The 72,089-nt window shown below is 47.3% G+C and overlaps 1 protein-coding gene across 4 annotated transcripts; it reads right to left on the bottom strand.

Annotated features, from left to right (window-relative positions):
• Positions 1-41,803: 41,803 nt before the first annotated feature.
• On the bottom strand, positions 41,804-65,080 carry LOC144806062 (uncharacterized). Of its 4 annotated transcripts, none has more exons than XR_013605679.1 (4): positions 65,024-65,080; positions 64,740-64,772; positions 49,114-49,196; positions 45,741-45,912 (listed from the first exon to the last, which is right to left on the bottom strand). XR_013605679.1 is itself a non-coding variant. In XM_078672509.1 (3 exons), exon 3 carries the CDS (start codon positions 44,724-44,726, stop codon positions 43,731-43,733), a length of 996 nt encoding a protein of 331 aa, XP_078528635.1. In that variant the 5' UTR covers positions 44,727-45,912; positions 49,114-49,196; positions 64,740-64,850; the 3' UTR covers positions 41,804-43,730. The 4 variants fall into 4 exon arrangements, 1 of the variants encoding a protein (XP_078528635.1); XR_013605678.1 differs by having other exon boundaries at positions 64,723-64,772; positions 65,024-65,041; XM_078672509.1 differs by lacking the exon at positions 65,024-65,080 and having other exon boundaries at positions 41,804-45,912; positions 64,740-64,850.
• Between the last annotated feature and the right edge of the window lie 7,009 nt (positions 65,081-72,089).

Below are 72,089 nucleotides of genomic sequence, written 5' to 3'. Positions count from 1 at the left end.
ACTTCCATTGGAGAAAATGATCGTACTCCAAGAAGAACATTAATCGGAGTTATCGTGCCATTTTTATTGTTGTATGAACATTCCAGGAGGAAATGAAAGCGACAGCAGGTGCTTCTTAAACTGAAATACTTACAAACATGGTGAACACTATTTGTAGTTATCATTAAGATATTTGCTCCGAATGGATTGTAATCATGTGTTCCATTGACAAAGAGATGCCATCCCATGTTACCGTCTAGAGCTCGAGCGGTGTAAACACTCGGAGTAAAAGTCTCATGCATAAATGGAAATTTAGATATGGCTCTGAGGGCACCCCGAGGGTATCTTCCAGAGGCCAAGAGACCGGAAAAGAGGGTCAGAGTGCCCTGAGGTCAGGAAAAAGCCGAGACTAGACAATTCAAAGCTTTATAGGAAGCAGGAGCTGAAAGCTTGAAACCCATACTGTTAGAAAATGTGTGTTTCTACCTAGAAAGTGTTCCCTCCAATGGTAGCAGGCATGTTTTGTAGCAAAGATTACCTAAACACTATCCAGGACTTTTGATAAATATTATTTCTTATCACTAAATAGACTGCTGGCAGGCAGAGGCTCTAAATGATGGGAGCCACAACATTTGTAACTTTCAATTAACGTTCTTCAATGAATTTATGTTATGCGTCCAGGAATTGCCTTCCACATATACTTACTTAATTATGCAGTGATGGCCGAGAGAGTACAGCTGCATTTTCCATGTCGGCCTCGCTTGTCTGATGCCTGACTGCCCGAGCTCGCTTGGGCCGGCTCAGTGTCAGCTGAGAGCTATAGACAGGGGTGCCGGGCCGGTTTGCTCGGGTGGCATCAAGACCACGGTGCCCCCGTGGTGTCGTCCATGGGGGTCGGACTCATGCTTAATTGCAGAACCACAGCAGTCCTCATTTCACAGCGAGCGGGCTCAGTGGAGAATTAACTGCTGCCCGCCCGGTGTTTACCAATGATTGGCGGAAGTAGCTGTGACGTCAGGAAAGTGCGGAATGCGCGCGGCTGTGCGGTGATTATTTCAACAATCGAATGCATGATGTGGGCTTACCCAGGCCACCCTCTAAGTGTGCGGAGCTGCACGTGCTGCGCGGCCGGTGTAATAGTGGAGGAAGAAGGTGTTAAGACAGATGCTGATAACATAACATATAACAAATCGAAATTGATCAGCGTGTGGGGGCCATCGGTATATGTATTACACTGAAAGCTGGACTACCTGATCAGGATTTTCGTTTTTTGTCCTCATCTTGCCAACTCTCTTGCTAGGGTTGATCTTACCCCAGAAAATGTTCTGGAGGGGACGGAGTACATCTCTGCAGAAGAATACTGCTGGTTCCACTTCCAACTCCTTTACGAAAAGGGGACCACAACACAGGAGAGGCCAGGACCCACATCATGTTTGGCTTAATCATTGGACCCACTGATGTTTTCTCTCCAATTTACCAACATTGTCCAGATCTTATCCTGACTCCTTGGGTCACAGGCCATATCAGACTGGCTCGTATAGATGAGAATTTTGAGGCACTCGGAAAAAGATGGGGGACTTTCAGACTTCCAAAGCCTACATATCTCCAGCCTCGCCACCAAAACCACATAGAAAATAAACTTGGGAACAGCAGAATGTATTCGTACATCTTCCTCTTGGTTGAGTCCAAAGAAAACAAGACGAGCTCTTACCTTAATCTGTTTACCTATTACTTCCCCAAGAAAATCACACACCGAGGTCCAGTAAGAAGCGATCTTCGGACACAACATAAACATGCAGATCATCTGCTGACGGAAGCATACACCTTGGGAAGTTGTAGATATTACCTGTGACCTTTGATAGCTTCGCTGGGGACCAATACACTCTATGGGTGGAAAACAGATGATTACATTTAAGCGAGGCGGGTTTTACCAGAGTCCAGCGACATTTGCTTCAAATGTCCATCCCCAAGCTCCTTTGCACATAAATTTGAGATTTCAATCTTGATGTTTTCATCCGCCTCCATCAAGGTCCAATACCAGAATGAGACTTCCTTTTCCCATCGGTCGACTCTCATGACCTGATCCAATTTACCAACATTGTCCAGATCTTATCCTGACTCCTTGGGTCACAGGCCATATCAGACTGGCTCGTATAGATGAGAATTTTGAGGCACTCGGAAAAAGATGGGGGACTTTCAGACTTCCAAAGCCTACATATCTCCAGCCTCGCCACCAAAACCACATAGAAAATAAACTTGGGAACAGCAGAATGTATTCGTACATCTTCCTCTTGGTTGAGTCCAAAGAAAACAAGACGAGCTCTTACCTTAATCTGTTTACCTATTACTTCCCCAAGAAAATCACACACCGAGGTCCAGTAAGAAGCGATCTTCGGACACAACATAAACATGCAGATCATCTGCTGACGGAAGCATACACCTTGGGAAGTTGTAGATATTACCTGTGACCTTTGATAGCTTCGCTGGGGACCAATACACTCTATGGGTGGAAAACAGATGATTACATTTAAGCGAGGCGGGTTTTACCAGAGTCCAGCGACATTTGCTTCAAATGTCCATCCCCAAGCTCCTTTGCACATAAATTTGAGATTTCAATCTTGATGTTTTCATCCGCCTCCATCAAGGTCCAATACCAGAATGAGACTTCCTTTTCCCATCGGTCGACTCTCATGACCTGATCGAACTTAGAGTGGTAGAGTGAGGGCAGTAGAGTGAGGGCAGTATAGTGGTAGAGTGAGGGCGGTAGAGGGGTAGAGTGAGGGCGGTAGAGTGGTAGAGTGAGGGCAGTAGAGTGGTAAAGTGAGGGCGGTAGAGTGAGGGTGGTAGGGTGGTAGAGAGGGCGGTAGAGTGAGGGCGGTAGAGTGGTAGAGTGAGGGCGGTAGAGTGGTAGAGTGAGGGCAGTAGAGTGGTAGAGTAAGGGCGGTAGCGTGAGGGCGGTAGAGTGGTAGAGGTAGGGCGGTAGAGTGAGGGCGGTAGAGTGGTAGAGGGAGGGCGGTAGAGTGAGGGCGGTAGAGTGGTTGAGTCAGGGCGGTAGAGTGAGTGTGGTAGAGTGGTAGAGTGAGGGCGGTAGAGTGGTAGAGTGAGGGCGGTAGAGTGAGATCGGTAAAGTGGTAGATTGAGGGCGGTAGAGTAGTAGAGTGAGGGCAGTAGAGTGGTATAGAGGGCGGTAGAGTGAGGGCGGTAGAGTAAGGGTAGTAGAGTGGTAGAGTGAGGGCTGTAGAGTGAGGGCGGTAGAGTGGTAGGGGGAGGGCGGTAGAGTGAGGGCAGTAGAGTGGTAGAGAGGGCGGTAGAGTGAGTGTGGTAGAGTGAGGGCGGTAGAGTGGTAGAGTGAGGGCAGTAGAGTGGTAGAGTGAGGGCGGTAGAGTGAGGGTGTGAGGGCGGTAGAGTGAGGGTGTGAGGGCGGTAGAGTGAGGGCGGTAGAGTGGTACAGTGAGGATGATAGAGTGGTAGAGTGAGGGAGGTAGAGTGGTAGAGTGAGGGCGGTAGAGTGAGGGCGGTAGAGTGGTAGAGACTGACTGACTGACTGACTGACTGAAGTATTTTTAAAGCGCTCGAATGCCGTGGCGTCTTGGCGCTGCAGTGACGGAAGGGAGCAGTGAGAGCAGATCTTTTAAGGTGATGAAAAGAGCCAAGTCTTCAGCGCCTTTCTGAAGCAGAGCAAGGATTTTTGTGAGCTCAGCGCAGGGGGCAGAGAGTTCCATAGTCTGGAGGCTTGGTGCGAAAAGGACCTGCCGCCCCATCGCATTCTTTCTATTCTTGGCTGACATATCAGATCAAGACTGGCTGACCTTAACGTACGTGAAGGCAAATACCGGGGGAGGAGTGTGGACATGTCTTGTGGTCCCGCGCCATACAAGGATTTATGGACTAAACAGAGGGCTTTGAACCGTATTCTTGATCTGATTGGAAGCCAATGAAGTTCCTTGATGGCTTTGGACGTTGGATGACGGTAGGGTAGATTTAACAGGACCCTAGCTGCGGCATTCTGGATTGCCTGCAGTTTGTTTAGTTGTTTTTCTCCTGTGCCCAGATAGAGTGAGTTGCAATAGTCCACTCGGGACATTACTAATGCACTCAGTACCGTTTTTTTTAGTGTAGGAGGGATGCAGGGTAAAACTTTCCTAAGAACCTTGAGGGTGTAGAAGTAGGTGGAGGTAACCTGGTTAATCTGAGATTTACAGGAGAGATCTTTATCTACCAGGAAGCCAAGATTTCTTACCTTGTCTGCAGGACTAGGGCAGATGCCTGCCTCCGAAGGCCACCAAAGGTCGCTCCAAATGGATGATTTCTGACCGAATTCGATTATTTCGGTTTTGTCCGTGTTCAATTTTAAGAAGTTACAGCTCATCCAGTTTTTTACACCGAGAAGGCATTTCTTAAAACACTCTGCCGTAGCCTCAATGGATTGGGATACTGACACTATTATTTGAGTGTCATCTGCTTAAGACACTAATTGCAGACCATGAGATTGAATTAGGGCAGCTAAGGGGGTCACATATAGATTAAACAGGGTGGGTGACAGCGCCGAACCCTGAGGGACCCCACCTGGGAGGGAGAACTCATCTGATTGTAAGCCTTCCCAGTGTACTTGTTGGATTCGAGAATCCAGGAAGGATGTTAGAAGAGTTAGGGCAGTACCAGTAAAGCCTAGAGTTTTCAGTCTGTTTAATAGAATCGAGTGGTTCACGGTGTCGAACGCCGCTGTGAGATCTAGTAGAATCAAGGCCGTTCTACCACCCTCGTCCATTTTCCTTCGAATGTTTTCGGTTGCCATGATAAGGGCAGACTCTGTTGAATAGAGGGGGCGAAAGCCATGCTGAGAGGAGTCTAGGAGCTTGTTGTGGTCAACATATCGCATCATTTCTTGATTTATGGTTTTTTCCAAAATCTTAGCTGGCAAGGGTAAGCAGGATATTGGTCGGTAATGTTTGAGTACCGTAGGGTCTAAAGAATCCTTCTTAAGGATTGGTCGAATGCAGGCTTTTTTTCAGCTGCTGGGGAAACCCCCTGATGTGATAATATTATGTATCAGAGGGGTCAGGACGGCTGCCACCGTCTGTGGGATCATGTGTAATATGCGTGGCGGACATGGATCTAATGGGGACCCTGACTTCATCTGTAGAATAAGGTCTGTGACCTGTATCTCCTCTAATAAGGGAAAGCAGGAGTAGCTGGGCCCGGTTAGGGAAGTAGTATCGTTGTTATCGTTGGGCGTAGTTGATGCAGAGGAGCTAAGGTCATTGTAGACTGTCTGGACTTTTTGCTGGAAAAAGGTTGCAATGTTGGTAACGAGGTTCTGGTCAGGGCTGAAAATACTGTCGCGGGGGGTCTTGGTCAACTGGGCGACAGTTTTGAATAGTTCTTTTGTAGTGCTAGTGGCTGCCTTGATTTTATTAGTAAAATATGTTGATTTGGCCTGAACTATTGCTGTCTTATATTCCTGCAGGGCTGTGTTATATGCTATTTTGTTTGGAGCACTGTAATCCGAACGCCACAACCGCTCAAGTCGTCGACATTTCATTTTTACGTGCTTTACCTCTGCGGAGTACCACAGCGCAGTTGCTGATCTCCTAATTACTTTTTTTATTTCAGTAGGCGCCAGTTGGTCAACCGCCTGGCTGATCCAATTTTGAAATTTGATAGCTCCCATGTTTACATTGCCAGTTTCGAGAGCAGGCAGGTTATTAGCAAGTGTATCGGCCAGAAGGACAGGTTCAAGTTTGTTCCAGGGACGTGTTTTTTCGGGAAGTGTGATGGCCCTACGGGGATTTGGCAGGTTGTTCTGAGGCAGGTTGAAGAAGATGGCGCTATGATCCGACCAGGGGACTGCTTGGATCAAGGTAGCCTTAATATGGCTATTGTTTGTGAAAATGCCATCTAGGGCGTGGCCCGCCGTATGGGTAGGGCCAGAGATTAGCTGAGTCATTCCAAGGCTCAGAAGATTGTCCGTTAGGGTGGCCGAGTCAGGGTCATTGTTTGCTTCTAAATGAAAATTAAAGTCGCCCAGGATAGTGTAGGTAGTAGAATCTGACGTAGATTCAAGAAAAGTATGTAGTGCCCTGATGAATGGTGCTCTTAGACCGGGGGGGGCGGTACACAAGCAGGCCTGTTAATATTAGGCAATTATTGTTTTTAATTTTAAAGCTCATGGCTTCTGCACTTAGATCCAGTTCTGGTAATGAGAGTACTTTGAGGTGAGATTTGTATATAATCCCAATACCCCCTCCCACTGCACCTGATCGATTTACAGACTCTACAAGGTACCCTTCTGGAACTGCATCATTCCAGTCTGGTCCTGAGGCTTCGGATGCCCAAGTTTCTGTTAAAAACATTAGATCAACATCATGGTCTGTGATAAGGGCTGAAATTTCATATTTATGTTTGACCATAGATCTAGCGTTTAATAGAATGCATTTTATGGGCCTTTTCTCGCTCCCCGAGCGGCTGGAATTACTATTATGATTATTATTGTTAGCTAGCAGATAAGTATTGGTAGCGGGGCAGTCAGTTCTTGCTGGAGGTAAGATACATGGTTTGTGGGGTTGGTGGGGGTGATTTTTGAGCAGCAGCTGGCCACAGAAGGCACAGCTAGATCTTGAGGAGAGCGCTGTTGGGTACGTTTTTTGTATTGGATTACAAAGATGTTGGTTCAGCTCTAACAGCTGAGTGCTTGAATATTGGAATTTAGGGGTTTTAGGAATATGCACATAATTTCCGGCGCCGGGCGCAGAGCTGGCGCGGAGGGGCGCAGACGGGCTTGCCTTTGGAGTGAGGGCAGTAGTGTGAGGGCGATAGAGTTGTAGAGGGAGGGCGGTAGAGTGAGGGCGAGATGGTGGTAGAGTGAGGGCGGTAGCGTGGTAGAGTGGTGAGGGTATGTGTGTGTGTGTGAGGGTGTGTGAGGGTGAGGGGGTGTGTGAGGGTGAGGGTGTGTGTGAGGGTGATGGGGTGTGTGAGGGTGAGGGTGTGTGTGAGGGTGAGTGGGTGTTGTGGTGTGAGGGGGTGTGAGGGTGTGGGTGAACGGGCACTATCAGCGGAGCAGAAGGCAAGAAAAACGAGTGCAATCAGGGGAGCAGAAGGCAAGAGAACAGGCACAATCAGGGGAGCAGAAGGCAAGAAAAACGAGTGCAATCAGGGGAGCCTAAGGCAAGAGAACAGGCACAATCAGGGTAGCAGAAGGCAAGAAAACGAGTGCAATCAGGGGAGCGGAAGGCAAGAGAACGGGCAAAATCAGGGTAGCAGAAGGCAAGAAAAAGGAGTGCAATCAGGGGAGCAGAAGGCAAGAGAACGGGCACAATCAGGGGAGCAGAAGGCAAGAAAAACTAGTGCAATCAGGGGAGCAGAAGGCAAGAGAACGAGTACAATCAGGGGAGCAGAAGGCAAGAGAACGGGCACAATCAGGGGAGCAGAATGTAAGCATACGAGTGCAATCAGGGGAGCAGAAGGCAAGAGAACGAGTACAATCAGGGGAGCAGAAGGCAAGAGAACGGGCACAATCAGGGGAGCAGAATGTAAGCATACGAGTGCAATCTGGGGAGCAGAAGGCAAGAGAACGGGCACAATCAGGGGAGCAGAAGGCAAGAAAAACTAGTGCAATCAGGGGAGCAGAAAGCAAGAAGAAGGAGTGCAATCAGGGGAGCAGAGGCAAGAAGAACGAGTGCAATCAGGGGAGCAGAAGGCAAGAAAACGGGCACAATCAGGGGAGCAGAAGGCAAGAAAAACTAGTGCAATCAGGAGAGCTGAAGGCAGGAGAACGAGTACAATCTGGGGAGCAGAAGGCACGAGAACGGGCACAATCAGGGGAGCAGAAGGCAAGAAAAAGGAGTGCAATCAGGGGAGCAGAAGGCAAGAAGAACGAGTGCAATCAGCGGAGCAGAGGCAAAAAGAACGAATGCAATCAGGGGAGCAGAAGGCAAGAGAACGGGCACAATCAGGGGAGCAGAAGGCAAGAAAAACGAGTGCAATCAGGGGAGCAGGAGGCAAGAGAACGAGTAAAATTAGGGAAGCAGAAGGCAAGAGAACGGGCACAATCAGGGGGGCAGAGGCAAGAAAAACGAGTACAATCAGGGGAGCAGAAGGCAAGAAAAAGAAACTGTCTCACACCACTGCGGTTTTGTGTTTTAAACACAACTAGTACATAGATTGCACGACCAGAGTTTTCCTAATGCAGACTGCATAAATGAAACCAGCAGCACCGTTCGCTTTTGTAAAACAAGCTCTTAGCATTGCTGTGGGGGGGCGGGGCGGGAGCGCATTGCTTTGAAGTCTGATGGCGCGGGAGCAGCTTGGGAGGCAGCATTCCATTGCGGTGCGGGGCTTGAGGAAAATTGAATTTTGCCCTGTTATGTGTCCCTACGTGTTCCCCAACTTATAATATATATGCATGATCGCTATGCATTTTCCCTCTATGGCCGAGAATAAAGACGCATTTCCAGTTGCGTCCAACGTTAATATGTCAGTTATCCAGTCCTCCGTGAAAGCAACGTGAGTTAGGCTTTCAGGCCTATGTTGCCAACGTTTTTACATAGTGCACGTAAAATCATCGAGATGCACCCGTTCTAAGGCCCCACAGGGCCCGGACACCAGATTCAGGTCTCATGTCTCCTGAACCGCTCCGAGAGATGCAGCCCCGCCCGCATCCCTGACCCTTCACTTACTTCCTGCCAAGCAACGCGGTGCCCGGCTCGGCCTGGCCTGCCTGCCAAGAATATGTTATGCCTACAGTTATCTGTTCAGCTCCCCGGCTTCACATTCCTAGCTAACGAACAGCATAAACATATCCATCTACAGTCTAGTCTCTCTGTCTCCATGCAAGTAATTTACTGAATTAGTATCCATAGAAGATCCATAGCTCGCGCAATACATGAAGAAATATATGCATGCACTTGCCTTTAGTGACAAGTAGCCTTTGCCCTGATGACTTTTAGAATCAAGCAACATGTACTCTAAACACAAGATATCAGATACGCTATAGGTACAGGTCGTTCTGACATCCCAGACTTTAGTCTCCTCTACTAGTGCTAGGAGTCAGCGCCCCCCCAGCTCTCCCCAGTTACACGTCATGACTCGTTTTGCGCGCACCAGTAGGTTAAAGGTTCCAGCTGCCCATGAAGCCCCCTCCATGTGTCCACCCACTTATGACACTTCCGTGACGTCTACATCACACACCTCCGTGCACGCCCTGTGCACGCCTTCTTTTCACGCCCATATGTTCTTATCTTTCGTTTGTCACTTGTTACGCCTACTGTATTCAATGCAACTGTACTGTTTTACTATATATACTGTATGATGTTAATGAGAGAGGCCCCCTTTTTTCTTGAGAATGTCCCTACCTGAACCTTAGTAGGTGATGGAACCCGATATCCATTGGCTCGAGCCACTTAATTAAAGCCCGTATGACTCAGATACCACGGACTCTGCCTCTTATTTATTGAGCTATCCTTTTCATTTAATGCATAGAAAAATAGTACCGGTAATTTATTTATTTACCACATAATGGCGCCCGAATAGGGACTAGCCCCTTCCCCACGCGCCGGCGATGTAACGCAGGCCCCCTGACCCTTCTACAGCCGTGACGGACCCCTTCAGCGCACCTGCAGGTTTTCCTGCTTAAACTCCCTCAGGCCCACGGAGGAGATGGAGACTGCGGTCCGGCATCCAGACGAGGCGGTGAGGAATGCGGCGAGTCCCGACCAGAGCCCAAGCCGAGAGAGCGAGGTCCGAGGTATCCTGAGGCCCACCTGTTTCCGAAGCCCGAAGCGCATGCGTAGTGCGTAGCAGTAACCAGACGTCGTAGCAGTCCGGTCCAGTCCAGTCCGAGGCCTTCAGTTTTGCTTCCCGGTGAGTACCGTTGCTGGGGACGCATCTAGACGGGTTCATTAATTTGTGCCCGGTCCAGACGGGTTTGGGTACACAGATCCGGTCCGACGTGTTCACCTAGGTGGATACGGTATGACGTGTCTCTTTATGAGACCGGTATGTTCTGTACTGTTTTAGCAGTGCATCCAGTAATTCTGTTTTTTTTTAGTATAGTCTCTCGAGATTTCCAGTATTATGTTTTCGATGTATTATGTTTTCGATGTACTAGGTAGTATCTGTTCGAACTGTTTTTAATGTGTTTTGATGTCGTGGTATGAATGATTTGTTTTGCTATTCATTACTGTGTTTATTGTGTTCAAGTCCAAGTACGTTCAAATATGCCTCTGTTTTCAAAGTTACGTCAGATAAGAACCAGAAAAGGGATACTCGAAGAATCAGTTCCTGTCCCACCTAGGGACAGTCCCGGACATTTCATGTATCATAAACATGGCTTAGATGCCATACTGTACTTAGACTTATGGGTAGACTATACCAAACATCTAGAAGAGAAATATAGATGGCCTGTTTCAGGAACCTGGGATGCCGAGTGCATCATGAGAGTAGAGGAAGCATTATGGAAAAAGAAAGCCAGACAGTCCCAGAAAGATGCCATAGAATTGTGGCGTAAAGAATCGCATAAAAGAACGGAAAAAGAATTCAGGAAAGCAGAACTAAGTAGGGAATCATCAGAAAAAGCCCAAGAACGGGAACTACTAGAAGAAGGTGAACGAGTTAAAGCAGAACAGTTAGACAGACAAAGAAATGCCCTTATTAAAGGCATGTATCCCCTTCTCGCCGAGGGCCTGCTTAAGGCGACCCCGGAAGCACCCTGTAATTTACCGCCACCATTGGTCCCGACTAAGCTACGTCATAAACCGACCGCAGCTGAAATTTTCCTTTCTTCCTATTTAGACGACACTGTCCCAGAATATGCTAATCCGAATCCTACCCCGTCTGTCCAACCTCACAACCCTGTTAATAACGCAATTACTGTTCCACCAGCCACTGGTCCCGGAAATCCTTTTAATCAGCCAGTAACTCAGGACCAACCCACATTACGTATACCTACTGTACCAGTCACATTACCAGCAACGTCACACACAGTATTAGTTGCCGATTCTAGTTCAGGAGGAGCAGGGGGAGGTATCCCTATCACCCCGCCTCAAGTAAAACGAATGACGCTGAGAGACGCAGCATTACAACGTACGCCAAAAATGGCTACATACGCAGCCCTCAAACAATACCTTACTGATTGTAGATATGACCCAGTGCCAGGCGAAGATCACATGATATTATATTCCGTACGTCTACGTCGAGTTGCAAGTTATTTGGCTATCATGCCAGAAATGAGGGAACATTTAGACAGAATATATCATTTCATCAGAACAGGACAAGGACCAGAAAGTATTCACGAGGCTATGGCACACAGGAAAATCGAGACTCAAAATATGATCCTGCAGTTTTTGATAAACTGTTTAATAAGAGAACAAAACCAGCCAGGTAAAAACAAGGACGAGATGAAGGTCCTGATAAAATGGAGTGACAACATAGCAGACGGAAAACACAGTAAACAAGGTAGTATAGAATCCATGTATAGAAAGATCCGTAAGGAAATTCTAGGCATACACGAAAGGGAGAAAGCAACCAGAGCAACCGAGAAAGAGAATGATATTTCAGACGAAGATGTAGACATAGAGAACCCAGACAGAATAGCGTATGTAGGTAGGACGAGACCTTTTGACAGACACACGCCTAGAATGTAAGAAAACTTTTCTTCCTCCCGTACCAGAACAGTGTTCTCTTGAGCATTTATTCCAAGCTACCGACAGAGTTCTGAAACTACGAATAGGTTACAGTGAGCTTAGTACCATGCATGAACAGGAACTAGCCCGATCAGCAGTTCAATGGACTAGTAATTCTAGCACATTCTCAGACGAAGTAGTGGCCCAAACATTTCTGAAACTATTCCCAGACGAACAGCGACTGGTGGGTATGTACATGATCCAGCACCTCATTACACTGTACGAAAGTCAGCATTCTGATCCAGGTCCCCTATATAATGTATTGGACGAGTTACTCCTAAACAGATGGAAAGGCCTAGGTACCGATTTGATTAATGTCATTCTAGAACAACGCCACAAATACAGAACGTTCCTGACTCCACATTTTGTTCCTGTTCCACCCCCAGTAAGGAAGACATTTTACATAGACAGACAGAATCCCTTGCGAGAAGTCCACCCTGTTAAGGGAACAGGAGGTACGCTCGAACGAGTATTTGTTTACACCCCTTTAACGAAAATAGAACTACTGGAAATGAAAAAGTTAGTGCCCTGTCACGATAAAGATCCAGCAGGGTTCCATCGTGAATTAAAAGACATGCTCCGCATGGGAGAATACACGTATCCCAATATCATTAAAATGTTAAAGGTCCTGTTGCCTGCGGGCATATACGAAAAACTTAAAGAAAAAGAATGGGAGGTGGGAGAGAAAAAGATTGACTGGGCAGAATTAGAAGACGAAGATAAAACACGAGTTCCTGGTACCGGTCTTGGGGAAAAAGCCAAAGCATTGCCCGAGTTGTTAATACAAGACTTGCCAAGATTATTAACCACGAAAAAGGAAGACTGGGATGCCATCTCAGCCTGTAAGCAGAAACAAGACGAAGACACTAGTGATTTTTATTCTAGATTTGAGAAATGTTTCATTATTAACAGCGGCTTGAAAACAAGTAGTGAGTCGTATCCACATCTTTTTGTTACCAAATTAGTAGAGAATTCTTTACCACAAGTTAAAAATCGAGTACTGAAAGTCGAGAGTACATGGCAAGCTAATACCCCGTCCCAAATGTTACAAATGTTACAGTACCACCAGAATCGAATCAGAGAAGAGCAAGAACACGAAAGGAGACGTATGAAAGACACGAAAATGAAAGTACTGGTGGCACAGTCTGTTCCAGTTGATAGTCAGAAGAGGGGTACGACTCAGACCAGTCATTCTGCAGCTCCCGTTAAAGGGACATGCAATTACTGTAAACAGCCAGGTCACTATATAAACGAATGTGCAGTTCTGAAACACAACATAGCCACTGGTAAGACGAAAGAAAAACCGCGTCCTCCTAGACAGGAACATGTTCCGCAAAATACGCAACCACCGCAGAACGCACAACAGACAGTAACAGTACCGCAGCCTATAGCTGCCACACAACACGTTACACAGCAAATGTACCAGTACGCACAGTCAGATTATCCAGAATATCAGCAGTATTCATGAAATAGCCTAGAGAGGGAGGTTGGCTTGCCTCTCATCGAGGTTCCTGTAGATCAAGAAGGTCCCTATGTACACAGCCAGGTATTAGGGAAAGACAGAAAGTTTCTGATTGATACAGGGGCAAGTAGGACTACCATCAGTCATGACGAGGTTCCAGGGGCTCCTCTCTCAGGCTCAAGAAATGTTTCCCTGGGATTTTCACGGAAAGCCTATTGTTAATGAAATATCGAAACCAGTTTCCCTAGAAGTTGGTCCATTGTCCCGAACTACAGACTTGTTACTTACGAAATCATGTCCAGAAAACTTACTTGGTATTAAAACATTGAAAGAACTAGGTGCCGTGATTTGTTGTTCTCCGGAAGGAGTGAGATTATTTTTACGTGATTTTAAAGGACATTATGTGTTAAGAGATTTTGATCCAAGATTACTGAATGTACCACAGCATTTATGGGCGCAAGGTCCAACTGATGTAGGTTGTATGCACATTACACCATACCGTGTCACTCTGAAGCAAGGAGTTGTACTACCACGAATCCGACAATACAAGCTGCCACCTGAGGCTGTAGCAGCCTTATCAAAAATCATTGACGAGCTCATTGCTCAAGGAGTGGTTGTAGAAACTGACTCCAATGTATGTAATTCTCCTATCATTCCGATTCTTAAACGTACTGACCCAAATGCACCTCCAGTTTATCGACTAGTGATTGACCTTCGAGAACTTAATAAATGTATCATACCCCAGTACCCAGTGGTTCCAGACATCTCTTCCTTATTGACTGCCATTGATTCAGAAGCCGCGTTCTTTACTGTCATCGATCTCAACAGTAGCACCTCAAGGGTTCACAGAAAGTCCTAGTATTTACAGTCAAGCACTGAAACGACAACTAGATAGTATTCACATGCCAACTGACACTGCCCTGCTCCAGTATGTTGATGATCTATTAATTACAGCCCGTACAGAACGTGACTGCGAACGTGCGTCACTGACAGTCTTGTATTTTCTGGCTGAAATGGGGCACAAGGTGTCCCCTTCGAAATTGCAATTCTGTGTCCAGCAAGTGGTATACCTTGGACACTTGCTGTCCAAGAGGGGTAGACAGTTGACACCTGACCGTATCCAGTTAATTGCACATCTTCCACAGCCCAAGACACAGAAGGAGGTACGAGCTTTTATCGGCCTCACTTCTTACTGCAGGCAATGGATCCCTCAGTACGCATATCTAGCTAAGCCACTGATACAATTGACAACACAGGAGGCAGCGACATCGACTGTCCTCCCTTGGACCCAGGAACATACACTTGTTTTCAATGAATTAAAGAAAGCTTTATGCCAAGCGCCTGTTTTAGCGACACCAAACTACAGCAAACCTTTTACACTTTTTGTCACTGAACGCGATGGTACAGCATTATCTGTTCTCACACAAGATCAAGCAGGACAACACAAGCCTTGTGCTTATTTTTCTAGTACATTGGATCCAGTAGCCCAGGCTTTGCCTGCGTGCCTCAAATCAGTTGCCGCCACAGCTTTAGCTATCAGACAAAGTGATTCCATAGTATTAGGACACTCCCTGACAGTACAGGTTCCACACTCCGTGGAAGTTCTTTTAAACCGAACACAGACTCAGCACTTGACAATAGCACGATTGACAGGATATGAACTGACACTGTTTCAGCCACACATAGAGATCAGACGTTGCAACATATTAAACCCTGTTACATTGTTACCCTCGATTACCTCAAACCCTACAACACATGACTGTGCGGAAGTTATTAACACCATGACGAAGCCAAGACAAGACTTGACGGACATTGCATTACCTGACCCAGACCTGACACTTTATGTGGACGGTTCATGTATGAGAACAAGTACAGGAGAGTTAGTAGCAGCATATGCAGTGACTACTGAAACTGAAGTTATAGAAACACATTGTGTTGACACTTTGTCTGCTCAAGCAGCAGAGCTCATCGCTCTGACCCAAGCCTGCATACGAGCCAAGAACCTGAAAGTAAACATATATACAGATTCACGTTATGCATTCGGAGTCGTTCACGACTTTGGAGTCCTCTGGCAAGAAAGAGGTTTTATGACCTCTCATGGAGCCAAGATTCAGCATGGCCCCCTCATTCAAGCTCTGTTAGAAGCAATACATTTACCTACAGCTATAGCGATTATGAAGTGCAAAGCACATACGAGAGTCACTGACACCATTTCCCAGGGTAACGACCTGGCAGATCGAACAGCCAAGCTTACAGCTCAGACTCCAGACATTCCAGCTGACACGACAAAGACAGATGTTTCAGTCCAGACGACTTGCATGACAGTTAAGGATCCTACACAAGATGTACTAGACATACAGACACATGCTACCCCAGACGAAATCAAGAAATGGTCTGAACAAGGAGGGGTCCTGACAGATCAGGGATGGTTGACGAAGGGAAAAGCCACATGGTTTCTCCCCGACTCTATGGTTCAAGTCATTATTAATACAGCACACAGTCCAGCACACTTAGGAGAAAAAGCCATGTTAGACAGCATCCAGAACCTCTGGTTTAACAAGCATTTACGAGCAGCAGCGAAGCAGAAAGTGCGTACCTGCATGATCTGTTGTCAGTTTAATCCAGGTAAAGGTGTTCCCGTGGAGCAAGGTGGATTTCATCCTCCTGACCATCCTTTTGAAGTCCTCCAGATGGATTATATTCAGATGGATCGATGTTGAGGATTCAAGTATGTCCTCGTAGTTGTATGCGCTCTGTCCAGATGGACAGAAGCATATCCAGTCTCAGATTATACTGCCGTGACCACTGCCAAGCAGTTGGTACGTGAGTTTTTCCCTCGATACGGTTTACCCCGTGTCGTGTATTCAGATAATGGACAGCCATTCTCGTCCGAACTCATGAAACAGGTATCACTTCTGTTAGGGTACCAGTGGAAATTCCACTGCGTACGACACCCCGAGGCAGCTGGCCTCGTCGAGCGACACAATCAAACTCTGAAAATACGAATAGCTAAGGTCTGTGCAGAAAAAGGTGTAGATTGGATGTTAGCCCTGCCGGTTGCCCTCTTCTATATGCGAATGGTCGCTCACTCCAGATCTGGTTTGTCACCCTATGAAGTAGTTTTCGGTCGTCCCCCAAACATGTGGGGTACACCTATGCCTCGTAAAATCACCGATGTTGACAGTAACATGCTGACAGATTACCTAGCTTCCTTGATGTCTGCACTACTCTCTTGTCGTTCACAGGTCGCGGCTGCCTTTCCAGACAACACCCAGGTGAAACCGCACGAGGTCGTTCCAGGAGATCTTGTTCTGGTTAGAAATTTTGATCGCTCAAGTCCTCTGGAGCCCCGCTGGAAGGAGCCAAATCTCGTTCTGATGACCACAAGGACCGCCGTAAAGCTAGAAGGAAGAAAAGGCTGGCTCCATTCCAGTCATATCAAGCGCTTCCATGGACCGTGTCCAAAGACTTTTTTCAAGGACTGCCCCGATACTGACTCTAAACTACCCCTGTTAGAGAAAACTCCGCAGCAGGAGTATAAAGTCAAATTGAGGTCTAGTAAGTCAGACAGCGTTTAGTTGTTTAAGTCCCCCTCGGGTGAAGCGGTTAGACAGGTTTCTGACATGTATGAGATAGACCCACATAGTGAGAGAGATAGACGAAACCTCAAGAAAATGAAATATTGTAAAAGTCTCCGAAGCAGATGCATCGTTACATTATTGTTTATGTTTTTTCTGAGTCTTACGATCACATGTATAAGTTGTATATTACACGTATTTTTTCCTCCTCTCGATTCACATTCACACTTTTCCTCTAATGATACTGTAGAGCACACATTTAGTGAACTACCCCCTCACGAGTTATCCTATCGACTTGCAATGCGCAACAATACTTTTATTCGTATGTTACACTATTCACACCAGACCAGCAATGCCACTAATTGCTGGGTATGTGGTCGACTCCCCCCCTTTTCAGACAGTGAAGGGAGTTCTGCCACTCTTTCCCTATCCGTTTTCACACAATGGTTCGTGTGGAGCATGGATTACATTGGCGTCATCTTTAGACGATAAGTCCCTTCTGAATATGGTTATGAATGAATCCTGTTTCCCAGACAAGGAAGGTCTTTCCCATAGGACAGGGATAGATCTAGAAAATGAAGTATATGATCTAGGTAATTTTTCCTCTAACCTCATGGTTTTGAATGTTCAGTCGGAGACCAATTCAGACTTGCCTTCTATAACAGTTCTACCAGTGAAAGGTGAATTATGTGTTAGAAAGAATGGTTCAGTACATCTAGGACACAGTGATTGTACTACTGTGGTCGAATACAGTGACCAAGGGAAGTCTACTTTCAAAGCTTCACGTCATTCCTATTTTATATGTGGTCAGACCGCTTATGTTCGTTTGCCCCTAGATTGGGATGGAACATGTTACATTGCATTCCTACTGCCACCAGTTTTCCTAGCCCCATCCGATTATCACCGAAATACCCATCTAGTACACGTCAGACATAGAAGGGAGATCGAGTCCCCAATTGTCGATCAGACTGAAACTGCATTAGAACAGTATACGGATTTCAATAAAGGTTTCTTTTTCTTCATAGGTCCTGTCCAGAATAGTAAATTAATACGCAGGTTAACCAGAACCCTTGAAGCAGTAGTGAATGAGACTACTTCCGCCCTAGGTAACTTAACAGAAGAGCAGTCTGCTATGAGATTTGTTGTTCTTCAGAACTGCCTTGTCCTTGACGTCATCCTGGCCGATAGGGGCGGAGCTTGTAGAGTCATCGGATCTAGTTGTTGCGTTTTCATTCCTAATAACGCACCGTCTGTGTATTCAGCAATAACTAGACTTCATAAAATAGCTCATCAGCTACACCAGAATCCAGGCACCTGGACTTGGTCCGGCTGGCTCTGGAGTGTAATATCTGCATGGGGATGGAAAGTACTGTCATTCCTAGGAGTGATAGTAATGAACATATTCAGTTGTTGTCTCTGTTTACAATGTGGCCCAGCGATTTGCGGCTTGTGCGCTACATCTTGTATTCCACGTCCACGATCCCATTCCCAAATGAAAAAAGACGAGCAAATGATGCTGTATGAACAGATAGATGGTCTTATGAATATTGATGTTTCCTGAAGGGAACGTAGGGAACAAGGAGGGAATGAGGAAAATTGAATTTTGCCCTGTTATGTGTCCCTACGTGTTCCCCAAGTTATAATATATATGCATGATCGCTATGCATTTTCCCTCTATGGCCGAGAATAAAGACGCATTTCCAGTTGCGTCCAACGTTAATATGTCAGTTATCCAGTCCTCCGTGAAAGCAACGTGAGTTAGGCTTTCAGGCCTATGTTGCCAACGTTTTTACATAGTGCACGTAAAATCATCGAGATGCACCCGTTCTAAGGCCCCACAGGGCCCGGACACCAGATTCAGGCCTCATGTCTCCTGAACCGCTCCGAGAGATGCAGCCCCGCCCGCATCCCTGACCCTTCACTTACTTCCTGCCAAGCAACGCGGTGCCCGGCTCGGCCTGGCCTGCCTGCCAAGAATATGTTATGCCTACAGTTATCTGTTCAGCTCCCCGGCTTCACATTCCTAGCTAACAAACAGCATAAACATATCCATCTACAGTCTAGTCTCTCTGTCTCCATGCAAGTAATTTACTGAATTAGTATCCATAGAAGATCCATAGCTCACGCAATACATGAAGAAATATATGCATGCACTTGCCTTTAGTGACAAGTAGCCTTTGCCCTGATGACTTTTAGAATCAAGCAACATGTACTCTAAACACAAGATATCAGATACGCTATAGGTACAAGTCGTTCTGACATCCCAGACTTTAGTCTCCTCCACTAGTGCTAGGAGTCAGCGCCCCCCCAGCTCTCCCCAGTTACACGTCATGACTCGTTTTGCGCGCACCAGTAGGTTAAAGGTTCCAGCTGCCCATGAAGCCCCCTCCATGTGTCCACCCACTTATGACACTTCCGTGATGTCTACATCACACACCTCCGTGCACGCCCTGTGCACGCCTTCTTTTCACGCCCATATGTTCTTATCTTTCGTTTGTCTCTTGTTACGCCTACTGTATTCAATGCAACTGTACTATATATACTGTATGATGTTAATGAGAGAGGCCCCCTTTTTTCTTGAGAATGTCCCTTCCTGAACCTTAGTAGGTGATGGAACCCGATATCCATTGGCTCGAGCCACTTAATTAAAGCCCGTATGACTCAGATACCACGGACTCTGCCTCTTATTTATTGAGCTATCCTTTTCATTTAATGCATAGAAAAATAGTACTGGTAATTTATTTATTTACCACAGGCTGATGGGTTTGACGTGCACGCGCGTCTCACACGACTGGTTCACATGAACTGGACGTAATCCGCGCTTGGTCAAGAGTTTGTTTCGCCTACTATATACTCTCGCTATTAATCCCTGCGGCATATAATAGCGAGACCTAACAATGTACATATGCAAGCATATAAAAACTGTATATAGCGTTTTCCTACTATGCTTTCCCGTATGTGTGTGTCTGTTGGCCTCTGTGTTTCTGTCTCCCATTCCCTGTAGGGAAAGTATGTAGCTCCCCGTTGTAGAAGAGTCGGTCAAGAAGGAGCACACTGCATTGAATAATTTCTTGGTATGCACTTTTTATTAGTATTACAGGAAATCACAATGATTGATTGTCTCTGTTATATTCTTCAGTCCCTTAGGTGTGCCTTGGCCGCCGCCGTCCCTCGGACAGAAGGAAAAGACTCAGGTAAGTGTTTTTGCTTTATGGTTTAGTCAAGGGAAGATGTGAGGGATAAATAATAACTATGCATAAATGTGAAGGGAGGGTGTAGAGCACAGCTTTCCAAATTTTTCTTGTTGGTGACACACCCTTTTGTGAAAAGATTTTCAGGGACACGGTAACACGAGAAAGCGCAGCGAGCGAGCCCGAACCACCTATGGTGGGTTCAGGCCCCACACATACACACCCCACCCCACCCCCACCCCCACACACACCACCCCACAGACACACCACCCCACCCCCCACACACACCCCCCCACACACACCCCCACGCACACCCCCCACGCACACCACCCCAGACACACCACCCCACACACACCCCACCCCACACACACACCCCACACACACCACCCCACAGACACACCACCCCACAGACACACCACCCCACACACACACCCCACACACACACACCCACACACACAACCCCACACACCCAACACCAACCCCCCCCACACACCCCCCACACACACACACCCCCACACACCCCCTCCCCCACACCCCCCCACACACACACCCCACACACACACACCCCACACAGAGAGACTTGAGGGGCACTGTTAAAGGGTACTAGTGAGGGAATCATTGGCGGAGGTGGCCTTTCCCTCCATCTGTCTCCCTCCATCGGTGTCCCTCCCTCCCTCTCTGTCTCAATCCCTCTCTGTCTCACTCCTTCTCTGCTCCCTCCCTCTCTGTCTTCCTCTCTCTGTCTCACTCCCTCTCCCTCAGACTGTCTCCCTCCCTCTGTCTCCCTCCCTCCCTCCCTCCCTGTCTCACTCCCTCCCTGTCTCACTCCCTCCCTGTCTCACTCCCTCTCTGTCTCACTCCCTCTCTGTCTCACTCCCTCTCTGTCTCACTCCCTCTCTGTCTCACTCCCTCTCTGTCTCACTCCCTCTCTCTCACTCCCTCTCTGTCTCACTCCCTCTCTGTCTCACTCCCTCTCTGTCTCACTCCCTCTCCCTCCGACTGTCTCCCTCCCTCTCTGTCTCACCCCCTCTCTGTTTTACCCCCTCTCTGTCTCCCTCCCTCTCTGTCTCCCTTCCTCTCTGTCTCCCTCCCTCTCTCTCTATCTCTCCCTCCCTCTCCCTCTGTCTCTGCCTCCGTCTCACTCCGTCTTTCCCTCCGTCTCCCTCTGTCTCTCCCTCCGTCTCCCTCTGTCTCACTCCCTCGGTTTCACTCTCTGTCTCCCTCCCTGTCTATCTCACTCCCTTCCTCTCTGTCTCACTCTCTCTATCTCTGTCTCACTCTATCCCTCTCCCCCGACCAACATATTCTGTGAGTTCCATAAGGGTCTGTGACATAGAGGAAAAAATGTTGCTTTCATTCTTAAATCTTTTTTATATTTTCCTGTATTGGTGGTGCCCAGGTGCGCATCGCCCCTACCCACTCCCTCCCCCGCACTCCTCCATGCCCAAGGCTCACACGGGCATTCTCCATTGAACTGAATTGTTTATGTTTTTGTTTTCGTAAGGTTACAAGCCGCAGCGTGCAGTATGATGTAAATGTGAAAGCTTCTATAGGGCTTCTTGGCAGCTTTTCTTCCCAATGCACCGCGATCCCGGGGCTGCCCCAAACCCCTGGCCAACCCCCTGGACCCAATAACCCACCGTATTCACTCATTGAAGGGCCCTTTGCCAAATGGACTATCCACAAATGAAGACCATTTAACGTGATAATAAGGCTTTGTTGTTATTCATATAAGAGCCCCTGCAGCGCCACTCTGCCTGTTGCTGGAAGGCCCGCGGGGGTGATCTAAACAGCATGCTAAAACCGGGACATTTGGATGTTTTACCTGGACGCTGTTGTAAAACCCAGACATTTCTCTACTTTGGAGAAAAGTGTTGGGACACTGAGACACTCCGCCAAAAACGGTGGTCACACTACTTCAGCACCCCCTCCCCCCGCCCCGTCGTGTGTGGCTGCCCGGGACCGCTCACAGCCGCACCCAAGCACTTCACAGGTCTTTAAGACCTTGTGCATGTTAATAGGGCTTTGTTGTTGCTTCGCCCCTTCTAAGAGCCCCTGCAGCTCGACTCTGCCGATGCGACACACCTGCATATGGGTCAAGCCACATAGTTTGGAAAGCTGTGGTGTAGAGGTTGGAGCAACCAAAAGAAAAAGAGTAGCCGATGATTTCTGCTCTTGTCTCTGTTTCCGTCTCACTTATTTCCTTTTCCCTTGGTCCCTTTCACCCCTCAGCCTCCCCTCCCGTCCCTCTCTTACTCAGCCCCTTTCCAAAAGCCCCGTAGACGCCCACGCACCTGGAAGAGCCACGTCACTCCGGGGCCGTAGCGTGGTGACTCTGCGTCCTTCAGTGAGGTCTGGTCTTCTGCTTCGGCTTTCCCACCTCCGCCCGGTTTGGGTGTTCTGCCCGCCGACAAGCTGTTGCATATACAAGGGGGTCCCAGTACAGATAACAGACAAACAATTGAATACAAACAAAAGGAAAATCTTAGGAGCTTCAGGTGATGTCCCTAGTGTCTGATTACCGGTGTTTGTTTAGGTTTACAGGAGTCCAGAGGTTACATAGCAAACCTTGTCTATGCACGCCGTGTGTTTTTCATTCATTATTGTGGTATTTATGTAATCCACTCATCGCGTGCCAGAAGGGAAATGTATTTGGCTACAGTTGTTTATATAGCTCCAGACTAGATCAGGTCTGTGACTCCTGCTCCACAGCTTGTACCCGTAAAAGTGCATCGATGTCTCCTTCCCTTGGAAGCAAATCCACCTGTATTCCAGTTTAAGCATATTTATTCTCATAGAATCACTTTCAAAATCCACTGTTCCCCAAGTAAATTCAAATTCAGTCTGCCCAATTCATTTTGGGGGTTCTCCCTTCATCAGGGTATGCATGTGAGGAATCTATGTTGTATGTTGTGTGCGGAAAATAGTGAAATAAGAATTAACTTGCATTGCAATCTAATCCTACAGATACATAAATTAATAGTTTACTACATGTCCTGGTAGAGCCGAACCGCAAGTCTGCGTTTGTGTTATACCAGGGTGTTCACCTTTTCGATAGTGAGAGCTACTTCTGATCGAGGAGAATCATCCTGATCTACTGCCTTTATCACGTGGCTTAGCTAAGGGTAGATAAATGCCAAACAACCTAATTGCGCCCCTAGAGCGCCCAGTCCTGCTGCAGTGAGCACATACAATTCGTAGCACTGGGTTACGAAAGGTTTACCTGTAGGGCCCCTAAGCCTTTGTAGCACTGTTAGGTTTACCTGCGGGACCCCAAGCATTTATAGTACTGTTAGGAACGGTGTGTCTGTGGGGTCCCCAGGGACCTGTTATGTTCATTTTATTCTTATTAACGAATCACATCTGAGAGGTGAGTGTTTCACTGAGGGTTGTGGTCTCTTTGTCATGCAATACATGGGATGGCATTGTTCTCTCTGAGTGAGTGTGAAGACAGAAGACTTCTATTGTCTGGTGAGTTGCCCTCCTGTTCATTGGCTCCTGTCCAGATCCTGGCCCTGCTTTAACAATTCAAGATTAATGTTGAGTAGTGGCAGTCACAGTATAAGGACTATGAGCAAGACCTGCTGTATAGTTTTCGCTGTCCTAGGAAATATACCTGCGCTGATTGCAGTGTCCGATTTATAAAAATTGCACACAGAGTACCCCTTAGAGGGGTCCCCTAAAATCTACCAATCCTTAGTGTGGTCACCGACTAGCCTGAGCCTGCCTGCTACCACCAGAGTGTGTTCTGTCCTCATGGGGAGAGTGCCTGTGCACTTCGAGGCCGATAACAATGCCTTTCCTGGGTGGAGGTGCTCACACCTCCCCCTGGTCAGGAAGAGCCATCTGTGGCAAGGATTTTCAAAGGCCGTGCCGCCTTTGTAATGCGACCCCAGCCTCTCCTGTTAGAGGGAGCAAGGGATCTTCCTGTCCTCACCCCCTTTTAGGCGCAAGGACAGGTGGGAAACCTTAGATACAACAGGAGGTGTGCCCCCCGCCCCCTCTGTTAACTCCACCCCCCAGGTGCTGGAGGCGAGGTGAAGTACACTTTGTAGTGCCCACCATCTTGAAGATGATGGGACTTTTCCAATCAGGACTAGGACTGTGTCCCCTTCCCACAGGAGGTGGGCATGATAGAGGGTATAGACACTCCATGAGAGGGGCCCATTAGCCTCTACCTGTCACTCCCTTGTAACACCCTTAAATCAAGATTTTAGGTGGCATCCCCAGACCCTGAATTTCAGTTCTTGGCGACCTAAGGGCACTGCAGACTTCTCTGCTGGTGAGGATCTGTAGAGAACTATTGTCTTGGTCCCAGTCCAACTGGCCTGTCTGCATCCCTGGAGGATCCTGAACCAAAAGGCAAGTAGTCTTGCAGCCCAGCGACCTCCAGAACCTTGGGAGGATTACCTGCCTTCGATAAAGGGCAATCTAGTTTTATGTAGTGTGATTTGGCCAGGGAGTGTCAGGACAAGCCAAGCTATGCTACTCACTCTATATTTGCAGACTTTCGGTTTTTGGTCTAATCACTCTCACTAATGTGCACCGTATTTTCGGTGTCAACACCATCGATTGAGCACTTGTTCAATAAAAAGAGATTTACAAAGTACCTGTGTCTTGGCAAGATAAGCAGTGTGCTGGTCATTTATTCAATCGAGTCTGTTGTTGAGCTCTGAGTTCAAGCTGCCCTTTAATGTAAACAGGGTAATTGATTTGGCAGTATCAGTATCTGTAGTTAAATTAGACAAAAATGAGTTCTGACACCCTGAATGGCCTCGACCCAATCGCCATCGCCAAGCGTGCCTATATCCCTCTCCCACACAGCTCTTCGCGTCCCCAAGGCATCCAGAGAATTGTAGATCAACTTCCTATAGATGGTTGAGATTGCTTTTTCGGTCAGGAGATCAATTAGTAGCTGGTCCTCCAGTAGGGATGCATCAGGCAACTTCCCCCCTTCCCGGATGTGACTTTGCAGAGCGTGGCCACCTGCAAATGTCAGAACTGTTTTAGTCACCTAATTTATACTTTTGTTGTAGGATCGTGAAGGACACAAGCGCCTGTCCCCCCACACATCGCCCGGCCGCTCTAAGCTAATCAATCCCCATTTTGTGAAGCCCTGCAATACTCCAGCTGCACTTAAGAGATCACCATCATACAGTGGAGTAATTTCAGTCAGCTTACCTTCCCAGCCTAAATACCTGGTAGCCTCTTTCCACACCTTTACCAATGTTTGGGTATGAGTAGGCAGGGTGCACTCATACTTTCTTCGATACAGCACCAGGGTGGGGTAACTTCTCTTGTCCATGGCCAAACTATCTACCCGGTAAGCAGGATCCTCACAGTCCGCAATAAACCCAGTTGTTGACTGCCACCAGCTGCGCGGCCCAGTAATACTTGTGAATGCTCTGGAACGCGAGTCCACCTTAATCAACTCCCCTCTGCAACTTACTCAGCGTGACGTGCCACCATCCCACAACACGAGCCGAAGTTCTCAGACTACCTTTTGAAAAAAAATGTCTGGTGGGATCTTAAAGGACATTTTTTGCCCAATGTACAGGAGACCCTGGAGGGTCATCACTTTAAATAGGGCCACCCGGCCCAGTATGGAGAGCGGGAGCGCCCGCAAGTGTGGGGCATCCCAGCGAAGACGGTCTAATTTCGGGAGTATGTTCCTGCCTGTACTCTCTTGTAATGAACACAACCAAATATTTAAAGCCATGTAGTGCCACCCTAACTATGCACCTAGAGTGCAGCTACAGGGTCCCTGCCACCAGCAGGAATATTAAGGTCTTCCTCCAGTTGATATTATATTCTGATCAACAGGAATACCCCATATGAGAGGTCCTGAGGAAACTCAACCGTATGGGTTAAGCGGCGTTCAAGACGCCTGAAATTCCCCGGGTTCTTCTGCCTCAGCCACCCAAGGAGTACTGGACACTTGGAGACAATGGACACTCCGTCTTGGCGTAACAAGTCGATTTATTAGCTGCAGCTAGCACAGTTGTCTGCGAAGTCACTAGGAGAGCGATATTCGCAAGAGACTGCTACATAACATTGTAACAGGCAAGGTTAAATACAGTACAATACAATACGAAAAGCAATAGTACACATTGTTGAGACTTCGACAAACGAGAAACACAATACTTTGATCTCTGTGTAACTAAATATCAACAACCATGTTTGCAACTTGGCCCTTAAGTAAATTACTAAGAGAATCCCCATTATACATTTTACAGCTAACGAAAACACAGGTGCGCTCTACAAGGGCAGACATAAGACTATAGAATGCTTCGAGATGTGTAACAGAAAACTACAGATAAGATAGTGAAGAGGAAAGAATGGTGTGAATCAACAGTCGTCTGGGCAAGGGATTATGTAGCTCAAACAACGGCTTAATGCACTCGACTAGTCCCTGACACTTCTTTAGTAAACAAGGTCACAGGAGTCATCTGACACGCGATGCCAGAAACGACAAAAACATCGCTTTCGTCTTGCAGCCTGAGTGAAGGCAACCTAAAATGGCGGCGATAACAAAATGGATGCCGGAACATGGGCAAACCATTTTTTCCAGTTCCATAGGACTGGTGAACCCACACATGTGTGAAGAGCATAGGAGACAAGGAACATCCCTGTCGGACGGCAAAGACTCGGGAGACTTTATTATTGATTTGCATATGCGCTAGAGGGGCCACAAACAAGAGCTTAACAGCAGCGCCACTGGTTCAGCAAAGGAATCTCCTATAGCATATGGTACTCCATTAAGGTGTCGGAGATTTAAGCGCATTCCCTGGTGTGGCATAAAGCCCGATTGATCAGGATGAACCACTGTTGCAATTACTGTCCGCAGGCAGATCGCCAGGGCCTACGCAAGGACCTTAGTCTCAATATTAAGCGGGGAGATAAGTCTATAAGACCGCCACCTTAGACGTTCTTTGGTCCTCCGGGAGACACCCTTATTTTCAGGCAGTCTGAAACCTTACTCCCTGATTTTATCCATCATGCTTTTATATAATTCTAACGGGAGCTCATCAGGCCCCGTCGCTTGCCCTGTTTGCAAGGTTCCTATTGTCTTATTTATTTAGTCTACTGTCAGGTCTTGGTCTAGTGCGTCTCGGTCCTCATTCGTTAGCATTGGCAGGGTCAGGTCTTTCAGGAAGTCTCTCCCAGTATTTCCGCCCCCTTGTTGTCTGTGTCCTCAAGGATCCAGTTCCGTCCTTTGTCTTGTCTCTCTAACCATGTAAGCAACTCATTGGCTTTATCACCGACATCATAGAGACAATGCTGGGTAGCCAGCGCATGAGTGCCAGCTATTTTCCATTAGTGCTCTTAATGTGTGCTGCTTCAGTTGATGGTGTAATGGGAGAGAAACTGATCCCCACTTGCCAAGCGTGCCTCCAGGAAAGCACATTCCTTGTCCTGAGCCTCGCACTTCAATTTACATTCTCCCAATCAAGCCTTGTGTCTGGCCTCGAATCACTGCCTTGAATTCACCCTATAGCACGCAAGCTGATTCAACAGGTCGCCCGTTCTCCTTAAAATAGAAGTCTGCTCCATCTCTCATACGAGCTTTGAACGTCTTGTCTTTTAAATATCACGGATCACCCCTTGGGGGTAGCATGAAGTCCACAACCGGACTAGACGGGCTGGATTTAATAGATATGCTTCACTACCTAGTCCCTGAAAGGATGAAATCAGCTGGCGTAGTCACCATCGCCTTTCCACAGTAGTGTGGCAAAAGTCTGGGTGGACAAAGAACGTATGCACCTCATTGGTGTGCTTGCCTTCTGCTTATTGAATATGGCTTACCGGAGTAGGAAGTTATCAAAGAAAAATAAAACTGCCAGAGGCCATTCAGGTTGTTTTGCCACTTGGTTTTTTCTTAGCTTCATCATAAAACAATGAGCTTGCTGCACTTCAGCGTCCCAGTTCCACTGAGGTAAGTCAGGAAAAACTCTCTTTAGAAGTTTCACCATAATACATCTATCACTCCCCTCAACGTTTTCTGCTAGACCCAGAAACCTTAGATTGCTTCAGTGCTCTCGGTTCTCGTATTCCTCAAGTTCCCACATTACATCCGTCAAGTGTGAATAATGTGCCTCGTTATGCTTTTAGAGTTTCTCGTCTTTCCCCTCTGTTACTCTGGCCCCTTCCTCCACAAGCGTCACCCTCTCCTTCATTTCTGAGCAAGTTTTACTGATTTTCCAAATTGACCCTTGCAATTTTTTGGGCCAGGTGGGCCCAACGATTTTCCAAACGGGCCTCCCCTTGCATTTGCTTTAAGGCGGAGTAAATACGTTCAATAGAGGGAGGTCTTTTGGATCAGGGAAGTTGCCAGAGCCGACTTGTGTTAAGCTTTTTCCTTCCCCGTCCTCACTGTAAACCTGATGGGTAGTAGAATAGTCCCATCTTAGTTTGCCGGCAGTGCTGGTATCCGTGTCTTGGCCGGTTCAGCTTGTTCTGGTCTTCTTTCTCCATTTTTGGGTTTTTGTCGGGGACTACCCCCAGGGCTGACTGATTAGCATCAGTCCATAATTTTTCAGCTCCACGTAAAGTTTAGGCAAGGCTAGACTATTTTTTGTTATTTCCCTAAATCTTTTGCAGGGTAGCCGAATGGAGAAATATCCCATGGTCACGTCAGACCATAACCCGTTGGCCCCTCACCTAGATAAGTTAGGTCAGTCGTGGGGTTGGTCTTTTGAACGGGCTATTTCAGTTTTTATGTAAAAAAACATGGGTAGTGCTCCCGGTGCCTTCAAGGATGGGGTTCGAGGCGAGACTGACTGGTACTCCTCTGGGTGACCTTTATAAAAGGCTGTCACTCACAGAAGCTATGTTGAGGGAAACAGTGGCCTTGGGTATGGAGATTCAGACGGCACAGCTGAAAGTGGCTGTGGCTAAAGCAGCAAAAGTGAGTCCTTGGACAAAGAAGGCCGCAGACAAATTTCTGGCACAGAAATATAAATCTTACGAATATAGTGAGGGTTGGGTCATCTCTTGGCGGTGTGGACTAGGCAAATAACCCAGTCCCATATTCAGGAAGTTCAAGATCCTGTGTCAGGAACAGTCTCGGATCCAGAAAAAATAAAGGCTGCCTTTTAGAGATTTTACCAAAGGTATATACCGAGGATGTGGGAGGGGAGTCTGAGGACTTGATAAGATATCTGAACTCTGTGGTGATGGGGAATATTGGAGAGGAAGACTATGAATATTTAGGTCAACCAATCACTGTGGAAGAAATCGAGTTAGCAACCTCCGCCCTTGCAGCTGGGAAGGCAGCTGGAACGGAACTCATTCCGGGAGAGTTCTAGAAGATTTTGTCCCCCTGCCTCAATAAGTACCTGCTGGAACTTTTACTGATAGTACCGGGAGGGGAGGCGTCACATGGGTCTTGGGCCTTAATAAATATTGTGGTATTCCCAAAATAAGGGATGTCTCCATTAGAACTAGGCTCATACCAGTCGATAACCCTAATGAACAGTGACTCTAAAATCTACTCCAAGATCTTGGCTACAAGGCCGTCTGGAACAATTAGCAACATCGTGTCTGCTTGGCAACACAGCTTTGATCCGGATCGAGGAACAACTGACCACGTCAGGCAGGTAATTACACTTTGACGCAGCGGCAGTGAAGGGAGACTCTATGGTGTCAATACACTTGGATGTTGAAAAAGCATTTGACAGGGTCTCCTGGCACTGTCTCTGATCGAGCAGATGGGTTTAGGGGCCAGGCTTTAAATTGCCTTGAAAGCATTGTATCAGCAGCTCAAAGCTAGGATTTCCATTATGGAAGGCCAGTCGGAACTTATTAAAAAACAGTGAGGTACTAGACAGGATGTTCCTGCTCTACCTTGTTATTTGCCTTGTATATTGATCCATTGATACGGAGGATAGTAAAAAAATGTTTATTTAGCCTATTAGATATATTGGAAAAGAAAAATACTGGTCGATGACTTGGCAGTAGTTACTACAGATCCCAGGGAATCATTAAGAGAAATAAATGAAGAGGCTGAGCAGTTCAGCAGATTTTCTGGATATCCATTAAATCAGGACAAGAGCCAAATTGTTAAATAAACTGAAGTGGAATGGGAGGATTGGCGTCTGGTAGAGGGGGTTACCTATTTGGGGGTAAAAATCATACTTGAAGTAGATAAAATTATACAGACAAATTTGGATCCATTAATAAAAAGTACAAGGGTAGAAATTGGCAGAATAAACAACTTATAAATGTCATTAATAGGTAGAATCAATTTGATCAAGATGATTTTTTTGCCTAAAATACTCTACTTTTTTAGGCCCATCCCTCTTGAAGTAGGGAACCAATGGTTTAAGGTTATTGATAGAACGATCTCTCGATGTTTGTGGGCTTATACTAGGCCTATAAAGGTGCTGAAATATGTGACCCTCCTGAGAGAGCGCAGGGGTTAGCGGTACCTAATATAACAATCTATTACTGGGTCACTGCCCTGCAACAGATGTCTATTTTGTTGGGGATAAAATGAGAGGCTTATCAAAGTCCTAATCCCGTACAAGCTTCTGATTTGGGATGCAGCATGGGGTGTACTTTGGAGGCAGCTTCAGTATGGATACTGTAAAAGAGTTTGTTTTAAGACCCTCCATTGTTTGTTCAAAATATGGGCCGCGGTCCGGAAGAAAGTAGGGCTGGGTTGGCTGAACTTTTACACTGCATTACCAAAAAACTTTAATCTCCCGGTAATTTCTGGGGACTCTTATAGGAATTGTTTGAGACCCTACGGCACAGGTTTAATCTAGGGCATCACAAGCTTTTTAAATATCTTCAGCTATGTGATTTTTTTTACTGAAAAAGCAGAGGAGCAAAGGTATTTCTAAGGTTGAACTGGTGGATAGAGTCGATTAGCAAACCCTCCATCGGGAAGCTTTATCAGTTGCCAGATGATATAGAAAAGCTGATAAAGTTGTGGGAAGAGAAGGTTCAAGCAGGAACAGACGTCCTCTCGGAGTCCAGAAATCTGGCACAGACAATCTTAAGTTTTACCTTTCTCAAGTACAGCATTTTAAAACAGATTGCAAGTTGCACTACACTCTGGGGAAAATACCTAATTGGGGTGGAACCAGAAACGAGCATTGTACCGGATGCCATTCATACGGGACGCGTTTGATACGCTGTTTGCAACCTGCCCAGCCCTAGGGGGCCTGACTGGAGACATTACTGAGTTCCTGGAGGGAAGACTCGGACCAAGTATAGTACAGAGCCCACAACTTATATTACCTGGGATTAGTAAAGAATCAATCAATAGCCAGGCACAGGCATTTGTGTTTATTGAAATGATGTATTTTCGGCTAAGCTTGGCTACGGCATGGTAAGGCCTCTCTGCACCATTGATCCAACAATGGCTCGCTCGCCTAATGGCTATTTATCATACGGTAGTGGCAGTATATGCAAAAAAAGGAGAGGGGGCAAGGAGGTATGGGTCAAGGGTATGGGCACCTCTGACGGGTGGGTGGCTACACTAGAAGAGGGATAGTAGAGCACCTTTCTATTCACTATAAGATGTGGGAATGTTATGTTATGGGGGAGGAGACAGAATACTATCAGGAGAATAAATGCGTTTTCAGCTGCCTCCTACACAACTGGGTCCTGGATGGAGCATAACGCAAGAGGGAGGGCGTTCCAGGCAGTCGTTGCCTTCACCGAGAAGGAGCTGGTCCCAATTCTCTGAAACTTAAAACGAGGGACCAAAGCATAGCAGAGGGACGAGGACCGCAGAGAACGTACAGGAACATAAAAAGAGAAACGCCTCTGTAAGTAAAGAGGGCCACAGCCATGAAGGGCACGATGGACCAGAGTTAAAGATTTAAATTTTACTCTATCCAGCATGGTGTGGTATATAAATAAATAATACCGGGACTATTTTTGACTATATTAACAATAACAGATAGCTCAATAAATAAGAGGCAGGATCCGATGTGTCCGAGTCAGAAGGATTTATTCAGGCAAAAGGGAAGGGACTGGAACGGGACAGCCTGAAATAAAACAGGAAGGACGGAAGGCAGCTGCAATGCTTCATCGACAGTGCATCATATATATAGTAATACATTTCCAATACATTACATACAGTAGGCGTAACTTATGACAAACATATGATAAGAGTGCATGCGTGGAGAAAGAAAGGCGTGTACAGGGCGTGTATCAAGACATGTGGTATGAAACGTCACAGAAGTGTCATAAATGGGGCGGAAACATGGAGGGGGCTACCTGAGAGCAGCTGGGACCTTTAACCTAGTGGTGCGTGCAAACGGGCAATGACGTGTTACCAGGGAGAACTGGGGGCTATGACTTCTGCGCTAGAAGAGGAGACTAAAGTCTGCGGTGTCAGGACGACATGTACCTATGGCATATCTGGTATCTGGTGTTTGGAGTACATGTTGATAGAATCCAAAAGTTATCAGGGCAAAGGCTACTTGACACTAAGACTGGAGCATGCATTATTCTACATGTATTGCGTGTGCTAGGAATATTCTATGAATATTAATACAGTATTTCTCTTACATGGAGACAGAAAGACTAGACCATAGCTGGAACTGTTGATGCAGCTCAGTAGCTTAGGAATGCAGAGAAGGAGGGCTGGACTGATAACTAGAAGCATAACATACTCTTGGCAGACAGGCAGGCAGAGCCAGGCCGGGCCGGGCACCGCGAGGCAGGAAATAAGTGAAGGGTCAGGGATGCAGGTGGGGGCTGCATCGCTCCTCGGAGTGGATTCAGGAGACTGGAGCTTAAATCTGATGTCCGGGCCCTTTTGAGGCCTAGGAACGGGGATAATGCGATGAATTAACGTGCACACTGTGAAACATGGCAACATAGGCCTAATACTCGTTGCTTTCACGAGAACTGGAAACTGGCATACTAGAGTTGGACACAACTGTAATTGCGTCTTTAATAGATCATAGGGGATACATGCATATCGATCATGCACATATAGCATAGAGTGGGGAACACGTAGGCACATACAACATGGCAAAATTTACTTTTCCACATTCCCTCCTTGTGCCCTACGTTTCCATCAGGAAACATCAATATTCATGATACCATCTATCTGTTCATATAGCATCATTTGCTCGTCTCGAATTGTCTTGGAACGGGACTTAGGACTAGGAATACAAGAGGTAGCACACATGCCGCAAATCGCAGGGCCACATTGTAAACAGAGGCAGCAACTGAATATGATCATTACTGCTATACCTAGGAATGACAATACTTTCCATCCCCAGGCAGATATGATACTCCAGAGCCAACCGGACCATGTCCAGGTGCCTGGATTCTGGTGTAACTGATGGGCAATTTTATGAAGTCTGGTTATAGCTGAATAAACAGACGGCGCGTTATTAGGAATGAAAATGCAGCAACTAGATCCGATGACTCTACAAGCTCCTCCTCTATCGGCCAGTATGACGTCAAGAACGAGACGATTTTGGAGCACAACAAAACGCATAGCAGATTGCTCTTCGGTTAAGTTACCTAGAGCGGAAGTAGTCTCATTCACTACTGCTTCAAGGGTTCTGGTTAACCTACGTATTAACTTACTATTCTGGACAGGTCCTATAAAGAAAAAGAAGCCTTTATTGAAGTCTTGATATTGTTCTAGAGCAGTTTCAGTTTGATCGACAATTGGGGACTCAGTCTCCCTTCTATGTCTAACGTGTACTAGATGTGTGTTTCTGTGATAATCAGATGGTGCTAGGAAAACTGGTGGCAGTAGGAAGGCAATATAACATGTTCCATCCCAATCGAGGGGCAGACGAACATATGCGGTCTGACCACAAACAAAATAAGAATGACGTGAGGCTTTGAAAATAGATTTCCCACTGTCACTATACTCGACCACAGTAGTACAATCACTATGTCCTACATGTGCGGAACCATTCTTTCTGACACATAATTCGCCTTTGACTGGTAGTACTGAAATGGCAGGCAAATCTGGAGTAGTATCGGACTGAACATTTAAAACCATGAAATTCGAGGAATAATTACCTAAATCATATACTTCATTTTCTAAATCTAACCCTGTTCTATGGGAAAGACCTTGTTTGTCTGGGAAACATGTTCGATTCAAAAGGGACATATCAGTTGAGGATGACGTTAACGTGGACCATGCTCCACACGAACCATTATGAGAAAACGGATAGGGAAAGAGTGGCAGAACTCCCTTCGGTGTCTGGAAAGGGGGGAGTCGACCACACACCCAACAATTAGTGGCATTGCTGGTCTGGTGTGAATAGTGCAACATTCGGATAAAAGTGTTGTTACGCATAGCAAGACGATAGGATAACTCGTGAGGAGGCAGATCACTAAATGTGTGCTCTACTGTAACATTAGAAAACATATGTACATGTGAAATAGGAAAACATAAATGTAACGCATAACTTATGCATGTAACCATAAGACTTAAGATCAATAAAAAGAATAGAACGATAATACATCTTTTAGAGTTTTGACTAACTCTCTCACTGTGTGGGTCTATCTCATACATGTCAGGAACCTGTCTAACCGTTTCACCCGAGAGGGACTTAGACAATTAAACTGGCTGACTTATTTTACTAGACCGGAGTTTTGCTTTATACTCCTGCTGCGGAGTTTTCTCTAACAGGGGTACTTTAGATTCATTTTCGGGGCAGTCCTTGAATACGGGGCAGTCTTTGAGGAATGTTTTAGGTTTTAATCCATGGAATTTTTTAACGTGGCTCATATGTAGCCACCCTTTACGATTTTCCAGCTTTACTGCAGTCCGGGTGGTAAGGAGGACAAGACGGGGCTGCTTCCAACGGGGCTCCAGCGGACTTGAACGATCAAAATTTCGCACCAGGACAAAATCCCCCGGAACGACTTCATGCGGTTTCACTTCGGTGTTGTCTGGAAATGCAGCGGCAACCTGTGAACGACAAGATTGTAGTGCAGACATCAAGGAGGCAAGGTAATCTGTCAGCATATTACTGTCAACATCGGTTATGCTACGGGGTCTAGGAGTACCCCACATGTTAGGGGGGCGGCCAAATACTATCTCGTAGGGAGATAGACCTGAACGGGAGTGAGCGACCATTCTCATGTAGAATAGGGCAACTGGCAGTGCTATTATCCAATCTACACCTTTCTCTGCACATACTTTGGCGATGCGGATTTTCAAAGTCTGGTTATGTCTCTCTACGAGACCGGCTGCTTCAGGATGGCGTACACAATGGAACTTCCACTGGTACCCTAACAGAAGGGAAACTTGTTTCATGAGCTCGGATGAGAATGGCTGACCGTTATCTGAATACACGACCCTAGGTAGTCCATAGCGAGGAAAGAACTCACGAACCAACTGCCTGGCAGTGGTCGCGGCTGTGTAATCTGGAACTGGATATGCTTCTGTCCACCTGGACAAAGCACATACAACTACGAGGACATACTTGAAACCTCGACATCGCTCCATCTGAATATAATCCATCTGGAGGACTTCAAAAGGGTGGTCAGGAGGATGAAATCCACCTTGTTCCACCGGGACACTTTTACCTGGATTGAACTGACAACATATCATACAGGTACGTACTTTCTGCTTGGCTGCTGCTCGTAAATGCTTGTTGAACCAGAGGTTCTGGATACTGTCTAACATGGCTTTTTCTCCTAAATGTGCTGGACTATGTGCGGTGTTAATAATGATTTGAACCATAGAGTCGGGGAGAAACCATGTGGCTTTTCCCTTTGTCAACCATCCTTGATCTGTCTGGACCCCTCCTTGTTCGGACCATTTCTTGATTTCATCGGGAGTAGCATGTAACTGTATATCTAGAACATCTTGTGTAGGGTCCTTAACTGTCATACAAGTAGTCTGTTCTGGAGTGAGTGTCTGTGTCGTGTTAACTGGAATGTCTGGAGTCTGAGCTGTAAGCTTGGCTGTTCGATCTGCTAGATCGTTACCCTGGGAAATGATGTCAGTGACTTTCGTATGTGCCTTGCACTTCATGATGGCGATAGCTGTCGGTAAATGTATTGCATCTAACAGAGCTTGAATGAGGAGACCATGCTGAATCTTGGTTCCATGAGAAGTCATGAAACCTCTCTCCTGCCAGAGCACTCCAAAGTCGTGTACGACTCCGAATGCATAACGTGAATCTGTGTATATGTTAACCTTCAAGTTCTTGGCACGTATGCAGGCTTGGGTCAGAGCGATGAGCTCTGCTGCTTGAGCAGACAGGGTGTCAATACGATGTGTTTCTATAACTTCGGTTTCAGTAGTCACTGCATACGCGGCTACTAGTTCTCCTGTACTTGTTCTCATACATGAACCATCCACATAAAGTGTCAGGTCGGGATCAGGTAATGCAATGTCTGTCAAGTCTTGTCTAGGCTTTGTCATGGTGTTAACAACTTCCACACAGTCATGTGTGGCAGAATTTGAAGTAACTGACGGTAACAGTGTAGCTGGATTTAAAATGTTGCAGCGTCTAATTTCTATGTGTGGTTGAAACAGTGTCAGTTCATAACCTGTTAAACGTGCAATTGTCAAGTGCTGAGTCTGTGTTCGGTTTAAAAGAACTTCCACGGAGTGTGGAACTTGTACTGTCAGGGAGTGTCCTAACACTATGGAATCACTCTGTCTGATAGCTAGAGCTGTGGCTGCAACTGACTTGAGGCACGCAGGCGGAGCCTGGGCCACTGGATCTAATGTGCTAGAAAAATAAGCACAGGGCTTGTATTGTCCTGCTTGATCTTGTGTGAGAACAGATAATGCAGTACCATCACGTTCTGTAACAAAAAGTGTAAAAGGCTTACTGTAGTTTGGTGTTGCTAGAACGGGTGCATTACATAAAGCTTTCTTTAACTCATTAAAAACAAGTGTATGTTCCTGGGTCCAAGGGAGGACAGTCGATGCGGCTGCCTCCTGTGTCGTTAACTGTATCAGTGGCTTGGCTAGAAATGCATACTGAGGAATCCATTGTCTGCAGTAAGAAGTGAGGCCGATAAAAGCTCGTACCTCCTTCTGTGTCTTGGGCTGTGGAAGACATGCTATTAACTGGATACGGTCAGGTGTCAACTGCCTACCCCTCTTGGACAGTAAGTGTCCTAAGTAGACCACTTGCTGGACACAGAATTGCAATTTGGAAGGGGACACCTTGTGCCCCATCTCGGCTAGAAAATACAGAACTGTAAGTGACGCACGCTCGCAGTCACGTTCAGAACGGGCTGTGATCAGTAGATCATCGACATACTGGAGCAGGGCAGTGTCAGTTGGCATGTGAATGTTGTCTAGTTGTCTCTTAAGTGCTTGACTGTAAATGCTAGGACTTTCTGTGAAACCTTGAGGTGCTCGTGTGAATTTATAGCTTCTTCCATTTAAACAGAATCCGAAAAGGAACTGGCTGTCTGGATGAATGGGGACACTGAAAAATGCGTTCTTGAGATCGATGACTGTAAAGAATGTGGCTTCAGAATCAATGGCTGTCAATAGTGAGGAAATATCTGGGACCACTGGGTACTGAGGTATAATACACTTATTAAGTTCTCGAAGGTCAATCACTAATCGATAAACTGGAGGTGCATTTAGATCAGTACGTTTCAGGACTGGAATGATAGGAGAATTACATACATTGGAGGTAGTTTCTACAACCACTCCTTGAACAATAAGCTCGTCAATAATTTTGGATAAGGCTGCTACAGCCTCAGGTGGCAATTTGTACTGTCTGATTCGTGGTAATACAACACCTTGCTTTAGAGTCACACGATGGGGTGTGATATGCATACAACCTACATCAGTTGGACCTTGCGCCCATAAATGCTGTGGTACATTCAATAATCTTGGATCAAAATCACGTAATACATAATGACCTTTGAAATCACGCAAGAACAGGCGGACCCCTTCTGGGGAACAGCATATGACTGCTCCTAATTCTTTTAAAGTCTTAATGCCTAACAGATTTTCTGGACAAGATTTTGTGAGTAACAAATCTGTAGTTCGGGACAATGGACCAACCTCTAGAGTAACTGGTTTCGATATTTCATTAACAATAGGCTTTCCTGAAAATCCAAGGGAAACATTTCTAGAGCCTGAGAGTGGAGCCCCTGGAACCTCGTCATGACTGATGGTAGTCCTACTTGCCCCTGTATCAATCAGAAACTTTCTGTCTTTCCCTAATACTTGACTATGTACATAGGGACCCTCTTGATCTACAGGTATCTCGATGAGAGGCAAGCCTACCTCCCTCTCTAGGCTGTTTCATGAATATGGCTGATAATCTGGATACTCTGACTGTGCATACTGGTACATCTGCTGTGTAACATGCTGTGTTGCAGCTATAGGCTGCGGTGCTGTAACTGACTGTTGTGAATTCTGTGGTGGCTGGGAAGTCTGTGAAACTTGTTCTTGTCTAGGCGGACGTGGTCTCTCTTTAGTTTTACCAGTAGCTATGTTGTGTTTCAGAACTGCACATTCGTTTATAAAATGACCTGGCTGTTTACAGTAATTGCATGTCCCTTTAACGGGAACTGCAGGATGAATGGCTTGATTCGGATTTCTCTTCTGACTGTCTTGTGGAACAGACTGTGCAACTAGTACTTTCATTTTCGTGTCTTTCATACGTCTCCTTTTGTGTTCCTACTCTTCCCTGATTCTGTTCTGGTGGTACTGGAGCATCTGGAGCATCTGTGACGGAGAATTCGCTTGCCAGGTACCTTCGACTTTCAGGACTCGATTTTTAACTTGTGGACTTGAATTCTCGACTAGTTTGGTAACAAAAAGATGAGGGTATGATTCACTACTTGTTTTCAGACCACTATTAATAATAAAACATTTCTCAAATCTAGAATAAAAATCACTAGTATCTTCGTCTTGTTTCTGTTTACAGGCTGAGATGGCATCCCAATCCTCCTTTTTCGTGGCTAGTAATCTTGGCAAAACTTGTATTAATAACTCGGGCAATTCTTTAGCTTTATCCCCAAGACCGGTACCTGGTACTCGTATATTATCTTCAGTTTCTAGAGCTGTCCAATCTATCTTTTTCTCTCCCACCTCCCATTCTTTTTCTTTGAGTTTTTCATATATGCCCGCAGGCAACAGGACCTTTAGCATTTTAATGATATCAGGATACGTGTATTCTCCCATACGGAGCATGTCCTTTAATTCACGGTGGAACCCTGCTGGATCTTTGTCGTGACAGGGAATTAACTTTTTCATCTCTAAGAGTTCCATCTTTGTGATAGGGGTGTAAACAAATACTCGTTCTAGACCACCACCCTCTTTCTTGACTGGATGTACTTCTCGTAACGGATTCTGTCTGTCTATGTAGAATGATTTACTTTCTGGGGGTGAGACGTGAACAAAATGTGGATTCAAAAACGTTCGGTATTTGTGGCGCTGTTCTAGAATGATGCTAATTAAATCGGTACCTAGACCTTTCCATCTGTATTGGAGTAACTCGTTCAATATATCGTGTAGAGGACCCGGACATCAGAATGTTGTTCCTCATACAGTGTAATGAGGTGCTGGATCATATACATACCCACCAGTCGCTGTTCGGCCGGGGGCAGTTTCAGAAACATTTGGGCCACTATTTCGTCTGGAAAAGTGGTAGAATCAGTAGTCCACCGGACTGCTGATCGGGCTAGTTCTTGTTCATGCATTGTACTAAGCTCGCTATAACCTATCCGTAACTTCAGAATGTGATCGGTAGCTTGGAATACTTGCTCAAGAGAACACTGTTCTGGTGCTGGAGGAGGAAAAGCTTTCTTGTAATCTGGGCGTGAATGTCGGTCGGAAAGTCTAGTTCTACCTACATACGCTATCCTGGAGGGATTCTCGTCGTCTACCTCTTCAGTAGAAGATTCATTCTCTTTCTAGGTTGCTTGCCTTGCTTCTTGTTTTTCGTGTAACTTTATGATTTCCCTACGGATTTTCTTGTACATACTCTTTATACAGTTCTGTGTCTTGTGTTTTCCCTCGGCTATATTGTCACTCCACCTGGTCAGGACTTTCATTTCTTCTTGATCTTTTTCTGGAGTATCGTGCTCTCTTATTAAACAGTTAATCAAAAACTTTAGAAGCATGAGCTGAGTCTCGACTTTTCTTTGAACCATGGCTTCGTGAATACTTTCTGGATTCACTCCTGTACGGATAAAATGATATATTCTGTCTAGATGTTCTCCCATATCGGGCAGGGTGTCCAAATAGTCGACAACCCGTCTTAAACGTAATGAATATATGACCATATGACCTTCGCCTGGAACTGGATCATAACGGCATTCAGTAAGTGCTCGCTTGATATCTGCGTATGTAGTCATTTTTGGCGTACGCTGTAACGCTAGTTCATGTAGCGTCAGCCGTCTGGTTTGAGGCGGGGTACGAAGAGAACCTCCCCCCGCGGCTCCTAAACTAGAATCGTCGGTGTGTACTGTACGTGCTGGTAGAGTGACTGGCAAAGCGGGTACATGTACTGTGGGCTGGGCCGGGGGTGCTATAATGGGTGCTGTAACATGAACTGAACCCACGGAACCAGCGGCTGGAGGAACAGGAATTACATTATTAACGGGAACAGGCGGAATAGGATTTGTATATTCTGGGACTGTATCGTCCAAATAGGACGAGAGAAAAATATCAGCTGCGGTCGGTTTGTGACGTAGCTTAATCGGGACCAATGGCGGCGGAAAATTACAGGGTGCTTCCGGGGTTGCTTTTGGCAAGCCCTCGGCAAGAAGAGGATACATGCCTTTAATAAGGGCATTTCTCTGTCTGTCTGACTGTTCTGTTTTAACTCGTTCACCTTCTTCGATTAATTCCCTATCCTGGGTTTTTCCTGCGGATTCCCTACTTAATTCGGTTTTTCTGAATTCTTTTTCGGTTCTTTTATTAGATTCTTTGCGCCATAACTCGATGGCATCTTTCTGGGACTGTCTGGCTTTCTTTTTCCATAATGCTTCTTCTACTCGCATGATGCACTCGGCATCCCATGTACCTGATATGGGCCATCTATATTGCTGTTCTAGTTCCTTGGTATAATCCGCCCATAAGTCTAGATATATAATGGCATCTAAGCCATGCTTGTGATACATAAAATGTCCTGGACTGTCCCTAGGAGGGACAGGGACTGCTTCTTCGAGCAACCCTTTTCTGGTCTTTAACTGACGTAATTTCGAGAATAAAGGCATTACTAGAATATACTTGGAACACAATACACAATAATCACAGTAATAAAACAGCGAACAAAGCACTCATACCACGACATAAAAATACATGAATAACAATTCGAACAGAATATTACCTGATACACTGAAAACAGAACACATGAATTTCTCGAGAACGAAACTTACTAGAATTACTGGATGCACTGCTAAAACAGTACAGAACATACCGGTCCCATAAAGAGACACGTCAGGACCCGTATCCACCTAGGTGAATACTTCGTACTGGATCTGCGTACCCAAACCCATCGGACCAGGAACAAACTAATGCTCCTGTCTAGATACTTCCCCTGCGACGGTACTCACCGGGAAAGCAGAAACTGGAAGGCCTCGGACTGGACTGGACTGCTACGACGTCGGACTACGAACTTCGGAAACTTCGGTTACAGGTGGGCCTCCGGATACTTCGGACCTTGCTCTCTCGGCTTGGGCTCTGGTCGGGACGAACCGCATTCCACACCGCTTCGTCTGGATGTCGGACCGCAGACGCCGTTTCCTCCGTGGGCCTGAGGGAGACTTGAAGCAGAAATATCTGCCGGTGCGCAGTAGAGTTCCGTCACGGCTGTAGAGGGTCAGGGGACCTGCGTGGCATCGCCAGCGCGTGAGGAAGGGGCTCGTCCCTATTCGGGCGCCATTATGTGGTATATAAATAAATAATACCGGGACTATTTTTGACTATATTAACAATAACAGATAGCTCAATAAATAAGAGGCAGGATCCGATGTGTCCGAGTCAGAAGGATTTATTCAGGCAAAAGGGAAGGGACTGGAACGGGACAGCCTGAAATAAAACAGGAAGGACGGAAGGCAGCTGCAATGCTTCGTCGACAGTGCATCATATATATAGTAATACATTTCCAATACATTACATACAGTAGGCGTAACTTATGACAAACATATGATAAGAGTGCATGCGTGGAGAAAGAAAGGCGTGTACAGGGCGTGTATCAAGACATGTGGTATGAAACGTCACAGAAGTGTCATAAATGGGGCGGAAACATGGAGGGGGCTACCTGAGAGCAGCTGGGACCTTTAACCTAGTGGTGCGTGCAAACGGGCAATGACGTGTTACCAGGGAGAACTGGGGGCTATGACTTCTGCGCTAGAAGAGGAGACTAAAGTCTGCGGTGTCAGGACGACATGTACCTATGGCATATCTGGTATCTGGTGTTTGGAGTACATGTTGATAGAATCCAAAAGTTATCAGGGCAAAGGCTACTTGACACTAAGACTGGAGCATGCATTATTCTACATGTATTGCGTGTGCTAGGAATATTCTATGAATATTAATACAGTATTTCTCTTACATGGAGACAGAAAGACTAGACCATAGCTGGAACTGTTGATGCAGCTCAGTAGCTTAGGAATGCAGAGAAGGAGGGCTGGACTGATAACTAGAAGCATAACATACTCTTGGCAGACAGGCAGGCAGAGCCAGGCCGGGCCGGGCACCGCGAGGCAGGAAATAAGTGAAGGGTCAGGGATGCAGGTGGGGGCTGCATCGCTCCTCGGAGTGGATTCAGGAGACTGGAGCTTGAATCTGATGTCCGGGCCCTTTTGAGGCCTAGGAACGGGGATAATGCGATGAATTAACGTGCACACTGTGAAACATGGCAACATAGGCCTAATACTCGTTGCTTTCACGAGAACTGGAAACTGGCATACTAGAGTTGGACACAACTGTAATTGCGTCTTTAATCGATCATAGGGGATACATGCATATCGATCATGCACATATAGCATAGAGTGGGGAACACGTAGGCACATACAACATGGCAAAATTTACTTTTCCACAATGGGAAGCCAGTGAAGATAGCGTAGCTGTTGGCGGATACTGTTTCTAGCCAGAATGCCCAAAAGAAGTCTGGCTGCTGTATTCTGGACCACATGTAGTTTTTTCATCAGGTACCCAGGAACACCAGCATAAAGAGCATTGGCATGGGAATGGGGGTCAATTTGGTACATTTTTCCGCAGGTGTCTTCTACGTGGGAAAGATAGCAATATATGTATACATGTTTGATCTGTGTATAAGATGTGACATGAATTAATCTTAAGAATGGACTGTCCACTTGGAGGGGTGCGTTAAAAGTAAGCTATAAAATGTGCAATAAAGATATGTTTAAAAGAAAAAAGGAAAACATCAAGTTATTCTCAAAGCTGTTGCAAATGTAACCCATGGACCTTAGAAGAGGGGCTGTGAACTGTGCTTGGTAGAACCAAAAACCTACTTGAGGAATTATCAGCCTCAGCTTTTTGAGATTGGAAGTAAAACAGTTTTGCTCTTAGTATAAGTGGTTTACAACCACTGCAATGGATATGACAAGTGCTTCTGGCAAAGGGTATATTTTTAAGGTTTTTCACTCAGTGTGGGCTCTCTCGTGTCGAAAGGCATCCATTCTACAACTCAAGTGTTTCTGACAGTCAGAACAGTTACAGGGATTTGGCACAGGACGCGTTCTTTCATTTTAATTGAAATTAATTTTATGAATAAAGCTTTTCTGGCATTCAGAACACTAATAAACACTTTTCCTTTATAACATGGATCTTCCAACTGAATCTTTACATACCTTCATAACACTCATACATTTATTTTAGCTAGTATTGGCTTTTACATGGGGAGTGAGAATTATTGTATAACTAAAGCTTCTCTGGAATTCAAAGAACTGAAGAGGTTCTTCCCCCATTGTGTGTTCTCTCATGAACAGTAAGGTGACGTTTCACACCAAAGCTTTTCTGGCATTCAAGGCACTGATAAGGTTTTTCCCCAGTGTGAGTTCTCTGATGTATAATAAGACTGGTTTTATAACTGAAAGTTTTTAGGCATTCAGAGCACTGATAAGGTTTTTGCCCAGTATGAGTTTGTTCATGGTGAGTGAGACTAGCTCTTTCCCTAAAGTTTTTGTGACATTCAGAGCACTGATATGGTTTCTCCCCAGTGTGAGTTCTCTCATGTAAAGTTAGACTGAGTTTATAACTGAAGCTTTCCCGGCATTCAGAGCAGTGATATGGTTTTTCTCCAGTGTGGGTTCTCTCATGTTGAGTGAGAAGGTATTTACGACTAAAGTTTTTTGGGCATTCAGAGCACTGATGGGATTTCTGCCCAGTATGGGTTAACTCATGCCGGGTGAGAACTTTTTTTCGACTGAAGGTTTTCTGGCATTCAGAGCACTTATGAGATTTTTGCCCAGTATGTGTTCTCTCATGTTGAGTGAGATCTGTTTTACATTGGTAACTATTTGGGCATTCAGAGCACTGATAGGGTTTCTGTCCAGTGTGAGATCTCTCATGGCGACTGAGATTGGTTTTTTGAGTGAACCTTTTGTGACATTCAGGGCACTGATAAGGTTTCTCTCCAGTGTGCGTTCTCTCATGTTCAGTAAGTCTGAATTTACACGGGAAACTTTTGTGGCATTCAGAGCACTTATGAGGTTTTTCCCCAGTGTGAGTTCTCACATGTCGAGTCAGATGGTGTTTGCGAGTGAAGCGTTTCTGGCATTCAGAGCACTGATGACGTTTTTCCCCAGTGTGAATTTTCTCATGCTGACTGAGACTGGATCGACAACTAAAGCTCTTCTCACATTCAGAGTATGTATGAGACTTCTTTTCGGTGCTAATATCTCCAAGTTCGGTTTTATCTTGTATACATTCCATTATCAGGTAAGATTTCTTTCTGAAGTTAATATCTCCAAGTTGAGATTTTTCTAGCAGACACACCAGAAGACAAGACTAAATCTTATTCAGCATGTGTTTAGCATCACCCACTCAAATGTGGTGCACTTGTTCAACTTAACACTTGGACACTTATTTAGCCAAAGATCACTTCTCTGTGGAGTTCACAGTTTATAACCTCTGTAGGCAACCTAATTCACCCTACAACCTTAATATCAGCAGCCCCTGGTACTTATGGGGAAGCTTCTCATGGGATTATTGCATCTTTATTACATCTATGTGGATTCTCTCACCCTTTTCTGACACATATTTGTTTATGAGTTAATGAAGCACTGATTAGGTCTTTGGTTGGTGTTCAGTATTTCAACACTAGGTACATATTCACATAATGTATTGGCATGAACATTCAGAATACTTTTATGTATCGGTAGCAGCACATTGTTCCATGTCACCCTTCTTACATATGTCTCCTATGTCTGTATATAAGACTACAATGAGGATGTTAAGGATTTTGCAGGTCTTGCCCGGTAAAAAGTACCTGAGGTCACATCTAATGGGCAAGGATGATAGTGGACATGTGGACCCGGACTACAAGCAATAGGTCATTGGTCACACAGGTGCTTTTATTTTCCCTCATTCTCCTTCCTTTGGTCCCACATCGCTAGTTCGTAACTAGCAGATATCTTAGTCCTAACCTGACCACCTGGTCTTTTAAGCAGCTTCATTAACACTGTATAATTGATGAACAGATATTTGTTTTTGATTTAAAGACTATTCACTGGATATGGTGCTCAAGTGTTCCATTTTGCTGAGGTCTGTTAAAAACTCTTCAAGTCCCTCTAGTTCTGTCTGTATGATCTTCTCTTGGATCGGATAGAGCTTTAGACTGATGCTTGTCCTCTCTGTTTGAGACAGATGGTCTTCCTGCCCTGGGTTAACATCTCCAGGGTATTCTTCATATACCATTAGAGCAGCAGGAAATCTATTTATAGAAACTGCTTTCACATTCTTTATTTTACTCTAATCCAAGTTCCTCACCACATCTTTTTCATAGATACTTTCCTCTTGTTGGAGCTCTGAAGCAACTTTATTTCTTTACCATCAGTCCTTTAATAGTTTTCAATTATACTGATCACCATTTTGTCTTCTACGCCCAGTCTTCAATAACCTGTGGATTTAAAACCAGAGATTGTTAAATAATGCAAACTGGAACAAAGGAATAACATTTATTAGCTAATCCAGAGTCTGAGTTCATTTTGGGCGAGGGATGAGAGGGCTTCTAGGCATTCTCGAGATAGAAAGCTTGGGAACACTGGAACACTAGATTGAGGAGGTCTAAAGATGGAAATTCTGATTAACAGTTTTGTGCACATCAGTAATAATCAGTTAGCTATTCAAGTGTCTGATCAAAACTTCCTCCCACTCACTGTGCGGTATACCTCTTCGCACAACTCACCAAACCAGACAAGCAATATCTCAAAGAACAAGCACTCACACCCTCAAAAGAGTCTCCCCTTCCCAGCACCACAAACAATAGAAAAGATAAGACAAGAATTTTGGAATATCATTGCCAACCTTAAGCTGGCAGTTGACTTACTACGGCTCAGGAAACTAGGAGACCGCATAGAACTCCAACCCCCTACAAACACGTAGTAACAAGCACACCTAGATGGATCTCTATGCCTTTGCCAAAAAACTATACGCCTTAACAGGACAACAAACCAAATGTTAAAGGTGGACATTGATGACCTTTGCCAATCTTACATACCATACCCTCACCACACAGAAACAACTTATAAAATATACACAATAGCTATAAATACGTCTTTGGAGCAATGAATCATCATAGCTTCTACTATAAACCTCTCAAAAGTAAGACAGATCACATTCAACCCAGGTAATCAAGACAGAAAAAGAGAGCCTAAAAAGACACTGAAAAGCTTACCAAACAACAGCAATCAGCAGCTAAATATGCCAAAGACATAGCCGACCCCATCCTGTCACATAATCTAGACCAGGGGTGTGGAATTTAATAAAATATCTACATTTCCAAGGGGCAGGATGCTCCAGAAATCTACTTGTCCCTTTAGTGCCATGTAGTGTGGCGACAAATTATGGCCGCAAACTCCTTATATAGGAGCTCTGATATAGCCTCTCTGATTATGCCAGGGGCTCATACCATAGTAGTGTTTGAATATTTGCGGTCCGCTTATGTTGCCACGTTTCCGCAGATCTACATACTGGGGCTGAAGGTAGTAGTAAGCCATAGTTCTAGGGTTAGAATGACATTTTGAGCCCGTGCAAACCTACTAACTTACATACTTTAAGGGTTTTCAACAACTCTTCTCTGATCTTTTCCCATACTGAGAAATGTTGGAAATTTACTCATACTGAGAAATGTTGGAAATTTACTCCTTACTATGACAGCCGTAAACCTTCTTCCAGAGTTGGGAAAAAGAGTGGTTGGAGGGAAAGTTAACTTGCAAACACTCAGATGTTCACATGAGCAAAGATGCACATGCATATTTGCTCATGCCAAAATGCAATTCATAAATATTTTTTAGGAGTACTATTTTTTGTCCTACATCTGTAAATTCTTGAGAATTCACGAAAGCGGTATAGCTGCACTTAATGCAAGGACATATACCCTGGGTGCACTTTTTAGACTTTCTTTATTAATTGGTTCTCTAATTTAGTCTGGCGTTGACCATGACGTATTGCGTTTATTAAAATGTTGTCTCTCTCTCTCTGTATCGGCTGGCTTTACTGTGAGTGACAGCATTCTGCTTTCACAAGGAGCATATGGACACACAGTAGTTTTGCTCAATGCCAGTAACTACTGTGCAGAATATGCTATTTGAGACCAAAAACACATGTTGCTTTTGCCAATGTTTGTTTAATGGTAAGGGCCTGGCAATTCTCTCACCAATAAGGTTTTACAAAAACCATGCCAAAACAATTCGCACATTGATAAAACTAAAAAGCTGACCACCAATTTCAGACCTACTGGCTTTGCCGATGCTCGTTTATTTTTGTTTCCCATAATCTTACGGAAACTGGTTACACTGATTTTCCATAATGAATAGTATTGGGAAATACTAGTGTGCATCAACACGTTACGGAATGATGCTGCAGCTGCAAAGAAATGGTATGTGAAATGTTATAGTGGTTTAGCGATTTTTTTAAAGCAATTTTTTTTTGCTTTCATTCATTTATGAACATTTTATTTTGAAAACAGAATCATCAATCTTGCTTTCGATTTTCTGCAAATATTTGCATCAAATAAGAGCATTCTGGGAACATTATACATAGCCTCATATTGCCAAACTTTGAAAACGTGTGTAGATGTTTCTGTAGTGGAACCACGGTCAGTAGTGCAGTCGGAGCTTACAACATTTACTCTCAACCTAATAATAAATGCTTTCAATTAATAAACCATAAATACAAGCTTGAACAGCATTAATATATGGACAAAAATATTACCTTAACTGCAGACCGTACCCTTCCCTGATCTATAATGTGGTACTGCAAACTGGCAGCCAACGGGTTTGTGCTGCAGGGAGTTGGGCCTACTTGTCCCAAGGACAAAACACAAATGAAAACGTGTTGCCCTTGGCCTCAAACAATATGCCCTGGGCGTCGGCCTATAGGAATTCCACATCCCTGCTAGACACAACAATCCTACCAGTGACCCGATTAAATAACGCTTCCACACCACTATTAGATAACTTAGTTCCACCTAACTACAACATCATTAGACTGGACCACACAGTAAAACCAAGTTGGGGGCGTGCGGGTTGCATGCATTCACAGATCAGCCTTACAAATCAAACGATTCCAAATGGAGAAGATATCCTCCTGTGAGTTGAAGTCCTCCGGGGTTAGGGGGATTTATTCCCTGACCAAATTACACATTATCTACCACCCTCCTGGAGACAACCAGGCCCTCATGAGCAATTAACAATCACAGTACAGACCTTAAGTCACCCGAAAACAATCTTTCTAGGTGACTTCAACCTAAATTGAGGACTCACATGTGACTGCACTAAATCTTTTTTCAAAGACCATAATCTGGTGCAATCAGGGGAGAGAAGTTGGCCTACTGCTAGGGCGGTCGACCTTGAATCTGGGGAACTGGGTTTGAGTCTTGGCCATGCAGCTGAACATACTGTGATTCTAGGCAAATCACTTAATCTCCCGGTCCCTAATAAAAATGAAAAATAAAAAAAATGGGTCCTCATGTAATGCAACTGGTGCTATGTAAAGCGCTCTGATACCCGATCTGGGTAAAGTTCGCGACATATAAAACTCTGTAAAAAAACAAACAAACATGCACAGGTCGAACACATGGCAAAGGAACATCACTAACCTTTATCTCCACAGCAGAAGCACTATGCATAACGGCATGCGATTGGTCAGATCATCCCAGCATCTCATTCCACATCTCAGCTCCTGAAGCAAAGGCAACGAGATAAGAGGTTAGACCTAGACGGTGGGCCAGGGATACTAGAAATAAGAATAGAGATGATCTGTATGATCTATGCCAAAGAAAACTTCAAACCCAGGGAAGCATTTCCGATGTTCAAAAACTCATGGAACACTACAACAGAACTATGAATGACAAAATGGAGACGGTAGCCCCCACCTCCCCAACAACAAAAAAGGACCAAAAACAAATTAACACAACCGTGGTAGAACGGTCACCAAAATGAAGAAAGAAGCAGACTCCGATTTGCAGAGAGACGATGGAGGCTAGCACCGTCACCATACCTAAAACAGCTCAGAACTCTGAGGAATTCATATAAAAATGTATATTTATTTATGTTTATAGTTTTGTATTACGCGAACATGACCCTAGTGCAGGGGTCTTCAAACTGTGGTGCGCGACCCCCAGGGGGGGGGCGTGGAGCGACACAAAGGGGGTCGCGCCTTCACAGTCATACTTCTGCCCAGGCCCAAGGGCTTTAGCCCCCCTCCTCCCTCGTCGTGTGTCTCAGCCCAGCTGCTGTAGAGCAACTCGAGTTGCTGGGGGCTCGGCTGGGCGGTGTCTGGAGTCATCTCCGGCACACCCAAGTTTTTCACATGTCTTTAAAGACCATTTGCATATTTAACATGACTTTGCAAACTGGTTACAGCTGTCTCTGACACACTGAGCCTCAGACGTGATCTCCCAGTTCCTCTGTCTCTGACACTCTGTACATCAGACTTTATCTCCCAGCCCCTCACTCTTCCCCAGTCTCTGACGCATGGCAACATATGAAAGATTATGGTACAGTAAATTCTGTCAAAAGAATATTTGCAAGATGTGCATGATTTTGGGGATTCAGTTTGTAAGCAAAACACACAGTAAGACTAAGAACGTGTCAACAAATATTTAACCCCTTGACCGTGGTGAAAATGTTGCCGCGGTGCGGGGGATTTATGGCGTGGGCGTGGTTCGGAGAGCCCCTGGCCGTCCTCCGCACACGCCCACCGTGACGTTGGACGGCCGGCGGCCATCCGACGCACGCAAGTGGTTAAACAGATAAAAAAAAATCCTGTGCCGATCTACGCCCGATCCGTGTTGATGCCTACAGGAAAAACTGACATTAACTAAATGCTGCGCATGAGAAAATCCATGATAAAAAGAACCCTATTTCAAGTTACATATTTATTATTTTCAAAGAAGGTGCTCGAGCAAAAATAAATCATATACCCGGATCACATATTGTGCCTTTTATAAATATTTTGTCGCATCATGCATTCTTGATATGTCGCCGATTTAAATCCTAGAAAGTGTTACCACTGTCTTTTTTCTTTACATTGTAGTACTTGTTAATATCTGGATACCATTTTTGTGTCATGTTGGCCTTGTAGCCCTCCAAAGGCTATTTAAAGTTTGTAGATTTATACAGCGAGGCGTATTACCCGCGAGGGTGGCCAGTCGCTGTCTAAGGGCACCGGTACATTAAGTGGTTTGCCCACAATCACAGGATGTTGCGCCAACGCCGAAAATCCCCAGCTCCCGAGTCGGCAGCTCTCTCCGCTGCACCACAACCTCTTCCTGCTGTGAAATACCGTGGTATTTGGATACAAAGAGACGCCCTGCAGTGCCCTTCCTGGTCGCCAGCTTCAATCCTGGCGGCCCCACTTGATTGAAATTTAAGATTGCAGTGATACTTGTAAACAAGGGGGATTGAAAGAAGCACTACAAATTATTCACCGTGCCTTATAGCAAACAATTTATTTTTGTCATGATTTACCCCTTGCTAATATAGACACGTGCTCTAAGCATCAATCGCCTAAATCAATGGAGCTATCCTGCCACAGTCTTGACCCTAGGCCAGGTGCCTTCACCTACCAGGCTATCTTACTGCAATCTGATTGTATACATCACATAAGCGCCAAGTACTATTTTTTAATTTTATTTTTTTAATCTTTTTATTTAAATGAAAACAAATACACACTTAAACAACGACCGGAGTGCATAGGGTAACCACAGTTGCAATATATCGACACAGACTTCTATACATTACAATATGATTTAAGGAGAATGAAACAGGCCTAAGAGTCCTCCGAGTCCACACTGACTGGGTCTAATTCCGGAGGTTCACAAATGTTGCCTCGGTAAGCATTCCAAGCTCCCCATATCCTGACCCATTTGTGGGGCCGCCCTCCGGAGACATACACAGACTTCTCACGAAACATACACCAGTCAATATCTTCCATCCATTTTCCAACCCTGGGCGCCCGTGTTGCACCCCAGAGCTGTGCGATGTTACGTTTGGCGACTGCACAAGTTACCATGGCTCGGCAGGTCCGTGGGCTCCCACACATTCAACAGACATCTCCTCGCCTCCGAGTCTACCCTCAGCTCCCACACTTCACTCATTTTGGAATGTATTCACTTCCAGAAAGCACGGACCCTCTCACACTCCCACAAAATATGCATGAACGACCCCGGCAACCCACACCCCCGCAGGCAATCAGCTGACCCAGCCAATCCCATACTCAGTCCCAGGCCCGTGATGTAAGATCGATGCAAAATTCTAAGTTGAACCAAACGGAGCCTCATGGGGACTGCCACTTCCTTGGGGGATGCTATCGCCTCCCTCCAGTCCTCATCGTCCAGAACAAGGCCGTCAGCGACCCATTGGTCGCGTAGGCGCACGAAGGGGTCCTCTGAGTGATTGATCAATTTGCAATATGTAAGAGAGATCGCCTTGGTGGGCAGAAGGCCATCAAGAATGCGATCCTCCAGAGGGGATGCCACCGGTAGCACCTCGTCGCCAGAAATAGCTGCATTCAAGGCGTGGCGGATCTGGAGGTAATGGAACCGCTCGGCGTCATTCAATCGATACTTGGCCTGCAACTCCTCGAATGTCAGAACCCTATCTTTGCCCCACAGGTCACGAATCTGCGATATTCCAATCAAGCCCCAGCGATCGAAGCCTTTCGATTTCCAAAGCATCCCTAACCTCTCAGAACTCCACAATGGCGTAGACAATGTCAAACGCCCAGCCCATCTAAGAGCACTATTGGCCTCATGCCACACTCTCGTGGAGCACAAAGTGGGCCCCTTCAATGAAAACCGGCCACGCTTCGCGTACAAGACACAGGTGTACTCTCCCCCCGGCACCTGACCACGGTCCATCACATAGCCCGGGTCAGCCGGGGATCCATAAATTACGTGGTTGATAGGAGCCAACTGAGACGCCCAGTAATATCTCCGGATGTTTGGCAAACCGATCCCACAGCGCCAAGTACTATTATTAATGATCCTAACACCTTTCTATGTTTGCAAACATCTGATATGCACCATACGCACATTTCTTGCAGCTCTCAAGTGTGGTGGGCTTTGCTCCTGCTCAGCACCAATAGAAATTTAAAGTGGCATTACACATGTCCATAGCGGACTCACATTCGTGTCAAACTTTATCACTGAAAGGAAGATTTCTGTCGGCACAATGTGCTCAAGAACCCTTAAGGAATTCCAGATTGGCACTGGCATCACTGTGGACATTCTACTTGTTTAATTTCATGCCACTTGTGCATATTTTCCACGAGTATTCGTTTCCGTAGTTACTTTTCGAGCAACATCTGTCTTAATTCCGCACTGAGTTGCCACTCACCTCCTTGTGTCTGGGTGCATTCACTCTTTGGGTGGCTGTTCGTAACGGGCACATTTGAGATCTCTGTAGTTTAGGCTGAAGGTCGTGCAAGGGCCTTTTCAGTGGGCAATTTAACAATTCATGTGATTTGTTTGGTCCAATACAGAGATACTTAGGTTTATATCAAGTAATGAAATCTATTTACAAAGCGCGATGTTACCCCCAGTGAAAAGATGTCCAGGCGTAAAGCTAATTAAAATTCGGCGGCCTCATCACAGCTGTTCAAATTAACAATGTTTTAAGGAACTCTCTAAAAGAAAGATAATCTATTATCAGTCTCACGGTCAAGGTCTGCCTGTTCCTTACATTTGTATTTTACAATTACAACTGTTGTGTGAGAATGCATTTAATGAAAAGGAATATAAAGTAGGGCTGCCAAAAGAAAAATGCCTGCCTGTTTTGTTTAAAGAGCCTGCAAAGACCTCCTCGACACTAAATAGACTTTTAAATACAAAAGTATATATGTATTCGTTATGTGACTTTTCTGTCTTTTTTCTCTTTGTCAGTCATGGATCATTGAGGCAGCCCTAGAACACACTTAAAAGTGCTTTCTATTTATATTTGCTGTTCGAAGTATGCACAGATAAGTGCTGAAAATACAGCTTTAGGTGACTGCTTATTTTTGTTCCGACTGGGCCATCAAAATAATCTGCTGGTAACCCTAACCATAGGACTGTAAGTTTGTTGTAGGATCAGCACATTATTTATTTCCTCCACCCTCGATCCCCGATTAATGCCGCAATAGTTTAACTTAGATCTTAGACCCTACGCCGCCGTCAATAACATGCTGAGCTATTTCAAGTGCCTGGAAATGCACCCTGCATTCAGACAACTCGCTCCTCATTCTCTCCCTTCACTTTCACGCTCACCCTGCACTCACACTGATCACCATGCACTCACACCAATCACCCTGCACTCACAGTAATCACCCTGCACTCACACTGATCACCATGCACTCACACTGATCACCATGCACTCACACTGATCACCATGCACTCACACTGATCACCATGCATTCACACTGATCACCATGCACTCACACCATTCACCTGCTCACCCTGCACTCACAGCGATTACAATGCACTCACACTGATCACCATGCACTCACACCACTCACCCTGCACTCACAGTAGTCACAATGCACTCACACTGATCACCATGTACTCACACCACTCACCCTGCACTCACAGTAATCACAATGCACTCACACCAATCATCATGCACTCACAGCGATCACCATGCACTCACAGCGATCACCATGCACTCACAGCGATCACCATGCACTCACAGCGATCACCATGCACTCACACCAATCGCCATGCACTCACACCAATCGCCATGCACTCACACCAATCGCCATGCACTCACAGCGATCACCATGCACTCACACCATTCACCCGCTCACCCTGCACTCACAGTAATCACCATGCACTCACACTGATCACCATGCACTCACACTGATCACCATGCACTCACACTGATCACCATGCACTCACACATTATCACTCTCACCCTGCACTCAAAGCGATCACAATGCACTAACACTGATCACCATGCACTCACACTATTCACCTGGTCACCCTGCACTCACAGTGATTACTCTGCACTCACAATGCACTTGCGCTGTTCACCCTATACCTCACTCTGCAGTCACACAGGCACACTACTCATCCTGCACTCATGTGACACTTCACTCCCCTTTCACCCACACAGTGTGCAGAGGGTTAATGTGCCTGCTACAAAGAACGTGTACCATGCAGATCACAGAACTGAGTGCGAGTAAACTATGAGTAGAGCTATAAAAAAATGAAATGTTTGTCAGAAAGGTGCTATAGAGAGATGAGGTGCATTGTTCTTTAGTGGCAGTGAAGCAATTCATGGAGAAGGAGGAAACTGGGGTGGGGCACCAAAAAAGACTGTTGCACCGTGTGAGACCAGTGTTAGGACCAGCCCTGGCTGGGAGTGTTAGTCCCCTCCAAATTTCTGGTCTAGTGACTTCCCTGCTTCTGGCTATTATTATTATTTACATTTGTAGTGCGCTACTGTTACCAAAAGATGTCCTGGAGCTAATAACCATCTGCTGCCTGTAGGCAAATGAGAAACACACAGAAGGAGAATCAGCCAAATGGGGTAACCCACAGAGCATAGAGAAAGGTTTTTATATCTTGCTAAAGGACAATAGATTCTTGGTGGAGCAAAGCAAAGGAGGGTGCAAGTTCCATAACTGCGCAGCCTGCACCAAAACAGAGAGACAGACAACTCATGCCTTCTTGAATATGGAACAATAAGCAGAGTGGCACAGGCCGAGAGGAGCATACGGGTCCGACCCGTATGCTTGGTGTGGAGAGATGAGAGAGGACAGCAAGGGAGTGAGAGAATTCGATTGAAGAGGTCAGGGATGAGGAGAAATGTGAATTGCCAAATAGAAGTGTGGACACGCAAGAATTGAGTGTGAGCCAAAGGTGAGGGCTTCTGTTACAACAAAGGGGAGATGTGAAAGTTGAATGGGGGGACTGGAGAGGTCTAAGATACAAATAAACAAATATTTTAATGGAGAGACGAGGTGAATGAGAAGTGCTGAGGGGCACGGGAGGTGATAGGAACAGAGAGGCCATGAAATAAATGCGAGAGACTGTTAGAGATGAGGACAGTGAAAAGACAGAATGGCAAGAGGTGATTAAAGGTGAAGTGAGAGGTTGAATGGGGAGAGTTCAGAAGTTGTAAAAAGGGGTGAAAGAAAATGGCCTGCATAGTGAGAGAGGATCCAGGGTTAGGAGAGGAGAGAGGGATGGAAGGGAGGGGTCGAGAGGAAAGCTACATGGGTAAACTGCTTAACTCTGCACAAAACCGCCGGGTTTTTAAGGGACCCCTGCTTCTCCTGGCCAGGGCCAGGTGAGCTTCTAATGTGGCAGCACGTATTCCTGCAGAGTGGAAAGCCCTTCTCAAAGGTTGACTTGAAATCTTTACGATGTTAATTGCTGTATTTTGGTTATAACCTGGTACTGATGGGGTGAAATCTTTCCTCAGTGTTACTGTGTGTAAAGAATTTCAACATAATGAAGCAATGCTATCCCAAAATACGTGGCATAACATCACTTACATTTTCTTCCCACACAATTTAGTCAAGCCTGTCGCATAATTTGGTCCTCACTGCCTCATAATTCTAGTAGCCCTGCCTACAGGTTTAAAAAATTTTGTCAGGAGGGGGTCCTTAATCCTCAAAATGTTGATAGGGGGGTCTCGGCATCCAAAAGTTTGAAGACCTCTGCCGTAGTGAGTATCAGAAAGCTTTACATGACGAGAGGTAGGGTATCTGTTGGACTGGTAAAACAGACATGAGTGAATGACAAACACAGCAATGAAGATAAATAGAGTAAAAAGCTCGATCTCAATAATAGTTAGCAATAAGATGGTCAAGCATCATAAAGAGTAGTTAGTATGGTTACATTTTAGTAAGCATGAATATATTGTCTTAGGGTAAAAACCTAGTCAGCAGAAAAGATTATGCTTCTTTTTTGAAGGAGGTGGTAGAAGAGATTAGACAAACGTCCGGCGGTAGAGCATTCCATATCTTAGGTGCGAAAAAGGAAAACACGCTGGCGCCCATTTTCTTTTTATTGTTTCATTTGGGTTTCAGAAGCAGGGTGTGCGCGCTTCACAATAGTCTGCAGTCCCCTCATGGTTTAGCTTTTGGGCCTGATATCGGGAGGTATTGATGTGTGACACTTTAGGAGTCATGCATGCAATTATTTGTTGAGATCTTGCTTCGTACAGTCGCCAGTTCAGGGATTTTAGGGCTGGGGCGATGTGTGTATTTCTTTGTGTTCCGGAGACAAGTCTGGCTGCCGTGTTGAGGGAGACTCTTGGAGAGGCCAACTTGTATCGAGGTAAGCCACATAGAGTGGCACTACCATAATCCAGTCTGGGCAAAACAAGAGCTTAGACCGCTTAGAAAGTATGATGTGAGGAGAGCAAGTGAGGGCTGCAAGAGGTTTCAACCAAAGATCGATCTAGGGGAATTTTTTTCGGCGGTGAGATGAGAAAGAATTCCGTTTTGGCAATAGTGAGTTGGTTTTCTGTGAGCCAGAGATGTGTATTTTGCAAGGTGGAATTGAGGAATGTAATGTCCTCTGGGAAGCTGATTTTGAGATTCAGCTGAGTGTCATCAGTGTAGATATTATAGGTGATGGTAGCAGATTTTAAGTAGTTTGCCAGTAGTTCCAGGAAAATATTGAAGAGAATGGGTGAGAGAGCAGATCCCTGGGGAAAGCCAAGAGTGATCGCATGGGGCTTAGACAGAGATAAATTCATTCTGACTACCTGAGATCTGTTTTAGAGGAATGGGGAAAACCATTACAATACGACCCCTAATAAGCCCATCCTTTGTTCCAATAGTCTATCGTGATTAACTGTGTGAAAGGCGGCTATAAAGTCGAGCAGTATCATGAGGGATGTTTCATTTAGATCCAGTGTTAATATGTCTTCCACAAAATGAGTAAGTGCAGATTCAGTGCTGTGACCTTTACGGAAAACTGAATGGTGTTTGTCAAGGAGTTAAAAGTTGTCTATGTGGTTGCAGAGTTGAATCTAGACACATTTTTCTAAGAGCTTTGCAAGAGTAGGGATGTTGGAGATTGGCTGAAAGTTATTAGGATCAGAGCAGTCTGCGTTGTTTTTTTAAAGTGGGGGTGTCCTGCTTTTAGGCAATCAGGTATAGTGCCTTGATGTAGCGAGGCATTTACGATCTTAGACCATAGGGGAGAATGAAGGCTGTGATCTCTTTTGAACATAGATGGAGGTAGAGGGTCAGTGAAGTGACTAGATGGGTTATATGATGAAAGGATTTTGTAAATGTCACTTTCGTTGATTGAGGAGAAGGTGTGGCAAGGGGCCTTGTTTTTGGAAGGGTACCTGGATGGATCACTACCTTCAGTATACTAGGTGGTGAGTGAAAAACTGAGTGATGAAGCCGGTAGTAGTTCATTCACTAGTTGTAGCTCATTATCTATCTTTGTGGTTTTTTCCATGAAAAAGGCAGCCAGTTCTTCACAGTTTGGGAGGGTGCTGGTTCTGGTGTGACTGTTGCTTGACTATCTCTGGCTTGGTCAAGCTGTGCTCTAAAAAATTAGCTTTCACTTGCCTTATTCTTCTGTTGTATGTGTTCCTCGTTGATCTTAAGCATTTTAGAAGTTCTAAGGATGGAGAGGATCTCCAGGCTCTTTCTGCAAATCTTAGATTACGTCTTTCGGTGTTCAAGTTGTAGGTGAAATAGTCAAAGAAATCCTCAGCACACCTTCATAGGTGTATCAACAATTTGTTAAGTGCACGATGTAAGCACACATTATACACAAGTTATTTCAATTTTTTTTTTTTTTTATTCTTTTGGTCTTGCTTCAGACAGCCAACACTTATTTCATTGCTTACAAAGGAAAATCGTCCCGCGACTTTCTCAAAGCTATGTCCTTTTTGGTAAAGACCTTTCTTTTGTGGTGATCTATCCAACCCACAAAGGGATTCAGTATCTTGCGCGATGTCAATAATTCAGTCCATGCATCTGAGGGATCCTATTTTGTCCCCAAATCTTGAGCTTGGAAGTCAGATGGTCTCGTCCCAAACGTCGCTCTCAGTGTAACTCGAGGACGATTTCCCTAAACAGCAGGGGCTGCAGATTGCGCAGTTGCATATTCTTGCCCCTGCTGGAGTCAAGGAACAGTTGTGGTTGGACCCCTGTGGCCCCCTGGACTGTGGGCGGAGAGGTGGGGCCTTGATTGCTGCCTAGCAAGGCCAAGGAGGAAATCTCCTGGGGTGCTAGAGACCGAACTTCTCTTTGAGGGTGCTATGCGGCACATGGGATGCTGCACAATATCACAGGCAATTTACAACACATTTGACACAAAGGGTTTGCTGCTGAGCTACACATGGCCTGGTCCTACTGCTGCAGGCCATTTAGGTCAGTCGGGGGGTAGGGGGTTGTCAGACAGAGCTGCCTCCTCTTCTTGTTTCTTTCTCCTCCCCCACCACACTCCAGAGAGGATAATATAGTGACTACAGTGCCCAGATTGACGAAGACGCAGAAGCCTTTGGTGGCTGATGAACTGAGGTGGTTGACGCAACCCGGTTCTAGCGCACGGGGGCACCTGGTGTGCACACGATGGACAAGGACAATATGGGCTGCTTTGCTAGGGCCAACACAATCACACAGTATACTACCCCTCGACACCCCCGCAAAGAATAACAAGACAAACCGGCACTGGTAATGAGGGGGAAGATGGCGCAACTTGCAAACCATCATGGCGGCTATCCAGGGTTCCAGGAAGCTCCTGGAAAGTCAAATTGAGACTGTGTCTATTGATGTGAACATATTGAGAGCCGATTTACCTAAAGTAGCAGGTAAAGTATCCACGGCGGAGGAGATATAGTGGACTTAAAAGGAGAGGTGGCAGCATTCAAGCAGCACGTGGCCCAGACGTCCAGTCACAAGGGCCCTTGAGTGCCAGGCCAAAGTTGCGGAGAGGCGCGCAAGGCACAGGAACATAAGAGTCCTAGGGTTCCCTGAACAAATTGAGGAGGACAGGAAAAATCAATTCCTGGAGCGATGGATACACACCCAGTTGCATCCGTGGGGCTTATCCGAACTCTTTGCAGCGGACAGGGAACACAGAGCCTTGGTGCCTTCACCCCCCCCCCCTAGTATCCCCCCAGGCAATAATCACCAAAATATTGATCTAATCAGATAGAGACTGTATCCTCTGGGCTGCAAGAGAGACTTAGAATCTCTGCTATGAAAACAGTAAAATAGTCACATTACCGGAGTATACCAAGTAGGTCCAGAAGCAGCGGAAAACCTTTCTGGCAGTAAAACGGAAGCTCTGTGATATGCAACTGCAGTACATGCTGCTATATCCAGCCAAACTGAAGGTAATTGCACAAGGCAGGGCCTATTTCTTTGAGATGCGCGCCGCGCCTCCCCCCCCCCCGAAGAACAGTGTAACAAAGGACGGGGTGGGGCACTTGGTCTGATGGAAGAATTCGAAATAAAAGGCACCCGGGACAGTCCGCGGACTGGGATCAACCAGATGAACAGAGAATTACGGTGGGCGAGGACGGCACCATGAATCTGAAAACCATCAAGCTGGGTGCCTCCTCCTCACCGAACACTGAATCTGGGCATGACACAGAGGATACCCCGGAAACAATGAACCCGGCGACGTACATAGTCCTTGAAACCATCCTGGAAGCAGCTCCGGCGACAGAAGCTACATGAAAAAGGGGACATTCACACGGGCGCTGTTGGCTGCTCTGACATTTATAAGAATTAAAGAATGAAGTGCATGTGGGCCACCCATTTACTACTGGGGTGGTGGGGGAGGGGCAGAATGAGTGTGAACAGCCTGGTTGGGGGGGAGGAAGGGGGGGACGGAGGTGCCTGGAGTGGCAAGAGGGGAAACGACAATCCAAATGTAACACTGAGAGTACTGCAACCTTATTGGGGACCCCCGCTGGACTACACTTCCCTTGATGGGCATTTTGTAGGTATAGTGATGGGCGGGCTAGGTCGTGAGGCTGGTTAATTTGGGAAGTTCAGTGGCCCCTGTTGGGCTGCGAGGGAAGCAGCGCACATCCTGGAACAAGCATGGGGAGGGCATTGACGATAGCGCTGTTGCACGTTACTGGTCCTTGGGGGGTGGAGGGAGCATGGCACAGTTTGGTTTGTTTTTTAGTAGTTGTTATATGCAGCACATGTGGAATGTGGATGGAGTGCACAGCTGGTGACTGGAACAACACCAAGATAGATATCGCTATGACAATGGAGGTTAAGTTCCTTAGTTAAGATGTAAGTGGATTGGGTACAAAAGGTAACAGAGTACTCACGTTTCTTAAGCGACACCACGTCTGAGTGTCCTGCTTGCAAGAAACCCACCTGGATGACGTGGGAGCCAATAGGTTGACAAAAAAAAAAAATGAAGAGGCCAGATATTTCACTCATCCTATTTTACTAATGCCAGGGGTGTATTGATATGGGTGGCTTTTGGGACGCTGTTTATCTGCAGTACATGAAAGCCGACGTGAACAGCCGATATGTCCTACTCAGGGTGATACTTGACAGACGGGATATCACTATCCTAAATATCTAGGCAGCTGCAACGAGTCCTCAGGGCAGAGGAGATGGCATTAGCGGGAGCACGTGCTGCAGATCTGAACAAACCAGCTGCTGCTGCTGCGCTGGAGTGGGTCGTACGTACACGCATCAGTGACATATGGGAAAGTTGCAGCTGCGCGGCGTGTGTGCGGGCAGGGACTCGGGAGAACACGCGATAGCCCTGCTGCGGTGGTCAGACCGCCCCAAGTAACAGATGCGCCGACGTCCCATGCCGCATTGGGAGCTCGCACACGCCTGAGAATCCTTTGAGCGCTGAAGGGTGAGTGCAGTCAGTTTTTAATCAGTGACTCCCCCCTGACTGAGGTTCCACACAGGGGAGGAGACAGCCGTGCCCGGGAATGGGCTGCGAGATTTAAGCACTCTCAAAGACCGTGCTCTAGCAGCGATAACAACTGAGATGCGCACAGAGGGAGGTTCTGCACCGGGCTACAGAGGAATCCCCACTTGACTCTATATCGAGCTACAGAGAAATTCCCACCTGGCTCCCCACCTGCATCTGAAGCTGTACATTACGGAGGTCCACAATCACTGCTCGGGAGGGTGGAATTGTCTGAGTGTGTTGTCTGGGGACCATCATGCACCTCCTGACGCAGGCATACCACTGCTCTGAATTCTTGGTGTGCCTCCACTCATTGAACATGGATAGCGCCAAGTTTGATCTAGGGCGGCCGAGCACCACAGAGCCTGGCCCACTACACACGGGCTGACTGGGGGCCTATTGTTCTTCACAGCTGCAGAGGAGAAGTTGCAGGAGCGGTGGTGCGGAGTTCGTTGCGTCTGGTACTACCCACGCCACTCACACGGTGATAGTACCTTGGTCCCACGAGACGCGACACACCGGCACGGCCTCCGACAGGCGCACAATGGGGAAACCGGATAAATCTCAGCCAAAAATACATTTTGATCAAGCCAAAAAAACAACAGATTCAGGCACAGCAGAACAATCCTCCACTCAAGCGCCTATGGGGGACGCGTACCCTGCTGTGTCAGTGGCTTTTTAGTCAATGTTCAGGAAGATCCAAGCCACGCTGACTAATATAGATGGGAAGATCGATACCTTGACCTATAGAGTGGATCGTATGTCGAAACGGCTCGCGGAGAGGATAGATATGGCGGAAAGACGGATATCGGATTCAGAAGACGCACAACGCCAAATGGAAACAAAACAAGAAAAGGCCGAGAAAGCACTGGCTGCTATCATGGCGAAATCAGAAGATTTAGAGGTGAGATCCCGCCATAACAACTTACGCGTCATGGGTGAAGCGGAAACAACAAACACTGGAAACATGGAGCGCTACTTTGAAAATTTACTAGTGACCCTTTTTGGCAAAGACACGTTCTCGGATGTCTTCATCATTGAAAGGGCACACAGATCACTTGCCCCGCCGTCTCTGCCGGGGGCAAGACCGCGTCCGATCATTGCAAAACTTTTGAACTATAGAGATCGGGATGCAGCGCTTCGAAAAGCCAGGGAGCTGGAAACCTTAACACATGATGGATGAACATTTCCATATACCCGGATTTCATGCAAAAAGTCCAAGAGGCGCAGAAAATGTTTTTAGCAGTCAAGAAATCACAGAGGGACCAGAATATTCAATACGCGATGCTCTACCCAGCACGGCTTCGGATCACTGATGGGGAAAAAAAACAAGATCTAAAATGACCCTAAGGACATCCTTACATTTTTGCAGCTGAAGGGCGCTCCAGTACAGCGTAGAAAATCAACGAGGGGCACGTAGTAGGAGCAAGGACACACTTCAGATGTTGAATGATTGACAAACCCCCCTCGACCCTTGGACAGTACTGGAACATTGCAGCTTGTCTTCAGCCGATGACGAGCTGCATGGACACAGATAAGTAAACGTCACGAACACACGTCATGACGTATGGTTCCTGAAATGTAACCTGGCTTTTTAATCAATAACTGCGTTTCTTTCCGTACCTACTGCTTGTTGCTATTTCTCAGCCCGGGAAACCCTTTCGGGTAGCTGTCGCGCTTTATAAGCCCAATAAATAAATAAATAACTGTATATGCGCATGATTTAGAGCTTTTCTTGGTGCTGTGGTCTGCATTTTTGATAAGTGGTTTCTTCACAGAGGTCAGAGGGCTGCGAGGTTGAACTTAGATGATTAAGCGACCCCCCATGTGACTATGTCACAGGGGTTTCCGGCGGGGGGCTCACGCCTCCATGGGTGCACCATATTATCTTCTTGTTTCTAATGGGGTTTGTTTGAAGAGTAGGAAGGGGGGTTCTAGAGTTTGTTTGTGGGATGGCTTTAGCAATTTGGGGCTGCTGAAGTGGGTGGGGGAGGCGAATGGCAAGGTTCAAAAGCTGGGTTTATTATTGTGATTGAATTACCAGAGACGCTTGAACTCACATTGATCGCATTCTTTGACCTTGGCAGCAGGACACCGACACAATTACATTAACGCCTTGTGATGACTATGGGTGAGAAATATAATTGTGACATGGCATGTCAGAGGGCTTAATACTCCCCAAAAAATCAGACATTTGTTCGTCTACTTAGACCACCACAGCGTACAGATCGCCCTCCTGCAGAAGATGCATCGGAGTATGTCCACTGAGGACGCCTACCCCGATGTACCCAACCTAAGTCTAGTACTAGGGAAGAAGTAAGTATTGTGTAGCATGGGTTTTAGTATCTTTTGCCAAGAATCTATCCAAGATTTCTCTTAGGGTCTAATCAGCTCCGTACCTTGGTTTTAGAAGGACGGAGGTCAGGTATCTCTCTGTCTCGGGACTCGATTTCCCAACACCCCGCAAGGGGAGCTTGGAAACACTGGAGCTGGATTTCTCTGCAAGAGAAAAGACAGCGTCTCTCTCAGTGCGTCAGCTGGAGGGTCGGCTTCCTTCGGCACTTGCTGTAGCAAGCTGTGTCGGGCAAGTAGATAGTCGAACTGCTCCGCACCACCGTGTGTTTGCCTCGGCAAGTGTGGGTATATTTATACCTTGAAAGTGCCGAGTTTGACATAAGGTTGGACATAATAACGTCATCAAAGAATGGCAGTTCTTTGAAAACTCCATGAGTTCTTAGATAGATCAATATTCAAGCAAGGGGAAGTTCCTGACTGCTGAAGGCGAGTCTTTCCAAGAAATCGTTGTGGCTTTTAGGAACTAGTGGAAGTATCCATGTCTGTATTTGGATTGTATGGGCTATGTTTAAATATGGTTATGATTTCTATGGCTATATTAGGGCAAGGTGATTTATACCTTTATAAGGGCATAATCAGGAAAATTACACTAGGGTCCTAAAATCCTATTTAACAGTACAGCTAAGGAGGGTATGCATTCTACACCTGCACACAATAGCTGGTCCTGATTGGACTACTGGCTACTCAGTGAGAGGGCCAATGACTGGGTTACGGATGTCCGGGGACCCTGAAGCTTCAGACAGGCCCGGCCCAGAGGGGCGACTGCGCAGCTCTGACTGGACATTGAGCTCTGAGCTCACTGCAAGATTAGTGTCCATTTTAAACATACGGCGGTCTCTGCGAGGGGACGGGGGGGGTGTCACTGACCCAGGACTCTCTCAACCCTGGGTGGAGGGCTGGATTGGAAGAGTCTGGCTCGGCCGCCATGAACGCCCCCCCCCAAAGGTTGATGGAGTCTGCCCCCCCCGCCCCCCACCCCCGGTCTCCCAACACCGGCGTCAGTCGCGTGCCTGGGGTCGGTTGGTGACGTCGGCCTCGTGCACCTCTCCTCTCTGGGGTCGGTTGGTGACGTCGGCCTCGTGCACCTCTCCTCTCTGGGTCAGCTGGTGACGTCGGCCTCGTGCACCTCTCCTCTCTGGGGTCGGTTGGTGACGTCGGCCTCGTGCATCCCTCCTCTCTGGGTTCAGCTGGTGACGTCGGCCTCGTGCACCTCTCCTCTCTGGGGTCGGTTGGTGACGTCGGCCTCGTGCACCTCTCCTCTCTGGGGTCAGTTGGTGACGTCGGCCTCGTGCACCCCTCGTCTCTGGGGTCAGCGGTTCACAGCTGGCCTTCGGTGCTCCGCTTCTTCCGGTTCTTCTCTTCCGCGTTCTCGTGACGTGCGGGTTGTTCTGCTGTTTTATAGGTCCCTGGGTCGTGACGCGATGTCCAGGCAGGCAGCTGTGAGGGTCAGCGCGCGGGTCACGCGCTCAGTGCTTCCTTCCCATGGCCGGGCTGCCCCCCCCGCCCCTCCCTCTCGCTGCGCCCCTCCCCCCCGCACTGAAGGGTCTTCTGCCCCCCTCCCTCCCTGAGAGACACATCGACCGCCCAGGGTCACGGGAGGCTGCGGCGCCGAGATTCAAACTCCAGAGCGGCCGCGAGGAGCCTGCCCCCCCCCCCCGGCCTGCAGTGGGGGGGGAGACACTCCTGTCTGCCGAGGATCACCGCCTGACACGCTGAGCTCCGGTCAGCGCCCCCCCCCCTTTGGTCTCTGCGGCCCCCACTGACTGCATCCCAGAAGCCCCCCCTCTCCCCCCTCACGGGCGTTGCCCTCCCCCCCCCCCCGCATCCCCCCTCCATCGCCGCCCCGGTGCTATCCCTGCACGGCCCCCCTCTGCCCCGCCCCCATGAGTGCCCCCCCCAGGACGCGCGCCCCCAGATCGCACTGACTCCATGTCAGGCGCGGGCTCTGCGGACCCTCATCCGCTGCTCTCATTCTCTGAGTCCTTTCACTGTTCATTGAACCCCCCCCGCGCCCTGCTGTCTGCGCCGCTCTCATTCTCTGAGTCCTTTCACTGTACATTGAACCCCCCCCCGCGCCCTGCTGTCTGCGCCGCTCTCATTCTCTGAGTCCTTTCACTGTTCATTGAACCCCCCCCCCCGCGCCCTGCTGTCTGCGCTGCTCTCATTCTCTGAGTCCTTTCACTGTTCATTGAACCCCCCCGCGCCCCGCTGTCTGCGCTGCTCTCATTCTCTGAGTCCTTTCACTGTTCATTGAACCCCCCCCGCGCCCTGCTGTCTGCGCTGCTCTCATTCTCTGAGTCCTTTCACTGTTCATTGAACCCCCCCCCCCGCGCCCTGCTGTCTGCGCTGCTCTCATTCTCTGAGTCCTTTCACTGTTCATTGAACCCCCCCCGCGCCCTGCTGTCTGCGCTGCTCTCATTCTCTGAGTCCTTTCACTGTTCATTGAACCCCCCCCCGCGCCCTGCTGTCTGCGCTGCTCTCATTCTCTGAGTCCTTTCACTGTTCATTGAACCCCCCCTGCGCCCTGCTGTCTGCGCCGCTCTCATTCTCTGAGTCCTTTCACTGTTCATTGAACCCCCCCCGCGCCCTGCTGTCTGCGCCGCTCTCATTCTCTGAGTCCTTTCACTGTTCATTGAACCCCCCCCGCGCCCTGCTGTCTGCGCCGCTCTCATTCTCTGAGTCCTTTCACTGTACATTGAACCCCTCCCCCGCGCCCCGCTGTCTGCGCTGCTCTCATTCTCTGAGTCCTTTCACTGTTCATTGAACCCCCCCCGCGCCCTGCTGTCTGCGCCGCTCTCATTCTCTGAGTCCTTTCACTGTTCATTGAACCCCCCCCCGCGCCCTGCTGTCTGCGCTGCTCTCATTCTCTGAGTCCTTTCACTGTTCATTGAACCCCCCCCGCGCCCCGCTGTCTGCGCTGCTCTCATTCTCTGAGTCCTTTCACTGTTCATTGAACCCCCCCCGCGCCCTGCTGTCTGCGCTGCTCTCATTCTCTGAGTCCTTTCACTGTTCATTGAACCCCCCCCGCGCCCTGCTGTCTGCGCCGCTCTCATTCTCTGAGTCCTTTCACTGTACATTGAACCCCTCCCCCGCGCCCCGCTGTCTGCGCTGCTCTCATTCTCTGAGTCCTTTCACTGTTCATTGAACCCCCCCCGCGCCCTGCTGTCTGCGCCGCTCTCATTCTCTGAGTCCTTTCACTGTTCATTGAACCCCCCCCCGCGCCCTGCTGTCTGCGCTGCTCTCATTCTCTGAGTCCTTTCACTGTTCATTGAACCCCCCCCGCGCCCCGCTGTCTGCGCTGCTCTCATTCTCTGAGTCCTTTCACTGTTCATTGAACCCCCCCCGCGCCCTGCTGTCTGCGCTGCTCTCATTCTCTGAGTCCTTTCACTGTTCATTGAACCCCCCCCGCGCCCTGCTGTCTGCGCCGCTCTCATTCTCTGAGTCCTTTCACTGTACATTGAACCCCTCCCCCGCGCCCCGCTGTCTGCGCCGCTCTCATTCTCTGAGTCCTTTCACTGTTCATTGAACCCCCCCCGCGCCCTGCTGTCTGCGCCGCTCTCATTCTCTGAGTCCTTTCACTGTTCATTGAACCCCCCCCCCGCGCCCTGCTGTCTGCGCTGCTCTCATTCTCTGAGTCCTTTCACTGTTCATTGAACCCCCCCCGCGCCCTGCTGTCTGCGCCGCTCTCATTCTCTGAGTCCTTTCACTGTACATTGAACCCCCCCCGCGCCCTGCTGTCTGCGCTGCTCTCATTCTCTGAGTCCTTTCACTGTTCATTGAACCCCCCCCGCGCCCTGCTGTCTGCGCTGCTCTCATTCTCTGAGTCCTTTCACTGTTCATTGAACCCCCCCCGCGCCCTGCTGTCTGCGCCGCTCTCATTCTCTGAGTCCTTTCACTGTTCATTGAACCCCCCCCGCGCCCTGCTGTCTGCGCCGCTCTCATTCTCTGAGTCCTTTCACTGTTCATTGAACCCCCCCGCGCCCTGCTGTCTGCGCCGCTCTCATTCTCTGAGTCCTTTCACTGTTCATTGAACCCCCCCCCGCGCCCTGCTGTCTGCGCTGCTCTCATTCTCTGAGTCCTTTCACTGTTCATTGAACCCCCCCGCGCCCTGCTGTCTGCGCCGCTCTCATTCTCTGAGTCCTTTCACTGTTCATTGAACCCCCCCCGCGCCCTGCTGTCTGCGCCGCTCTCATTCTCTGAGTCCTTTCACTGTTCATTGAACCCCCCCCGCGCCCTGCTGTCTGCGCCGCTCTCATTCTCTGAGTCCTTTCACTGTTCATTGAACCCCCCCCGCGCCCTGCTGTCTGCGCTGCTCTCATTCTCTGAGTCCTTTCACTGTTCATTGAACCCCCCCCGCGCCCTGCTGTCTGCGCCGCTCTCATTCTCTGAGTCCTTTCACTGTTCATTGAACCCCCCCCGCGCCCTGCTGTCTGCGCCGCTCTCATTCTCTGAGTCCTTTCACTGTTCATTGAACCCCCCCCGCGCCCAGCTGTCTGCGCCGCTCTCATTCTCTGAGTCCTTTCACTGTTCATTGAACCCCCCCCCGCGCCCTGCTGTCTGCGCCGCTCTCATTCTCTGAGTCCTTTCACTGTTCATTGAACCCCCCCCCCGCGCCCTGCTGTCTGCGCCGCTCTCATTCTCTGAGTCCTTTCACTGTACATTGAACCCCTCCCCCGCGCCCTGCTGTCTGCGCCGCTCTCATTCTCTGAGTCCTTTCACTGTTCATTGAACCCCCCCGCGCCCTGCTGTCTGCGCCGCTCTCATTCTCTGAGTCCTTTCACTGTACATTGAACCCCCCCCGCGCCCTGCTGTCTGCGCTGCTCTCATTCTCTGAGTCCTTTCACTGTTCATTGAACCCCGCCCCCCCCCCCGCGCCCTGCTGTCTGCGCCGCTCTCATTCTCTGAGTCCTTTCACTGTTCATTGAACCCCCCCCGCGCCCTGCTGTCTGCGCCGCTCTCATTCTCTGAGTCCTTTCACTGTACATTGAACCCCCCCCGCGCCCTGCTGTCTGCGCTGCTCTCATTCTCTGAGTCCTTTCACTGTTCATTGAACCCCCCCCCGCGCCCTGCTGTCTGCGCTGCTCTCATTCTCTGAGTCCTTTCACTGTTCATTGAACCCCTCCGCGCCCTGCTGTCTGCGCCGCTCTCATTCTCTGAGTCCTTTCACTGTACATTGAACCCCGCCCCCCGCGCCCTGCTGTCTGCGCCGCTCTCATTCTCTGAGTCCTTTCACTGTACATTGAACCCCTCCCCCGCGCCCTGCTGTCTGCGCCGCTCTCATTCTCTGAGTCCTTTCACTGTTCATTGAACCCCCCCGCGCCCTGCTGTCTGCGCCGCTCTCATTCTCTGAGTCCTTTCACTGTTCATTGAACCCCCCCCGCGCCCTGCTGTCTGCGCTGCTCTCATTCTCTGAGTCCTTTCACTGTTCATTGAACCCCCCCCCGCGCCCCGCTGTCTGCGCTGCTCTCATTCTCTGAGTCCTTTCACTGTTCATTGAACCCCCCCCCGCGCCCTGCTGTCTGCGCTGCTCTCATTCTCTGAGTCCTTTCACTGTTCATTGAACCCCCCCCGCGCCCTGCTGTCTGCGCCGCTCTCATTCTCTGAGTCCTTTCACTGTTCATTGAACCCCCCCCGCGCCCTGCTGTCTGCGCCGCTCTCATTCTCTGAGTCCTTTCACTGTTCATTGAACCCCCCCGCGCCCCGCTGTCCGCGCCGCTCTCATTCTCTGAGTCCTTTCACTGTTCATTGAACCCCCCCCGCGCCCTGCTGTCTGCGCCGCTCTCATTCTCTGAGTCCTTTCACTGTACATTGAACCCCGCCCCCCGCGCCCCGCTGTCTGCGCCGCTCTCATTCTCTGAGTCCTTTCACTGTTCATTGAACCCCCCCCCCGCGCCCTGCTGTCTGCGCCGCTCTCATTCTCTGAGTCCTTTCACTGTACATTGAACCCCGCCCCCCGCGCCCTGCTGTCTGCGCCGCTCTCATTCTCTGAGTCCTTTCACTGTACATTGAACCCCGCCCCCCGCGCCCTGCTGTCTGCGCCGCTCTCATTCTCTGAGTCCTTTCACTGTACATTGAACCCCCCCCGCGCCCAGCTGTCTGCGCCGCTCTCATTCTCTGAGTCCTTTCACTGTTCATTGAACCCCCCCCGCGCCCTGCTGTCTGCGCCGCTCTCATTCTCTGAGTCCTTTCACTGTTCATTGAACCCCCCCCGCGCCCTGCTGTCTGCGCTGCTCTCATTCTCTGAGTCCTTTCACTGTTCATTGAACCCCGCCCCCCGCGCCCTGCTGTCAGCGCCTCACTTCTTCTTCTGATTCCTGCAGTCTGTCCGGATTGCAGCCCCTTCCCTTCACGTTTAGTGTTTTGTTTCACCTGCGTTGACACATGACCTTTCCCCTCTATCACAACATGAGCATTCTCACAAAACCTAAATAAACTCTGTTGCTGCTGCGTGTCCAGCCACAACCCCCTCAGTCCGCAGCAGCTCCTCGCCGCCCCTTCTGGGCGCTTTCTGCAGCTTTCCCTCGCCCACAGTGCAGGGCAGCTCGGCTCAGGAGCAGTGACATGTTTTAAAAGGGGCTGCATGTAGGGGCTGAGATGCCGCCTTCGTCCTGTCAGTCATGGAGTTAGATGTGAGTGCGGCTCCTGTGGTGGCCTCTTTCCTGGACGGCGGCTCTTTTCGCCTGGTCGGGCGTGGAGCACCCACTGACTGGTCCCCACTTACTGCAGGGTTTGTCAAGAGGGCGAAATTTACACATTGGTTATTTAATGCGATTTTATAGGGCGCAAAGTACTTTACCCGAAGGTGTCAGTGCGCTTTTCAAAAAGGTCTAGTTATGTTACATAGACTTCAACATCTAAGCGACAAGCTCAAAAGCTCTAATAAACTTATGAATGATAGTCAGCACAATATTTTAACACATATACCCATATACCCGTGGTTGGTTACATATTTACAAGTTGCAAATAATTCAAGCATAAGATACTAGCATGCCATGTGTATGTATCCTCTCTGGAACGGCATTGAGGGGAGTTTTAACCGTTACTAAGTTTAGCTAGTAGAGTTGTTTGTATCACCCAGTTGAATACCCTCCACCTGCTGTGCGGGAATATACCCAGGGTGGATCACATTTTTGACCTCTAATCAAGCTAAAAAATTTGCCCAGCAGCAACATTTGTGCTGTCGTGGGGTTCTAATCCTGATACCTTTATAAACTCTGGGCAGATTGCAGCACAGTTGGTATTCGCCTTACTGTACATAACAGTTCTGTACTTGTAATGCCTCACAAAGACCAGGATATCTAGTTTTCTGGGCTAACAAAAGGGCAGACGTTTTTCTAGCCTTCCTCAAGGTTTATTTACACTCCACCCTGGCATATTTCAGCCTTGGTGAGGACAGTGCATATGGGGACATGGGTAATGTTTTGCATTGGTAGGCTGGCAAGCTCAAATGAAATAGATATACCCATTGTCAGCAGACCTATCTCAGGTAAACAGTACTCCCGTTTGGCACGCATATGAAATTGTTCATGTGGGTTGGGCTTTGTGTGAGGTTGGACCAAGGGGTTGCCCTACAGTGAGGTATTAGGATACGTTTTAATTCCTGCAGCTTGCAACCCCCGCAAGGGCCCCGTCTTGCTGTAGGTGCAAGGTTATGGGTGGTGTTATATGTATGGATGCTATGACAGATAATAAATAATAATAATAATAATAATAATCCACATTTGTAAAGCGCACAATCACCCGTAAGGGTCTCTAGGCGCTGGGGGCCGTCGGGAAGATTAAGCAAGCTATTGTCCAGAGTCACATGGTGCTGGGCTAATCCGCGGCCGGTGCCGGGGATCGAACCCTGATCTCTGGGATGCTCGAGGGTTACTACGCGCTCTACAAAAACCTTAAATAAAAAAAAATCTCCAGATTCCGGAGTCAGCCGCCCTAGCCGCGGCGCCAGCTATTTCCCAGAGTCACCTGGTGCTGGGCTAATCTGCCGCCGGTGCCGGGGATCGAACCGTGATCTCCAGATTCCGGAGTCAGCCTCCCTAGCCGCGGCGCCAGCTACTTCCCAGAGTCACGTGGTGCTGGGCTAATCTGCGGCCGGTGCCGGGGATCGAACCCTGATCTCTGGGATGCTCGAGGGTTACTACGCGCTCTACAAAAACCTTAAATAAAAAAATCTCCAGATTCCGGAGTCAGCCGCCCTAGCCGCGGCGCCAGCTATTTCCCAGAGTCACCTGGTGCTGGGCTAATCTGCCGCCGGCGCTGGGGATCGAACCGTGATCCCCAGATTCCAATGTCAGTCGCCCTGGCCGCGGCGCCACACCTCTCCATGACAGGAGAGTGAACCATGCGGCACGAATTGCAAA

This window comes from Lissotriton helveticus, assembly GCF_964261635.1.
Source record: "Lissotriton helveticus chromosome 1_1 unlocalized genomic scaffold, aLisHel1.1 SUPER_1_unloc_42, whole genome shotgun sequence".
Classification (NCBI taxonomy): domain Eukaryota; kingdom Metazoa; phylum Chordata; class Amphibia; order Caudata; family Salamandridae; genus Lissotriton; species Lissotriton helveticus.
The sequence above is the reverse complement of the archived record's forward strand: the minus strand, read 5'-3'. Positions and strand labels throughout refer to the sequence as shown.

Bases quoted from the DNA above. Each gene is read 5' to 3' on its own strand.
- LOC144806062 (XM_078672509.1), bottom strand. From the start codon at position 44,726: ATGGAATGTATACAAGATAAAACCGAACTTGGAGATATTAGCACCGAA.